At 44.6% G+C, this 66,004-nt stretch overlaps 4 protein-coding genes across 7 annotated transcripts in view; 1 reads left to right on the forward strand and 3 right to left on the reverse strand.

The window, feature by feature from the left end:
- LOC126544330 (S-adenosyl-L-methionine-dependent tRNA 4-demethylwyosine synthase TYW1-like) overlaps positions 1 to 2,331 on the reverse strand; it is a 25,681-nt gene extending 23,350 nt beyond the window's left edge. The window contains exons 1-3 of the mRNA XM_050191616.3: positions 2,144 to 2,331; positions 941 to 1,068; positions 756 to 842 (exon numbers count right to left, since the gene is read on the reverse strand). Of these exons, the coding sequence (XP_050047573.2) occupies positions 756 to 842; positions 941 to 1,068; positions 2,144 to 2,222 (294 nt within the window). The 5' untranslated portion in view covers positions 2,223 to 2,331. The remainder of the gene's footprint in view (positions 1 to 755; positions 843 to 940; positions 1,069 to 2,143) is intronic.
- A 537-nt stretch (positions 2,332 to 2,868) lies between these two features.
- On the reverse strand, positions 2,869 to 16,026 carry LOC126544440 (SREBP regulating gene protein). 2 transcript variants are annotated; one of them, XM_055061448.2, is made up of 5 exons: positions 15,837 to 16,026; positions 15,384 to 15,540; positions 14,495 to 14,646; positions 8,840 to 8,953; positions 2,869 to 6,188 (listed from the first exon to the last, which is right to left on the reverse strand). In XM_055061448.2, exons 1-5 carry the CDS (start codon positions 15,852 to 15,854, stop codon positions 6,081 to 6,083), a joined length of 549 nt encoding a protein of 182 aa, XP_054917423.1. In that variant the 5' UTR covers positions 15,855 to 16,026; the 3' UTR covers positions 2,869 to 6,080. The 2 variants fall into 2 exon arrangements, with proteins under 2 accessions (XP_054917423.1, XP_050047726.1); XM_050191769.3 differs by having other exon boundaries at positions 15,753 to 16,022.
- Positions 16,027 to 16,128: 102 nt separating this feature from the next.
- Positions 16,129 to 20,363, forward strand: rad50 (DNA repair protein rad50). Its single transcript, XM_050191594.3, has one exon. It carries the CDS (start codon positions 16,238 to 16,240, stop codon positions 20,153 to 20,155), a length of 3,918 nt encoding a protein of 1,305 aa, XP_050047551.1. The 5' UTR covers positions 16,129 to 16,237; the 3' UTR covers positions 20,156 to 20,363.
- A 7,878-nt stretch (positions 20,364 to 28,241) lies between these two features.
- On the reverse strand, positions 28,242 to 59,869 carry LOC126544322 (uncharacterized). Of its 3 annotated transcripts, none has more exons than XM_055061436.2 (13): positions 59,772 to 59,869; positions 56,533 to 56,608; positions 55,514 to 55,656; positions 54,581 to 54,735; positions 50,550 to 50,704; positions 48,223 to 48,333; positions 44,423 to 44,534; positions 42,305 to 42,483; positions 40,679 to 40,935; positions 36,569 to 36,679; positions 34,608 to 34,962; positions 29,274 to 29,367; positions 28,242 to 29,152 (listed from the first exon to the last, which is right to left on the reverse strand). In XM_055061436.2, exons 2-13 carry the CDS (start codon positions 56,552 to 56,554, stop codon positions 29,134 to 29,136), a joined length of 1,713 nt encoding a protein of 570 aa, XP_054917411.1. In that variant the 5' UTR covers positions 56,555 to 56,608; positions 59,772 to 59,869; the 3' UTR covers positions 28,242 to 29,133. The 3 variants fall into 3 exon arrangements, with proteins under 3 accessions (XP_054917411.1, XP_054917408.1, XP_050047564.2); XM_055061433.2 differs by having other exon boundaries at positions 59,674 to 59,869; XM_050191607.3 differs by having other exon boundaries at positions 59,662 to 59,869.
- Between the last annotated feature and the right edge of the window lie 6,135 nt (positions 59,870 to 66,004).

The raw sequence follows: 66,004 nt of genomic DNA on the forward strand, positions 1-66,004 counted from the left end.
CAACTAAAAAAGCAACGGCATTCGATACATAAACTGTAAAACTTTGGTTTAAAAGGGATGGCAAATGATTCTGGGCTCTTATTCACAAAAGTATTCTCATGCCAGAACAGTTTGCGAAAGCAGATGCGAGCCGGCTCTATCACGATGATGGACGTATCAGCGAAGGTGGCTGACCAATGGAAAACAGTGCTTACAAACAAAATGCATTGTCAAATAACGCAATTATTATGAACAATTACAATGAGAAGTGACTGCCAGCTTGCAAACACAGAAGCTTAGAACCACTAGTGAAGTGCTAAAGTCATAGAAAAAAATGCACAAACCAAACTGGTGCGTCTAGGTGAAGCTGCCATGTTAGCAAAGATGAAAAAAGTTTAATTAAAACTCAGCACAACTTTAAGAATTTCAGTTTTCATGCATAATGAAGGACAAACAGTTAAAAAAATAAAGAGCTAGGAGAGCAGGCAGTGGGATCATATACTCTCAGTAAATCACATTAGGGAATACTTTCACTTTCGCATGATTCGACATCTGGTGCAATGCCTCAGTAAAGTGACAGCCGTTATGCCTGCTGGCTTAGCCCATTAGCATCCACTGAAAGTGATACTCTTGAAAGTTATCAACCGAGAATATTGCTGCGGGCTTCCTACTTTCTCTGTCCCTATCTGGTGCACTGGTCACAGTTTACAATGCAAGCAACTAGGCGCAGCTTTTAACCACCATCAACTTGCAATAAGATACAGCGGACAACAAACCTTTGCATTTCCAGTTTGAGTACCGTACAGGACTTTCACCGACTTCCCATTACATTTCCTCTGCCTTTGTTTAAAAGGGTCCTGTGTCTGAAACACACAAGGTGTGAATCAACAATCAGCAATGCTTCCATGATAAGATGTCAAAGGTGGAAAGTTTAAAATTACAAGGGATATGCTAGAGTCACCTTTATTTTGGTAAGGTTGAGCTTTTCTCGAGCAACGACAAAGAATAGCACTGCTAAGACACCCCCACATAGCGTTGTGGTGTAGCTGCTGGGATACCAATCACTTGTTGATTTTTCATTGACACGTCCTGCAAGAAAAGCACCACTTAATTGTCAAGTATAACCGCACTGTCGCTTTTTGATTGCTTTAATGCAGAAACCAATTTTTTATAGTTCTCATCCTATCTCTCCTTTTTTATTTTGCACGAGTGTTACATAGTGCTCACATTGTCACTAAATTAGGTCACGAAAGCTGTGAGCCTTAGGTAGTAAAACAGAATTTACATTAAAAATATCCGCAGATTAATTGTGGCTGGAAGGCCAGGCCAGCAGCTCGTTGTCGTGTTTCGTTTCAAGACAGCGCACGTGACTTTATATTTTAACCCATACCGTCTTGCAAACAATTTAATGCGGGTGTCACACGGCGCATTTCAGATCGCGATCAAGCCCGATCCGGATCGAAATTCTCGGTCGCGATTGGTTCCTTCGCGCAAAGTGCGCGAGGGAGCCAATCGCGACCGAGAATTTCGATCCGGATCGGGCTTGATCGCGATCTGAAATGCGCCGTGTGACACCCGCATTAAATTGTTTGCAAGACGGTATGGGTTAAAATATAAAGTCACGTGCGCTGTCTGTCACACGGCGCATTTCAGATCGCGATCAAGCCCGATCCGGATCGAAATTCTCGGTCGCGATTGGTTCCTTCGCGCAAAGTGCGCGAGGGAGCCAATCGCAGTCGAGACTTTCGATCCGGATCGGGCATGATCGCGATCGAAAGTGGCCGTGCGACACCGGTATAACGCGCATATCGCGCTACGCTCAACTACACTGCAATTCAGCTTAATGTATTATGCCCTTCAAGCGTTAATGCAGACGTAGAAAACAGCAACTGCGATTTACAGTAATACAAAACAAATCACATCAATTATTACTATTGATTTTCTTTTTGTCATTTTGAAGGATGGCAAAGCGATTCTGTCGAAAACTGCTCGACAACACAACTGCATGATCGCGTCATGCAAACAAATTGTGACTGACACAGTTCCCAACAAATGTTTAGAAATGACGTTGCTTTTATGCGGACCAAATTGTATCTCGTGTGTCTTTCACGCGCGCTTCACCACAAGCAAAGAGCTGCTAGAAGCAACGGATACGCGTACTTGCCTTTCGCGTGCGCCGTGTGGAAAATCAGCAGCGCACAAATAAAAGATGTCACAGCGCACCGGGTAGTGCTTTTAATCATTACGGCAAATTGCCGTCTACTGACTTTAATTTTCGCAGTCCAGGCAGTGCGATACCGCCACAGGTGATGCGTGCACGCCAGCGACGTCGCATCACTGATAGCAATGTCGGTTCGAAAACTGCGCGCTCGGGAGGCGAATAGTTGACTCATCAAAACGTGCGGGACGAAGTAAATGGTTTATATACATATGAAACAGGCGGGGAACACCGTTATGAGCAGTTTTTTTTTTCTTCCACTATGATTTAACCTTTGCTTTCCAACTCCAATCAGCCATGTTGGCGCTCGAAAAGGAGCTACTTTCGGTTTCGGTATCTAGGTACCATATCACAGTCGTTGCGTTACAGCTGGCGGATGAACAGCTATAATAAACATCGGCGCGCCGTGAATGCAACCGTTAAATGTATGCAGCAGCCGAAACGCACCGCTGTGTAGCGCAATGAAGACAAAATTCCGCAGCTACTCTACAGAAAAAGATTACACTTCTCATACACCAATTCCAATACCACTCCCTGGGTGCATCTGCTTACTGAACGATACATACATATCTCCTTTATTTATGGTAGATGTATTTCACAGTGCTAAATTGGACCAAAGCTCCTTTCACTGTGAGCTCCTGCAATTGAATAAGCAAACACACACACAATCATGACAGTGTAAACATCTTTATTTTTTAAATTGATATTGAGACCCTTTCCCTCCAAAATACGAAGACAGGCCGCTATATACAGGCATAAAGGCAGCTGACTACAATATTCACAATACAAAACATACAAATCCCAACACAAAATGCCAGCAAATGTACACATTACAATTGTGTACAGGGCATTCAAGTCCACTTCTGCGAAGGTCATAGTTCATCAAGCAAATTCATCACTTACTTCCTTCAAAACGTTTTTACGAGAGCACCGGATACATGTAGGCACTAAATTTTATCAGAAATTTTGAAACTACAAAGAGGGTGGTGTGTGGCCTGCATAATAAACACCCGTCTGCTACACTCCATTTTACAAGAATCTAGCACTGGAGCATAAACTACACCAGACATGAGCCAAAAAACAAAAAGGGGTGTAAACGTGGGAAACCAAGCCTCCCTCCGGGTCAGAGCGTTGTCTGCCGAGTCTTTGGCACCAGGGCAGATAGTGTAGGTTCCACTCTAGTTCAAGATTACCATAAAAAGGAGAATGCATGGGCGGCATCCCGACAGAAGCTTGGAACATAAGTACATGACTATCATAGTAGGCTGTACAGGAGTTTACACAACATGAAATAAACATTATGTACACAAAATTCAACCAACATAGGCCAATGAAAGACCTACAAATTGTGCCAATTTAATGAATACTTCTATAACTGAAAAACAACAAAAGTGGCCTACCCTACAACGACAGAAAGCTGAGCTAGCTGGTAAGAATTCATTATGCAAAAAAGAGGTGAGGCGTACAGACAGGACACAAGAGTAGAGATGTGGACAACACGAACGTCGACTATCAACTGGGAACACTGAGGCGAAAAAAGAAAAGACAAAACTCATCTGCACAAGCTCAGGAATGCCACGTGTCAGTCGTGTACATGTGCCGGTCTACGTGAGAGATAACTGTTAAGGCACTTAATCTCTTCCTTATGTAAAGTAATCGAAGGCTGACTCACGCACGCACTTCCACCATTATAGATATGCCATGCCTCTACCATAAGATGCGTATCTTCATTCTTATGCCTGTGTACAGGCATAAGAATGAAGATATGCATCTTGTGATAGAGGCATGGCATATCTATAATGGTGGAAGTGCGTGCGTGAGTCAGCCTTCGATTACTTTACATAAGGAAGAGATTAAGTGCCTTAACAGTTATCTCTCACGTAGACCGGCACATGTACCCGACTGACACGTGGCATTCCTGAGCTTGCGCAGATGAGTTTTGTGTCTTCTTTATTTTTTCGCCTCAGTGCTCCCTTCAGATGATAGTCGGCGTTCGCGTTGTCCACTTCTCTACTCTTGTGTCCTGTCTGCATGCCTCACCTTTTTTTTGCATAATGGCCTACCCTTTAAAGAAGACAGTTCTTGAGTCACACAAAGCCCACAAGGAATTGCCATTATAGTACATAGAATTCACTGAAGACAAGCAGTGCACCCATTTTACAATTCAAGGCCTGACAGAATGTCTATTCTACAAAAGCAAGACAGAATGTGAAGCATGCGAGGCCCATATATGAAGCAAGCGTTGCCACACTGATGACTACTGGTGGCCACCTCCAACAAAGCATGAGCAAGGACACTTGTATCTAGAAGCTCTAATGCCATAACCTCTGCTTAACCTGTCCTGTGAATGAGTCCTAGTCATCAGTGTTCATTTCGATGATGTTCACAGCACACACATACTAAGGAATTAAGCAACATGCACACAGTGACAGTTACCAATTCGCCCAAATTTTAACACTACCATCACTGTATGTTGCGCCTGTACATTAGGCCATTAGGATCAGCATGTTGTGTGTTAAAATACATCTCTCATTTTACGGCCGACAAGCCCAGGCCTGTCAATCGAAATCTAGTTAAAATAATCCCTCAGCAGCTGACGATAATGAGCGTTCCATCAGTGCACGTGTATCCTGAAAAAAGCAAACTTCACCAATTTATTAAAAATTTGTCCTGGGGTCTGGCAATCAAACTAGGGCCAGTGAACTTACAGAGCTGCCACAATACCGTCTGAACAAACCAGAAGATTGGCCGATGGCAGTGAAAAGCCGAATTAATCACGTACTCACAGCCACTGCAGACCTGGAAAAATTAACCAAAAAATGCTGCGCAAATCTGAAATATGGAACAAGTTCAAAGCTAAGAAAAACTGCAATCTTTCCAATTGTAGCAGGTAATTCGTCCAACATGTGGACTTACACACTGCGTATTTGGATATTTAACATCTTTTTCTTTGCTGATCATGATAAGAGCCGTACATGACAAATGGCTAACAGAAGTTTTCGTTGCATTGTTAAGGATGAGAGGGCTTATGGAGTGAAACCTCAATGCTAAAACATGCTATTTGATGAGCCTTTAACCAATCAGTTTGTCTGCTGTATCACTGGCAAAGTGAACATTGGTAATGACGACTACAACATGTCCTCGTGTTGTTTTGCACAGTTCAATAACTTGGACAAGGGTCTCAGGTATGTGCCATCGGAGTAACAAGCAGCAACAAGGCCTCAACAACTGCTGCAAACACAGCCGACACAACTACAAACAACCACGTGGCCCTTTGAAAACTAGTGCGCTGTATTTGCCAAGGAGCCCCTTCTTTCATTACCAGTATGATTAAGAAATACTACTTCAAAATCAACACCTCAAAGTGCAGTTCTCATACCTTCCTTTAGGGGTGCACACAGAGTGGATCACACAAACTGCAAAGGCAACAGGCAACCGTTTTGGAACACACAGCTGAACTAACAAAACCAACCTTCCTATCGCAACAAGGGAAGGCTGAACTGAATGTGTGAAAAATGTACTGCAAGCCTTATGTTTCTCTAGTTTGCCAGGTCAAAGAACTGCGCTGTAAACAGCTACAACAAGCAAGTAATAATGGTAGTGAGGCCAAACCAGCTAGTGCACATAACTGCTAGTGCAACCTGTCCACTGCTGTTACACGTTGATTGCATCATCCCTTTCCAACACACCAGGCACACCAACCTTCCACACAAGCACCATGCCAAACTATCACTTGTGCTTCCCCATCAGGTTTGTCACATCAAGAATGCAATGAAGTCCAGCCAGTTGCTACAAGACCAGAAAATATATGCTTTGCTAGCAAGCTGCACAGACTGCCCGCAGTCAGGAATTGCAAGGCTGCAGAAAGTCACCAGCCAATCAGTCACTCCTTCATCAGCTGGCTTCGTGTCGCCACTTGCCGACCTGGTGGCTCGTCGGCGTAGCAATGCTTCGCCTTGGGATCACGATACGAGTTCTCATGATGAACACTCTGTCACAAAAGCATAGATATATATGTATGTCATAAGCAACATCACCACCAGCACAAGCTCAATTAGGTATACTGCAGAGGGCAACAGCATTGACATCTGCTTTTTTAGTAGTGTCCTGCACCAGAACATCCTACACAATGTGTGCCATAACAAATCTGACTCTCTGCTGTACCTACGTTTCATTTCCTTACTTTTTTTTTACAGGTGATGACTGGTTAGACTGTGCACCTCTTCAAAATGCGCTATTCATTAAGAACACCATATACCCTGTATCATCATAAAGTGGTAGAACAAAGATAGAAGCGAAAAATTATGCCACTGTTGTCTTACTGCATATACAGCACAGTATATTGACTAGGGCAATTTCAAATAGAATCAAGGTTGTGCTGGACTTCGATCGACACTACTGAAGCCGAGTGGGAGGCCACAGAAGCAACAGCATGCTTCAAACATAATGTTGCTTCAGTGGTTTTCCAATCACTTATCCACTTGAGCAATCAATTTCCAACCCCTCAACCAATCGCTCAATGGCAACACTCATCCAAGAACAATCTCTAGCTCATGACAATAAGTGCCAGCTCTCTTGTGCTATTTACATGGTACCAATAATGAGCTGTGTCCACACCAAGTTGTTCATCTGCTCTCCTGATTACACATGTCTTTCTATGCAATAACTTGAAATGTTAAAGGTCTGTTGCTGAGAAAACATGGCCGTTGCAGCACAGTAAGTGAGGCAAATTACTTTAGCCTATGTCAATGGCATGCATGTCTGCACTGACTTCTTATGCAGGTGCTACATCTGTTGATAAGCTCCATGTGGCCCAATGTATGCCACAGTCAACCTATTTCCATAACCATAACCAGCTTGAAAACGTTTAAAAACTTCATAACAACGTGGGGCTGCAGGCTACATGCGAACTTGAAAGCAAAATCTGCATATAAGTGTGTTCTGTGTTGATGTGAAGCAGCATGGCACTGCAACAGCTAATAGGTGAGGACTGAACAAAGCACCAGAAAATTGGTTCTCTGGCTTGACTGTATGCCAGCAATTGTGCAAAACAAAAGATATTTCACGCAGTGGTCAGCACAAGTTATGTATCCAGTTGTTATTCCTTCCTTCTTGAGGCTTGCAATTGGGGGTGCAGCTTATATATTGGGTGTTTCTTTACATACAGAATTCTTATTAATTGCCTTTGGTGGATAGCATAATACTCGTCATTGAGCTGAATTACTAAACGAGGCTGACATTACTTGCACAGAAATCTAAATGCATAATCAAATAATTAAAAAAATTACCAATTATCATTTTAAAAATTCACTACTTTAACACATATTGTACAATTTACTAATTATAGCCAGTGAGTACGCAAGGTGTACTCACTTGGAAAAAATTTTCAGGAAGACACCAGTTTTGAGATATGCATTCCCAAAGTTTGCAATGAAAACATGGACGTTCCAGTTACACTAATTTCATGCTTCAATGCAGAAAATAGTGGTTTGTTCCAAAAGTAAGTGAAACAACAGTTCCTGTTTACTGCAAGTTTCACAGCGCATATCGCAATACCCATGAGATCCTTAGAAAACGAGAAGAAAGGGGTTAACCGAGGGGCCCGATTTTTATTAGTCATATCACAACAAGCCAACAAACATTGACACCAAGGACAACATAGGGGAAATTACTTGTGCTTAATAAATGAAATAAAGAAACGATAAATTAATGGAAATGAAAGTGGATGAAAAAACAAGTCGCCGCAGGTGGGGGACGATCCCAGAGCCTTCGCATGTCGCGTGCGATGCTCTACCAATTGAGCTTGGGTATTTATGTGTCCTAGTAGAACACTGGGAGTGTTAGCCAGCGCCACCACGCACAGACCTTGGCGGAAGATGTAGAACATACTTTCTGCCACAGGCGTCATGAGAACGTGATCTTTTTTGGGTGAAGGCAACCGGTCAAAAAGAAAAAACAGTGCCGCGGTAGCTCAATTGCTAGAGCATCTCACATCGCACGCGAAATGCGAAGGTTGTGGGATCGTTCCCCACCTGCGGCAAGTTGTTTTTTCATCCACTTTTATTTCAATTAATTTATCTTTTATTTATTTCATTTATTAAGAACAAGTAATTTCCCATATGTTGTCCTTGGTGTCAGTGTTTGTTGGCTTCTTGTAATATGAGATCCTTAGAGTTAGTTCTACATGGACGTGCCTTGCAAGCTCACCGGCTGCAATTTGTAGATAGCAAAATGTGCTGTAAAGTACTTTAGCAAGAAGTTAATTAGTGAACTTAGGTTAATTTGCTGATCATGCATTCTGATTTCTAGTGTGAGTAGTGTACGCCGCTTCGAGTAATCTAGCTCAAGGACTAAAATTACGCTGTCTGCCACAGGTGATCATAAAAAATTCTGTACAGTAAAACGCACACACACACATGCACACACACACTTGTACCAAGGGCATAAGTTCTATCATCTCTAACATACAGTAATTAATTAAAGATAGTTCTTTCATTACACATACATGCATGTAAAAATAAAGGAGAAGGGTATGCCAATTGTCACCAATGTCACGGAAAGTATTTAAGATGAAATGAACAGGTAGGGCTTTAAACTGTCCACAGCAGCTCAACGCACAGAAAAAGGGAGAGCCATACGTACATCGGATGACGTCCTGCACTTTGTGAGGCAAAGCTCAAAATGGTCGGTGATGGATGCCACCAACATTTTGAATGTGTCCGATGCCTTCCCTAGGATCTTCTGCAGTATTGTGATCTGCATGCGATTGAAAAATTAAGCATTCAACCAACAACAACTTTGAGCCAAGAATAAAGAGAGAGAGAGACAAAGAGAAAAGGAACCAGCATAACAACATGAAGTAGGGCAACAGACGCTATACATGCACTGTCAAACAACAAATGACATAATTTCTATGGGCTACTTTCCAGCACACAGAGAGGGAAAAAAAATTGTGGGAAAACTGCCAGAATTATTTACTATTTCATTTAATTACCATCTGGGCCCTGAGTCATTATGGCTAGACAGAGGCAAAGCATGAATGCCAGGCAAGATACTGGCAATGGAATTGTGCTTCAGAGTGAAAAGTCGCAGGGCTGAATCCTGGACGTGGCCGGCCACATTCCAACGGGAGTGGAATAAGACAATGCCCTGCACACTTACACTACACAACCCCATGAAAATTAATTTAGAGCCCTCCACTATATCATCCCTCATACACTCAAGTGTGCAGCAGACAATCGTAGCTCAAGCATGAAAAATTATGGCACGCAGTGCACTGGAGGGCTCTGAAATATTTCAGACTAGAGTCGGCTGCTTACGACGCACAAGAAATGCGGCTGTCAAGGCCAGAGATTGGAACTAACCAGAAATCTTAATTGTGGGGTTCCAGTGTGAGCACACTGGAACTGCATAGGGGGGCTACGAGGAACGCCGTAGTTGAGGGCTTCAGACTGACGTTGGCCACACAACTTGAACACGGAATGTGCGGTTCGAGAAATAACTTTGAATCACGTTGAGCAAGTTGCTTTGGATGTCCATTCCAACCAGATTTGTCTCGATGCAGACAAGGTGATCTGTTGTGGATCTACCTTCCCTGAAAATGCACTGTAAGGGATCTGGTGTTTTGTTACTTGCAAGAAAATGGATCAGGCGTTGGTTAGTCATTTTCTCAAAGAGTTTGCATAGGCACCTTGTTAGGGCTATAGGCCTAGTAACTGCTGGCCGAAGCCGGGTCCTTGTTCTCCTTGAGAATTGGAATTATTGCATCTTTCCAGGCAGCCGGGATGTACCCACCACAGTATATGGAGTTAAAAAGTGACAGAGGTGTTTTGTGGGTTTCAGGGTGCAAATGTTTGATCCTGTCGTAAGCTATTCTATCCCTTCCTGGCACTGACTTATTACAACTCAGTGAGGCCTGAAACTACACTGTGGTAAATGGAAGGTTGTAATATTCATTCCTTGTTATTTTCCAATCCAGGGGCAATCGCTCTGCTTGTCGCTAGTACCATAGAAATGTATCTGTGTAATTGGCCGAACTCGAAATGTACTCGAAGTGGACACCTAGAAAATCAGCCTTGTCTTCTAGAGTGTTTCCCTGTGTGTTTACTAATGGTAGAGGATGGGTGTGCTCAGTTCCATGCTTTCCTTTCGTTTGTGTAAGTTTATGCCCGATATGTGTTTTTGCCAGCCTTCCCTTTTGGCACGGTAGCGCGTTCTTCTATCCTCACTCTTCGTCTTAACGTTTACAAGATTCTCTTTGGTGGGAAAGTCACAAAGGTGGCCCCAAGCCTTATTTCGCTTTCTTTGTGTTTCCATGAAGTCATCATTACACAAGGGAGCACGTCGTCTGGAATGCACATGGATGCTATAGTCACAATAAATGCTGTGAAATGTGCCACTGCGTCGTCAATGTTAAGTGTATGGATGTCATCGCATGTTAGGTGGGTGAGCTCTCTGTATTGCTTCCAGTCGGCAGAGTCAATTTTCCACTGGGGAACATGGGGAGAGTTTTCATGACTTTTTGTTAATGTTAAAACAATCGGGAAGTTGTCACTCCCGTAAGGGTTTTGATGGCGTTCCCCTCCAGATATGGCATGAGTGTACTTGATGTGATGCTTCAATCTATAGATGAGTATGTTTTGTGTGCCACACTGTAGAATGCAGGCTCTTTTTTATTTAGCAAGCACACATCTGTAGAGAAAAGAAAGTTTTCAATTAAGTGCCCTCTTGCATCACAAGAGTCACCTCACAGGTTGCTATGGGCATTTAGGTCTCCAACAATGATATATGGTTGAAGAATTTCAGCGATAAAGCTTAGAAACTCTTATCTGGAATGTTGATTATTCAGAGGGATGTATAGGGAACATATAGTGACCAACTTCTGAAAGAGCACCACTCAGACTGCCTCAAGAAGAGTTCAAAGAAGTAACTGTTGACAAGCAACACCTTTGTACACTGACTGCAACACCGCCCAACGAGGCGAGTACGCCATTGCGACCTTTTCGGAAAATGCCATACTGCCTGAGGAAGTTACTTTGGGTTGGTTTTAGGTGTGTCTCCTGAACACATAGCACCTTTCGATTGTATTTCTGTAGGAGTTTCTTAATGTCATCGAGGTTGTGGATGGGACGTCTTACGTTCCAGTGTAATGCTTGTGTATCCATAGTGTTGGCATTTTTATGCTGTGAGTCAAAGACGACTCATGTTGGCTTACAGAGCCTTTCCAAGCCCTGTAATCCGAATTTCGCCTTTCTTGGAGCAGTCGCGAGAATCGCGCTGCTACCGATGCACTGGATGGCTTGGGGTTGTGTCCGTCAACTCCTGGGAGCTGCTGGACTTCCGCTCATTCGAGTGGGGTGTTTTTGGAGAAGGCCTAGCCTCATTTGCCAAGGGGGCTGGTAACACGGCCACACACTGTGTAGCCCGAGCTGATGCAGGAAGTTTGATGCAGCGTTGTGCCCTTACGTGCCGCATCAGCATACCTTTTGGTATAAAGGAATGAAATCCCTTTTCGTGCTTCCTAAAACGAGGCGTTCTCTTTTACCTCGAGTATAAGGACATCTTTCTCTTTTTTTTCATGTGGAGCAGAAATGAGAGTAGGCTGCATGTCCATCATCATAGTTCGGACAGTGGAGCATGGTACTACAGTTGTTAGAGTTGCGTCCGTACTCACTGCATTTTGCACAGGTCAGTCGGCCTCGGCAGCTTTGTGAGCCATGGTCGAATGTCTGATACACTGAAACATCTACGTGGGTTCAGGATGTAAGCTCAGATCCGTGTCTTTGTGTAGCCTGTTTTGAGGAAATCTGGCAGTGTACTCGATGCAAAGGTTAAAATGAGGTGTTTGTTAGGAATTTCTTTGCTCTCACGTTTGATCTTTATTCTTTGAACTTGGATCAACATTCTGGTTCTTTTATCCCTCGAGAAGCTCTTCTTCAGTCAAATTTAGGAGATCATCATCTGATACGACTTCACGGACTGTATTCATGGAGCTGTATGGAGTCACCGTGATTGGGACATCACCAAATGTCATAAGGCTCGACAGTTTTCCATGTTGCTGGATGTCGTGGACCTCAAGTAGCAGGTTGCCACTCACCATCTTAGTAACTTTGTATGCAGGTCCTATTTTATCAATAACGCATTTCGCAACAATGAAATGAGATAGTGTTCTCACGATTTTTTTCAGCATTAGGACAGTGCATGACCTGAAAGCGAGGGAAGGTTTCTTTCTGCTGGACAAAAAATCTCCAGGTTTCATTGGTGCGTCCTCTTTTAGAAAGAGGGCAATCAGGAAGTGGGGGGAAAGATGTTTTAGCCATAAAAATTAATTTGATTTTGGCAGCTATGCCAGCCACCCACCACCGAGCCCAACAAGTGGACGATGCGAGACCCGAAGGAAATGCAGATGTCAGCTGTACATAGCTATTTTAACCTAATGTATATGCTCAAGTCTGGCTATATTATACACAGTTAACCCTTGCCGCCTGGAAAATCGGATATAGAAGACAGGAAAGATGGAAAAGGTTGAGGAAGGGGATAGGAAAAGGCGCCTGCCAATTTCCTCGGGGTGGGTAAGTCCAGAGGTGCCGTCTCAGTGAAGCAGAGGCCAAAGAGATGTGTTGCCTCTGCCTTATAGGTCCAAGCATCCGTCTTTGGCTCAACCCCCAGGATCCCCTTTTCCCAGGACACGGCTATGCCACACATGGCTACACGCGGGAGGGTCCAACTCCCACATGCTCGGGTCTGTGGTGCCACAACACATCAAGCGCCTGCTAACGCACATGCCCATGCGGGATTAGAAGGGTCAAAGGAAAGCGGAAGACAACTACTAAGTCAAGCTAAACACATGGATCATTTCATAATATGTCTAATGTGTTACATTTGGAGAATAGAACAGAGCTTTTCATAATTAAGAGAATGACAAATATGGAAGAGGACTGGCACTACCACTGCGCAACTATGGAATCAGCTCCTCCTGTGACATCTTACAATGCCCTATTTGTAATTGATATGAACAAAGCAAATCAAAGCATATTAAGGAATTTAACAGGGTGCTTATGACATTGGAGCTTTCAAATTTCCTGATTCTTCCAGGTTTTCCCTGACCATCTTTATGAAAATTCCCCAACAGTTTGACACTGAAGGTTCAGGCACAAGTAGTAGTGATTTATAGCTTGGCAAGTTACTATGCCAGCCTATAATTTCCAAGAAAGAACTGCCAGTAAGTTGCAAATAAGGTGGGATATGCACTCTTAGTTTTCTCTTCATCACCTGTAAAATGTTTAATGATACTCAAGCTACACGGCCAGGCTCACGTTTACAGAACTAGCAAAAATACACCATTATTTGCAGGTTGTGCAGGTTCATTTGAAAACCTTGCTTCCTTTTGGCATACCACTAGCTCACCATAGCCACTGTAGGTACCAATTTTCCCGTTTTAAAGCAGCCATAGTGAAAATTCAGTTTTTCCCACAAATTTTCCAGAACTGTCAAAATTTGCTGAAAATGCCAGGTTTTTCCTAATGGTAGACACCCTGTTTTACCATCCTAAAGCAATACACCGACTACTACAGACATGAAAATAGGCTCTGGATACATGTCAACAACTCGGGGTTCTTCAACTTGCACCTAAATTTAAAAAAAAAAAGCATTTTTGCATTCTGCCCCTACTGAAATGCAGCCATGAAACAATCTCGCGATGTGTCATTAAAGCTGAGCACCGACTGAAACCAAGAAAATAATTGTAGTGCACTTGAACATTTGAATGCAGCATGGCCAATATCTCATTTTTCTAAAGAAGGACTCTGTTAGCGCTATTTGCAAGTGTGTGGCACCCTCTCTGTATGGTCTTCTGAATCACGGAAGGCAATAGCGGCTGGCACTGTGTGACTTGCAAGATTACTGGAACAGTGCAGGGAATCTGCCCCACGCAAAGAGATGTGCTGCCATGAACACCTGGGGGAGTACTGCTGATTGGATGCAGCTGTACGAGCGAGAAGGAGATGAGCAGCTCCAGCCAATCAGCAGTGGCTGAAATCGACAGTCCACTAGGTGGACTGCTGCAGAATACCTCCTCTGCTTTCTCTGTTGCTAAGCCATCTCTTAACACCGAAATGCTTAGAAATTATAGGACTGCACTCCATTATATTGGCTATACTTAATATTTTCCTTCAGTGTATCTATAACAAAACTTGAGAGAGACAAGTGACAATCATGACAGAACGGGTACTTGAGGCGTTATCATAAAGAGGTGAATGAGAGCATCACGCACGAACAGCAAACAACGGTTGTTGGCACCTTTTGTGGATGCATGCAGCAAGAGATGCAGTACTCGTAGATGCTGCAGCAACCATTGGATTGGCACGTATCGCAGCAGTAACGTCGTGTGCTGGCAGCTTCAGCAATGCAACAGCCATTTGATGCAACCTCTGACCTTTGGCAGACGTAACCTATAATGTCAACACCATTTTTTTAAAAACAGTTAATTTTTGGCTAAATGCTGTGTAAGGTAGGCCTGTGGCAGACAGGCTCTGCACATTTGTTTTTTTTTTCTTTAGGTTAAATACCGCATCCAAAATGACCATTTTACAAAAGGCATGCACTAAAATGTGTACAAAGTAAGAGTGCTGAAAAAATAAGTCAGCTCAACCTGAATTCCAGCATGCTTGAGGCACAAGAAACTCTTTATTGAAACTTTTTTACTTGTTAAGCTGAATTTCTCTTGTAGCAAATGTGAATGTTGCACCAAGCGAATCACGAGCACAGCGCATTTACGTTCAAGTTGCTACGGGCAATCACAAACACGGCATCCGCCTCGCGTCGCATTGTAAATCAATTAACGCCTAGAACACCTCCTTGCCGCACAAGTGACTCGCTCCGCCACCGTGTAAGCAGATTTTGTGTTGTGCTTCTTGACTTTCGGAGAACATTAGTAATGCGATGTGCAACTGACGATAACCATGCACGCCAGCATGCGCTAGAACGCACGACGCAGATTCAAATACAAGCTGCTTGTTTACATTAGTCAATTGTCGTTAGGAATCGCTCTTCAGCAGTGAAGGCGTCCATTGCCGCTTGATAAACAGTTGATTCGTGAGACCATTACGGAAAACTTGGCAAGAATTAAGCTTTCGCTCTCCAAAAGCACCGTCCCCAAATCGGATCGTGACCGACGAGCTCCACTTACCTCGGTCATCTGCTACGAGGACTTTTCCTTGTACCGAATTTCTGCAAGTAACGGGGGCACTCGAGTTGCTCTTTTCTTTATCAAGATGCCATTTGAAGGAGCTCGGTGGCAGAGAAATCTTTCCAAGTGTTTCGTTCGTTTCGACACCAACCGAGTCCTGAAACCAAACACGAGGAAATAAGTCGCACTGGCGTAGGCCTCACAACTGTCTCATACGATCCCTGTGTAAACAAACCGGCAGATATACGTTACGCGCATACACGCTGCCGGTAAAGCTTTTTTCAAAGTTTTCTCCGAGTCAGACGAGTAGCAAGGCGCGTTGTTATGCCAGCGGCCGTGAACACGAGAAGGTAGCAGACCGTGACCCACCTCGGTTAAGAGCGACGATAAGCAATACAGAAGCGACACACAGAAGATGACAGCAAGCACAATCCTCTTCTTCAAGAACCTTACAATGACTTTGGTCACCATTTACGCCTTCGGTGACGTTGGCCACACCATAATTTTTAACGCAGCTGTTCGCTGCCCGCAACGGCCTCTCATCGCTATCAGACGGGTAGCGTCCCCATAGATGCGACCGTACGCCTCAACGGCCCTCCGCTGCCTTCGCGTTTAGAAACAGATGGCTGGAGATGGCTTTCGTCTATCTTCAACCTGGCTCAAATGTGACGAGTAGCCACCCTCGTGGCCACTCGTGGCTCGACGGCTCGACTAGCTATAGCCAGGAGCGTGTCGCAGCAAGTCGGGTACAAGCAGGCGCTGCGGGCGTTTCTCCTTGCGCGGGAACGTGCGCCGGTTCTCGCCTGCTAGGCGGCGCTTAGTTTTGTTTTTACGAAGTTGACTACTGCCTCGAAATGTCGATGCTTGAAAAGCTACAGATTCAAGGCATCAGGAGCTTCGGTCCGCAAGAAGCTGACAGACAAGTTATGACGTTTTTTTCCCCGCTAACGCTGATTTTGGGTAGCAATGGCACGGGCAAAACGACCATCATTGAGTGTCTGCGCAACGCGACCACGGGGGACCTGCCGCCGGGTCAAGGAAAAGTGTTCATCCACGACCCCAAGCTCAACCGTGAGACGGAAGTGAACGCACAGATTAAACTAAAGTTTATTGACGTCACGGGCTGCGCCAACGTGTTGACGCGAAGTTTCCTTTTGCGTCAAAACAAGACGAATACTGCGTTCAAGACCGTCGACACTGCTCTTGTGCAGTACGCCAAAGACGGCACAAGAACCACTGCCACGCCGAGGTGCTTTGACGTCGGTGCCACTGTAATCGAACTGTTGGGTGTCCCGCGTGCCATATTGGAGAACGTCATCTTCTGTCACCAGACGGATTCCAACTGGCCGCTCTCGGAAGGACTGGCGCTTAAGACCAAGTTTGACAACATATTCGCGGCCACCCAGTACATAAAGGCCCTGGAGCAAATCCGCAAGCAGAAAATTGAGTACACAAACGGTATGAAGATGATGAAGGAAACCATCAAGTATCTGCGAGCGAACAAGGAAAAGGCCGACGAATACGAGGAAGAGGTCACCAAGTGCGAGCAGCGCCTTGAAGACTGTGCCAGCACGATACGCGATATTCAGGAGAGCCTGGAACCGCTGAGCGCTGCTTGGAAGGCACTTGAAGACAAGCTGGACAAAGAACGAAGCCTTCAACAAAAGCTCTCCGCTGAAAAGGAGCAGCTTCAGTACACAGAAAATGAGATAAAGCGCATCACGGTAAACTTGAAAGACGTTTTCACTGGTTCCGAAGAGCAGTTGAAGCAGGAGATTGAAAACTTTGAAGTACAGATGCTGGAGGACAAAGCATCTCTCGAGAAGGAAAAGACTGCCCTGCAAGAGGCGTCTTCACTAATGAGTAAGAATAGTGATGAACACAAAAAACTGCTGCCCATATTGGGTCATCTGCAGAGCGAACAACAAGCTGTGCAGGAGACATCGCAGAAAGTAGAAGCAAAGTTGGAGCGATTGAACAAGAGCCAGTGTCTAAATGTTGACGTCATGTCGAGTGACTCTCTCAAGGACAAAGTTGTGGCTGTCCTGGCTGGACTTGACAGGAAAAAGAAAGAAGCCCAAAGACGCTTTGAGGACTCGAAGCAGGAAAGGGAGGAACAGGAAAAGGCCCTGCAGGGAACTATAGATTCTGTGCGAGAGCAGAAGTCAAAGTGTGAGCAGAAGTTGGAATCTGCACGAAAGAGCATTGATGAGAACAGTAAAGAGATTATGAGGATTCGTAAGGAACTCCTTGATGCCAAGACCTACAGCTCAAAGGTAAGAGAACTCAACAGTGAGATCGAGAGGTTCAGACAGGAGATCAGGGCTCTTGAAGGGGAGGACACACGGGAAGGTCTTAGGGAGAAGATTGACAGCAGCCAAGTGTTAAAAGATGAAATTGCAGTAAAGCTGGACAAACTGAATGCAGACCTCCTGAATGCCCAACGTTTCAGTAAAGAACAAGCAGAGCTCGAGAGGATCAGACAAGACATTGAAGAGAAGTCTGCTGACCTTAAATCACTTATGACAGAGAACGAGACAAAGTTTGTAGAGCTTCTTGGCAGCATGCCCACATCAGACTATGGAAAATGTGTGAGAGAAAAGACTGCCCAAGTTGAAAGCGATGTCAGCTGCCTCCGGAGTACAGTAAGCAAGCTTCATGCTAAACAGAGCTCTTTGGAAGCACAGCTTAAGATGCTGGCTGAGGACTTGAGAAACAAAGAAGGCGAGCTTGAAAAAAGCCGGAAAAAGATTGTTGCGGTTTGTGGTTCCGAAAACTTGGATGAAAGTATCAGCGACCTGAGTCAGTTCATTGAAAGGGCTCGTGAAGAGACTGGGTCATTGAGTGGTAGCCTTGCCATGTACACGAGATATGTTAGGTCTCTGAAGGCAAAACCATGCTGCCCTCTTTGCAAACGAGATATTGATGACAGAGGATTGGCTGCGAAGCTTGTTGCTGATTTGGAGAGGAGCATCAACACGATCCCCCTCGATGCAAAAAAAAAATCTGACGAGATCTCTGAGAAGGAAAACCTCTTCAATGCTATGCAACGGCTGAAAGGTGACGAAACAAAGATGGCACAGTTGAGGACTTATGAAATTCCGAAGCTGAAGCAGAAGATTGAGAAACTGAAAGCAGAGCGTGCATCCCTAGATGCTCAGCTAGGCAAGGAGGAAGAGATTCTGGATAGTCGCCAGTTTGACTTGGCTCTGGCCAATTCCATGGCAAGTGAAGCCGAGCGCATTGATCGCCTGGAACTTGACATAGACTCGCTCCGACGCAGCCTGGCATCCAAGTCGCCCAGAGTGCAACAGCTGGGCTCCATGAAGTCCACAGAAAGCATTCTCTCTGAAATACAGGACCTCACAAACCAAGCCAAGGCATGGGATAAGAACCTGCATGCCTGCCGTTCCAAGCTGGAGCAGTTCCACAACCTGGACATGTCTCTCAAGGATGCTCAGAGTGCAAAGTTGAGATTTGAGTCAAAGATGAAGGAGGAGTCGATTTTGCATGAACAAAAGACTAAACTGGAGTCGGAAAGTGTGACACTGAAGAGTTCTTTGGAAGAACTCAGAAGAGAGCTGCAAGAGCACCAACGCCGACTGGACAGGGCACAAACGGTCAAAAGCAGCGCAGTAGGTGAGACGGAGAACCTGCTGGACAGACTGCGGTCAGAGGTCAGCCAGCGTGCACTAGAAATGGAGGACCTTCGGAAGCACTTCGACAAGATCCAAGAGTACAGTGCCAGCGGAAACCCCCAGAGGCTGCTAGATGTGAGGAAGAAGCTTGAGGCACTGAAGGAATTTGGCCAGAAACTAGAAACTGAGAAGGAAGAAAAGGCTGCTCTCGTGAGACGCCTAGAGCAAGGTCTGTCACGCCAGGAACTGAGAGAGCGCGAGCTCAATGACAATTTGCATCTGAAGGAGCTCCAGAAGAGGAAGCTGCAGCATGTAGACAAGATGGCAGAAATCAGGGATGACATGAGGCGCTCCGGGTTGGGCAACGTTGATGCCGAGAAGCACAAAATTGCAGAAAAGATTGAGAAGCTCAAGAGGGACAAGAGAGCAGCTGAGATACGAGAAGGCGAGCTCAGAGTGAAGATTGATGCTGCTAAGAAGGAGCTCAGCGGTCATTTCAAGGATGCTGGAAAAAAGTACACGAAAGCCTTGACAGAGATGCACGTAAAAGAGTTCATCAGCAAGGACCTTGACATGTACTATCGAGCTGTCAACTATGCAGTGCTGAAGTACCATGAGCAGAAGATGAAGGACATCAACCGAGTCATCAAGGAGCTCTGGCAGGACACCTACTGTGGCGAAGACATTGACTACATACAGATCAGGACCGACACCGACGAAAAGGGCCTCGAGTCATCTCGCCGTGCCTACAACTACCGAGTGGTCATGGTGAAGGGAAAGGTGGAACAGGACATGCGTGGTCGCTGTAGCGCAGGGCAGAAGGTGCTCGCGTCACTAATAATTCGACTCGCACTTGCCGAGAACTTCTGCCATAACTGCGGCATACTCGCTTTGGACGAACCTACCACAAACCTGGACCGAAGTAACATCCATGGCCTCGCATTGTCACTGGGAAAGATTGTGCAGGCACGTATGAGCCAACGAAACTTCCAGATGATTGTCATTACCCACGATGAAGAGTTCATGCGGCTTTTGAGTGAGCGCAATGGTTACGCCGAGTACTTTTACAAGGTTGAGAAGTCTGAAGATGGCTGCTCACGCCTGCATAAGTGCCGACTCAGTACCATCATGTAGCCTTCGGATTTGAAAAATCCTGCAAGTAGTTGTGTTCCACGAGACTTTTACAAAAATGAGTGACCACATGTACACATGTAGGGATGTGAACGTGTTCAAAGGAGCAGCAAGGCTGTTTGTTATGACTGTTGTTATGAAAGGATTCATGTTTAGTTTGTAAATTAAATTGTATGCTGTGCCTTAGCCATTAAACATTACATGTACTTCAGGTTTTGGAAATGTTTGAGTGAATTTAAGGGCTACGAAACGAGTCCACATTGCTAAGAAACAAATGGATGTTGTGAAGACTGCTTCATGGTTTTAAAATATCTTAAGCTTGGTATAATATATCTTTAGAGCTTCTTTCCGGTTTATATAATGAGCACAGATTTTCAGATTAGTTTACTAATATTGCACTAATACAATTGCACGATGGGTACATCATGGGCCCCCGCCTTCTTTATTTATATATATATATATATATATATATATATATATATAATGTATTTCTCATGTTTTGCAGAGTGGCACAATTCCACTGATGGTCTCACACGTGAGGTGTTGCGTTTGTCTTGTTCTGCGCAGCGGTCGATTTTGCGCGCTCTGCACGAAAACACCCGATTAGCTGTATAAGTCAGTGCCACAAGCACTGAGGCAGCTGCGAGAGGATGAACGAAGAGCATGATGGCGGTGCTGAAACGCGGTAGAGAATGACATAATTTCGTTTGCAGCATGTGTGGCTGCATGACATGGGAACAAATAGAAGAAACGGAAGTACATCTCTCGCTGCGGTATGAAGCATAACAAAAAGGAAGGCATTCAGTTGGTATGTTTTATTACTTCTTTGAAAATTAATTGGTCTATTGAAGCAACACATTAAACAAATAACTGATGTTGCCTTGACTAATCCTCGAAGTCGCTATGAGCGACTTTACAGCACTGCCATGTATGTAGGTGCACTCGCGCAATGTACGTTGACTGTCTGGCTGGAAGCGCAGTGCCCGCGAGGAGAAGGGCAAATGGCGTTTGGTTTGAAATTTAAGCTCTTTCCGCGGCGTGTAGACATGTAAAAAATTTGGGTGCAAGCTTAAGCTTCGCCTTTAATAGTGGAATGCGATAGCATTCAAAGATCCCAGACTGCTTCTCACACTTCTCGGCAACTGCAGCTTATGAATGTTCCCTGGCAAAGGGTGGCGGCGAATGCTATGCGTGAAGGCCAGCTTTCTGGTAGAAGCGTGGCCTCTTGTGTGGGCTGCGATGCGGTGGACGTGAGCGTTATCTGGAGGCGTTGCAAGGAAACGGGTGCGCCTCTTTCTGGCCTTTGAGATTTGTGCACGTAAATCTCGGAGGCCTTGGCCGCTTTATGAATTTTAGAAATGCTGGAAAATGGGTGTGTTTGAGCTTCCGCACAGCAGAATTACGTTTTCTCGAATATTCAAATTACACTCTGACGCTATCATGTCTGTAGGTTGTGCTCAAGTTGTACTTTACGACTTTCCCAACATTTGTTACTTCTAGAAATTCAATTAGTAACTTCTTTGTGATACATAGAGGGCCTGCATTGTTTGGTATCCATGGTTCGGAATGACTTTTTGCAGAAACGACGGTCGACAGTGGACGCTGAATTTTCTGTGACACGAGGCCCTTAGCACTATCATGTTAATACTTGGCACACACGATTGTTAGCATGCGTTGTATTCACTGCGCTTGTCAGCTCAAGATGGCCAGACCTGGTGAGGGGCCCTTTACCACGTTGTGCATTGCTGGCAGAGAAATGTGGCGCATGGACCATGCAGTGGCAGTCGTGTCTTGAATGTATGTGGCTGAACGGTGTGAAAACAGCTGAAATTTTACACAGGTCTGCACGCTCTTCTCGAGCGAGTCCTGCTTCCGGCCTGCGTCAAGGTCACGCACACAAATGTAAGACGCATTTATGTAAGACGCATTGCCTGCAATGTCACCAATAGCAATACTGCCACTGAAATAAAGTTCTTCTAATGCAGTCTAACCAGGAGTGCGTTGTGCAGCGAAATGAAGAGAGAGAGAAAAAAAATACACCGACGATTATAATACTCCCTAATGCGAAATTTAAGCGCAGTTCAGACGCTTTCACACGTTTTCATTTTGCGTGTAAATATTTTGCATTGCAATTATATATAGGTGCATGGTTTATATTGGAGAGAGAACGCTGTGAGTAGCGTAGTTGGCACGTACAATCTGTCTTGTGTGGCACATAACAAACGGAGCGAAGTGTGGCACGACTCTCGCTGATTGGGAGATTGCAAGAGGCAGTGCGTGGGCGATGCGTGAGCGCGATTTACAGCAGCCGCTGCAGACAGACCTCTGCTCATGCAGCGCTTTGTTTTCACACAGACTACGCACGTTGCTCTGGCACTATATCATAGCCATTGTCGTTGCACAGCCCATCTTGTGCGGCGCTACACTTTTCTTCTCGCGCTTTAGTTTTACCGTTGATGAAAGCAGCCCTTTGTTGTGGGGAAATCATGCCACCAGTGTAGCCGATCGCCATTGCCCCTTGCAGGAGCAGCGATCACAGTCACACTCGCTGGAACTGCGGACTGACGGCAGCTGGCAGTGCAGACGAGCATAGCCCTCCCCACCTCACGCCACCCTGGCCCCCCTCGGAAGTGCAGATGAGATCGCCCATGCGGCTGCAGATGCCATGGCTGCTGGCAACTCGGCGCATGCACAGGCCATTTCCCCTCCGCTACTCCACTTTCTGCCTCATGCTTTCAGTGTAGCCTCCTCCTCCACTTTCCTCCTCATGCTCTCTTCTTTCATCTCCCACTGCGCTCAGCGTTCGCTTTCACCTTTTGCTGTGCTCATTCGTTCGGTTGCGCAGCACATCGCCGCTCAAGGCAGGAACGGGCACCTCAGAGCTGCACTCTAAGAAAAACAGAAGGTAAAAATATGGGACAAGACAGGGAAAAAATATCGCTTGCAGAGGCTGGTCAAGGCAGGAGAGAGTGTCTACATTGGCAGTGTAGTTTATATGCAGGCAGCATGGCTACACAATATTTCAGTTTCTCCTATCTCCGTTAACAATAAACCCATTTAAAGAATTCTTGCGGTAAGGCACTTCCTAGATTGCATCCCACAACTTCCAGTACATAACCAAAATATGCAATAGGGGCTGGTGAGAGGCCATTTAAGAGACCGTTGCTTGGCCTTGGTGTTTCTTGACGAGATCTATGGGGACCGAACAAGGTGTCAAATTAATATTGAAAGAATGAGAAGGCTTCAGCAGTTCCTCCATTTCTGAGCAAGTTTACTGTGATAGCAGTGGGCTCTCGCAGCGGAGACCACCATCTTCTTGAGGACACAGTAGTGAACGAAAGGATATACTTCGCATTTATGTTTCTGTGAGCTAACTGCTTAAAATGTTGCAGCTGCATTATGCCAGAGCGCTAGCCTAAGGCAACAGTCTCCTGAAGACACACTGCCATAGTATGCTATTCACATCGCATAGCCTACCCATCGTGCACACAAATTGCTTATTCCAAGAATGTATTGCAAGGAAATCGTATATGTCAACCAGTATATCAAAACACCTGCACACTGGTGAGAAATTTTAATGATAGATGGAGAGGTTAGCCGAGCGAGAGGCTTGACATGCTATTAGATGTTTATTACATAAGTGAGCGAAGGAAAAAAAGAATGCGCGTCCATCCACTCGCACACAAGCTCCAAAAGGAAGCAGCAGTGAGCACTATGAAATAAAGTAGTAAATGAACTTCCTGGCACTGTAGATAAACAATGGTACAAAGATGGTACCTTAATATTGTCACTGCAACAAGTGTATGCCTTCAAGTGCACAATTCCCTTATGAACGCAAAGCTTTCCATGTTTTCTTCCTGAAGATGCGGCGCATCTTGGTTGCTGCCTCACCAAGTACAATGGGCTGATGCTGTAGATAGTGCAGCAGCAAAGTAGGTCGATCCTGGAGGCTGTAATCCACATTCGTGCGGTGGGAGTCTCTGTGTCTTGCCATCTTGCCGGGCAGGCACGTAATTATTGTGCTGCAATATGTGGTGCAGAAATATGAACGGTCGTATAGCATTTAACTAACAGCTTCACAAAATCTTCGCTTCCCGTGGGTTTCAATGTGTGCACTCAAATCTCCATAACTTTTTCTTCCTTTGCCTCATGGCAAACCTGAAGGAAACACCTGATAGTGATGCAGTACCGATATCACCATAATGTGAAAAATGGACGGAGACAGCAAATGCAGCTTCAAGATTTTAACTGCTGTCACAGTTAAATTTGATTGACTTGCTATCCAGGACTGGGATAACGAGACACTTATGTTTAATTTAATAAATTTTTTCGCATTGCATCGGTGGTCCATCGGAGTGGCGCTGCGCCTAGTTATCATAATCAGCCAGACGATCATGGTCATAATGTAGCAAATGATACATTATACTAGCTCAGCTCTCAATGCAGCTAGGCTCTCAGCTGTACCAGACTTTATGGAACAGTATTTTGTGTCCACATGACCTCGGCATCCAGGCGTGGGCAGTCCAGCAAGCCCGCGAGGTGGCGTTGAGGCAGGGCCTCGACGTTCCCCTGTGGAAAACCTAAGCCCGGGTCGTGTTAAACCTTGCAGCGCATTCAATAAAGTTTTATCCATTCATCCATTTTAAGAATGTACAGCACAGTGAAATACGGGGCAACTACTCCGTAACAGTGGCCTAATCCTGCAAAATCCCACTTGTTACTTCTATAGAAAAGCAGACTAGGGTGGTGCAGACTTTTTCTGTCTGCGTTTTATACAGGATACTCGGCATGCTGTCACAACTACTTGCTGCTTGCGTAGAAATAAGTATACCACACTTATATCTTAACTTGGCATTGTATGACATGGTAATCTTGCAGTCAGCAGATGAACAAGGTGCACTTATGTTCAGTGCACTCAACCTCAGAGACATCTATGCCAAAAAGATTGCCGTTTGAATTCCTGCAAAAATATCTAAGGTAGTATTGTCATTGCGAGCTTTCGTATTTCAGATCCCTGCTTAGAAATGCTACCTGGGAGAACGGCAAATTTCAATTGTTTATATTGTCCAATTGGTCGCTTTCGAGTCCCCTTGTGGAGGTGTTTACATCCGGTTGGTTGAAATTGAGCGCTCAAAACACATTCGGCTGCTTCCTTCCGAGCACTGCGCTCCACCTCAGTCCGTGCAGACGTGCTCTCGCCTTCAAGCTGGAAGCATGATGAATCTGACAGAATCACAATCACGTGGCTACTCAGGTTGCTCTGGGAGCACCTGGCATGCTTGGCTGGGGCAGGCTTTCTCTGGCACCGATTACGAGAGGGCCACGCATCACTTCAAACCGAGTTGGAGTGCAGTAGGAACAGCTCGAATGATGCAAGTGAAAGCGGCTTCGAGCCCACATTGTGGACTCCAACTTCAGGCGTTACAATTGCAACATGGATAAAAGCAATCTTTTGTATTCATGGAACCTTATTTTAGTAACTAAATGTGAACATTTTGTTCCGCATTTATTATAAGAGACACTTTCAAAAAGCATAGAAAGGCAGAGCATTGAAAGCTACAGCAAGCTTTAGCATTACGCTCAAGGCCTCTCGGAACACTGGCGTGATGAGGAGCACTCCAGTGGCTTTGTAGGGTACATTTGTCTAGGTCAATTATACACAGGGGTCCCTGATCACTAGGACACTTACAGAATAAACATGGGTCGAAGTGCATATGGCAGGCATTACCAAGTCGCGACTGGCAGCTTGCTGCTATTCTCAAAAAGTACGCAACCTTTGCATTCTATCAGTGCTAACACCTGGGGCAGAAACTTGGGAGGCCAGCAAAGAAGCTCGACAAAAAATTAAGGGCTTCGTGACGAGCGATGGAAGAAACAACAAATGTTAGGCGTAAAGTTGGGAGACGGGAAGACAGCAATGTGAATTGAAGCACAAAAGCAGGTAGCCGATATTCTAGTAAACATTAAGTGGTAGACATGGAGCTGGGACGACCGTGTAATGCGTGGGGCAGATAACCGGTGGACCATTAGAGTTACAGAATGGGTGCCAAGGGAAGTGCAGTCAAGGACGGCAGAAAATTTTGTAGGGCGATGAAATTGGGAAATTTGCAGGCATAACTTGTGTTCACTTAGCACAAGGATGAGATAAGTGGAGGTCGCTGGGAGAGGCCTTCGTCACGCAGTGTACTTATGAATAGGCTAATTATCAAGAACACAGCTGAACAGTAGCAACGTTAATGTGTGGGTGCACAATGCTCTTGCCAGCAGTGGAAGCCAGAATGCTGCCCTGGCTCTAGCAGACCCAAGACGTTCACTTGGCTTAGTCACTTTTGGAGCCAAACGCACAGCATGTCTCCAGAGGCCTAATCTGCCATGTGCAGGCTGCGCATGCGTTTTTTGATAGGATAGCACAACTCAACTGGAAACAGTACATACGCACCTCGAGCACCTGTGTAATAGCTATTGCAATGAAAAGAAGAGGTACTTACTGCTCACTCCCGTAGAATGCCGCTATGTCAAATTTCCAGTGCTTTTAATGTGTTTGCATTAGGAGTGTCAAAGTGGAAAAAAGGTATGCAAGAATCATTCTTTCGAATCGAAAGCTTCCTACCATATTTGTAAAATGCCTTGCCTATGTGAATCCCTTTCTCACCAACAGTCAGCATATAACTTCATGCTCTGCCACGAGTTGCTTAAGTATGTGTAAGCATTGTGCCACTTACCTCCACGCATATGACGCGACATGTTTATCCCGATTGATGAAGCACTGGACGGTTCATGAAATATGTGCTTTATTTGCTTTGTAATCTGTTTCCGCTCTTGATCTGACCAGTATAAACCACTGTCAACCTAATCGGACTCGATCCAACCCTTGTGTATTTATCAACCTTATCGGACATGATCCAACCCTTATCACTCTTTAGCACCTTATCCATCTGTGTGGAACCATTACCAACTGCAATCAGACCCATAAAACCCATCACTCCTTGTCAACTGGCTGACTATCTGTCTGTTGTGCTACAACAGACAGTGTGGTACAACACATATGGTGCTGATATAGTCGCCTTCAGTAAGCGTTGGTGTTTAGCCCAGTGGATAAGACTAGACTTCTCAGCATGGGGATGTACGTTCGAAACTAGCCCCTGCCCATGTTTTCTTCTAATTTCTTGTGAACCTCGTCGGGTTTAGTGACTGGGTGCTGCGTCCTGGCTGTTCTAAAATAGAATAGGCCAACCAATCACAGTGGAGCATGCGCATCGTGCACGCCACTGGGTTCCTTCCGCCACCACTAGATGGCGCATGCATCCGCAGTGGGGAAAAGAATAGGAACCAGAAAGGTCACCTTCTCGCATCAGCGGCATTGCATTAGCCTCTCTACAATGCCCAAATAAATCCTCCCGTGTCACTTTGTGTGGACATTCAGTGAACACAAACTTGTTTCAACTCTTTATGCACTCGCAAAGCTTTGCTGTATATAGATTCCACCACACACATACACATACATATCCAGGCTCTCAAAGAGGTGCAACGTAATGCTAATGCTTTTCTCTCGTATCTAACACTAGATTGCCATTGATATTGCAAAGCATTTCTCTCAGTGTCATGAAGATGCTACTACTTTCCTACTTGACAAACCCATGGGGTGTTCCTCAGCACCTCCCAAGCCTTTTTTTTTTTTCCTTCAAGGTGCAGCTTTTATATTGGCAGTGCTTGAAGTGTGTCCACAAGTTTGAACGCAGCATTTCAGTATTGTACCACTAGCATATATGCTACTACTAGCAATGAAGTGTTAACTCTTTAAACTTTTTGGCGGGAATCCTTGCCTTTGTTAATCACTAAGTGCCCCAACCGGACGATTTCCTTGCTTTCATTAAACCATATTTAATGCTACAAAAGACCTTGCACGGCAGTGAAATGTTCAGAATTAAAAAAAAAAGAAAGAAAGAGAGAGATGGCATTCATTAACTATAGCAGAGTCGTACAAGAAAAGGCCATTTTAGTCTTCAAAAAGCAAATTTAGTAGATTGTGGAAAGGATCATCCTGGACAGGAGGCAAGGACTGCAAAATGAAGTGAAAAGTTGGGCCAAATTTTATAATCTATAAAAAGCTTTATTTTCTTAGCACATCGCAAGAATGGTGCAAAAAAATTTCGCATAATGCGCCAGACAGTGGTTCTGTGCTAGAACAGTAGCACGAGTGCATTGTTTCTTTGTCTCACAATGAAACATTGCGTCACACAAGAACTTTGTCACAAGCTAGCTGGTCTGCAAGTTTTAACTGTGATGCAAACACAATGAGCGCAACAAGCTAAGAAATGCAGTAGAAGCCAGAACTGTCCAATGCACTAGCCATGTTCTAGGTAGTAGAAAACACATTTAGCTGTGTCAGGAGTTAATATGGCTTTGCGATCGACTTGTAGACATACCTGTCAAGGCCCAAAGCATGTTTCAGTTTCCACACCCTGTATTGTTAAACAGGTCCACCTTTGCCTCTCGCTGAATGAATCAGACAATTTATATGTTTCAGTACTTGCTAGGCCCTGTACAAGTTTGAGTTCAATAGTAGCACCTGCATTAAGATATATAGCCAGTCCAAGTGGAAGCAGACTTTCCTTAAAGTCTCAGACTCGACCAACATACAAACACTCGGCATGACTACAATAGTGTTTTAAGTTGAACTCCAGTCTGAACCCTAGAGATTCTGACAGTTCTGCTCCAGGACATGGCCATCTCAGAGCGTACACTTTGTCTGTATTTTGTCTGCATCTTGTCTGGCCCATCACACATGTGCCTCTGGTCTTGTGTCTTTAGATGGCAGTTTATTCGTCAAATGAATTACGCACTGCTAAAATCGCACAGCTAAAAAGTATAAAAATGACAGTGGTCTTTGTCAAAGGTAAAAGTACAAGAGCTCATAACATTGTAAAACACATGGCGGCATAATTTAAAACTATATACAATACAGGTGGCCATTTTCCATGTTATGGTCGTCGAAGTTTTCTGAAAAGGAGACAAAAAAGAAAAGGAAACAAAAATTACTATCGTTAGTTTGCTCAAAATAAATTTGTGCAATTTTTTGTTTACTGCAATTAGGACAACTTTATCTCTCGTTCCCACTTACGTCGTAATGCTTGGCTCTTTGTAGCTTTTGGGCTGCAACTTCCTCCTGGATGTTCGACCCATCGAAGAGCGCAGGGCCCCGTCTTCGTCTGTTGCTGAAATGAAAAACAGCGCCGTTTTCAAATGAATTGTTCCGAGTTGCTGGTGCAGGAATCCAGCTTACAGCCCATGTACCACACTACCCACTGTGGTGTCTCGGTTGCTATGGCGCCGCGCAGCTGAGCCCGAGGTCGCGAGTTCATTTCTAAGGCATGGTGGCAACACTCTGATGGAGGTGGAATGCAAAAATGCTTGTGTACTGCGCTTTAGTTACACGTTAAAGAATTCAAAGTGGACATACAGTAAAATCCTGTTAATTCAAAAGCAGAGTTTCGAGATAAGTAGATAAGTGAAATCGTGAAAACAGAAGCATGCTGGCCACACACAGACCATATGGAATCTTTACAAAATGCATGCAGTAGTAATACAGTAAAACCTTGTTAAACCATACCTGCTTAAACAGTAGTTTTGTTTTAAAGGCAGTAAAGTCAAATCCCCGACTCGGCGGTCATTGAACATAATGTGTTTTGTATCCACATAAACCGTACCAGCTTATTGCGTATGTACCGGTTAACATGTGTTTCCAATTTTTCTCGCGCAAACACGGCGATGTGTCGTCTCCATCGGGCAGCCCAGCAGAACAACAAGCCTCCGAGATCAGAACAATGCCCTCCAAGTGCCCTGTGCGTTTGCGCATGAAGCCACATCAACATCAACATCATTTCGGCGCCGTGCCAGAGAGCATTGTGGCATTGCGCAAGTGAAGACTCGAATCATGCCGAAGCTCGGATAAAAAAGATGCCAGGTGCTCAGCATAGAAGAAAAATTAGACATTGTTCGTGCTATCGAACATTACACGAAGTCAGCGCTTACATGCTACATGGGTCTACTGTTGACTATGGTGTGTGGCATTTGGAATACGAAGCAGTTGCTCGGCAGCGCTGCTGCGACTGCGAAGAGATGTTGGCAACGAGGTTAGACTTTTCGCCATCGTTGCCTCTGTTGTTGCCGAAGTGTCGAATAGCGACAGTGATAAGGATTACATGGAAAGCAACAGCACGGGCGATTCAGGCCCGACAGTGGCAGAAGCTGCGTGTTACGTCAGCCTCATGAATGCAATCGTTGCGACGAGAACAGCACCTTGCAATGAAAAGCTGCCCTGCGACTTCTGCAATGGTGCACGGAGAATATGCAACACCAAGGAATCTGCCATTTGAGTGTTTGCCGAGAAGAGGAAGCTGGCTGAAAAGCTGGCTCGCAGCTCCAGTAAGTTTGAGGCCGCTGTCGTCGCTGCTAGGCTGCCGCGGCATCAAACGAAAATAACACTTTTGTCGTGTGAAGTAAATAAATACTCCATGTTTTTTCCCCTTCATCGCGCTCTCTTCGAGTTCTGTTTTTTACAGGTAAGTGGGCGATCTCATGCTTTTTAGGGTTAACGAATACTACCGTTTAGTGCGTACTTTTTCCGAGCTCCGGCCAACCACTGTTTAACGAGGTTTCAATGTATTCTCAGTCACTTTTGCATGTGTTGGCAGCAGACACTTTGGCGTCTGTGGGCAACGGCATTGCTGGCACTGCGCACGAGGCCGGAGATGTGACAAAGGAGTACAATGGGAGAATCGGTACAAAGGCGGGATGTGGCAAAGTGGAACATTGCCTTTTCCCCACCCTAGGCAATGCGATGAAGGCATACCAGGTGAGTGAAGGTGTGCGTGGTGAAGCAGCTAGCGTTTTATTCCCCGGAGATCTCCCATTTCCCCCTTTTGGCACTGACATCCAGTATCTGGATTTAATTGTTATAATGCGGCATGGAAGCACTGCAAGCATTGGCATAACCAGAGGGCCGGGGAGAGGGGGGGGGGGGCATCGCCCCTTCCCTCTGTTATTTTCTGATGAAACTCCCCTTTTCCCACGGAACAGCAAGTTCAGGAGGTGGGCTCCAAAAGAGCAATATGGGTGAAAGGGAAAGCTTGAATATGAAAGCAAGGCGACGGCTAGTGGCAGTCCGAATGGGGAGTGGGGGTTGTCATGTCACCGTACCTTGAGCTTAAGTTTATCCCACTTCCCTGCAACTGCTGCCGTGTCTATAGACTTTTGTTCGTGCGATAAGAGCAGCGAGAGTGCAGCCTCAAGAAACTTCCGGTCATGTGCCTCATCAGTCTACTGTGCCGGAACACAGTGTTATTAAGTTGTTTCACTGTGTGGAAAAGTCTGTTTTTAGGTGTTGAGATAAAAGACGTGTGCATTGCATATCAAGACTAATACATAAAATTTTTCGTATAACCTACGGCAAGCTTGACTTGTAAAATTGTTATGTACAGAGGAAAGGGGTTGAAAATCTCCGGACTTATATTTTAATGCACTCCTGCTACTCAGTATGGCCACCAATGCCTTTCTTGCTCGCTACATTTAGCGGTCTATGTCAGCAAGCAAAACCGGAAGCCGTCCAGGGCCTATGTTTGTAAACAGTTAAAGGGTCCTACAGTAGTAGCGTTTCCTCGCCTTCTCATATCGGCTTCCACCCACCCCTCCCACGTTGTATGGGAACTGCGAGTGAAGAGTGACAAGGCTGTTCTATTCACTCGTTTCGCGACTGCGTCAGTTCTACCCATTCTCTGCCTCATTTCTACCATTCTATCTAGCTTCCCTCTGGACTTGGATAAGTAGAAAGGCAAGCACTGCAATTTCTGCAGTGCTTCTACAGGGGGGCGGGGTTCATGGATAATTACAGCTGTCAAGAGGCTAATGAGGCAATCGATGCCCAGGGAGCTCCAGAGGGCATTATCCACATTCGATGAAGGGCAAAGCACCAAATGAGTTTCTTGAATCTTCTTTCCTCTTTGCCATGCTCCTTCCACTTACATAGATGCTCTGAACCACCCCTGACGCAGCGTACAAGACAGATACAGCAGCAGCAGCAGCAGTGGGAAAGTTGAAGGAAGAGGCAAAGAAATCTGTTTTAAGAAGCTTCAATTTAAAACAGGTTGAGAAAGAAAGACCTACAGAATGCTGATTTGCGCACAGCAAAATATATCCAGGATTGGGGTGCTGGGCCAGGGAAGCTAAGAAATCGCCACAACAAAGAGGTATAAGGGCAAGTAGGTGAATGGCCTCGAAGTCCACACGGAAACAGAAATACAGGAATGTTAGAGGCTGCCGGGCAGTTAAAAAAAAAATGGTGAATGTTGAAGAGTGTGACAGTGACTACCAGAAAAGAAATGTTAAGAAGGAGAGTGGAGTGATGGGTACAAAGAGGGGGGATGTGCATAAAAGGCGTCAAGAATGAAGTTGGAGTATAATTATGGATATAGAGAGAGCGTCTCATCAAAATTTTGTATAAAATTGTATTTCTCTGGTTCTTTCAAAATAAAAATACAAAAGCACAGAATTTATGCAAGACAGAAAAGTTTATTATTCCTCGCGTGTGCATTCATTACGGAAAGAAAACCCATAACTTTTATGCACCTTCAACCTTTAACAAACTTCAAATCAATATCTCTCACCTCTATTCGACAAGTTAAGCAATTCATACGGTCATTTGCACAGTCAATTGAATGGATCCGCATGGCCTCCTATACTGTTTAGTCTATAAAAAGTTATACGTGTGTAAAAAGTATATTCTACTGTTTTTATGTATAATGTGAAAAAAGATAATCTCATATTCAGGCGCTGTGTAAGACAGTCAAACATTGATATATCGAACACGGATATATCGAATTATTGCATAAATCGAACACTTTCTATATTACCTGGAAAATCGCACGCATTTTTAATTTCGAACGGGGGACATAAAATGGGTATATCGAACTCCGCCACTCCAGACTACGTGCGCTCTGCTGACAGGCGGTGAGCTTTCCCGCAACACCCTCGAGATGGCAGTGGCATGATGGGCATTCCCCATTGCTGCGCACTACAGCTGCACACACCAATCGCGCAGAGCGCGCCATGTGAACATAGTGGCGTACACACGAGGCAGCTTGGCTAGTTCGACAATGTCAACGACACATTGCATTTGCTGCACTGACTTCTTCGGTGCCGCCCTGTGCGCCTCGCGAGAACTGGGGGTTGCATCGCTCACTGGGCTCACTCAAAGACGCCTTAGCAGATGCCACTTAATACTTTGTTATTGACAGTGTTTCAAAACGCTTCGATAGACGGACATGGAGATCGCAGCAGAAGCAGCGGCCAAACGAAGACGCTGCCAAGGTTGATCTCGCAGGCACTGATGTTGCCCTACTCCCTACTTCAACTGAAGCTGTAGCTGCTTTGGCCCTTCTAGGCTGCTACTGCGGCGCAATAGAGGGCACCGGCCTACCGCTTGTGGATCGTTTAGACTATGTTGAAGACTCCGTGTTTAGGCACACGGCTGGCAGGCTACGCTGCTGCAGTACTTTCAGCCAAATAAATACTTTGTGTGAAGCTTCAAGTGAGTATTTACTGTGTCATGATTCAGGTGGGACCGGGGATCGTTGTTCAGAGCGCGCGTATGGTTGGGCCACGCGTGATTCCCCTAAACTGTGCCGACTTCGCACGGCTGACTAAGCTGAATCGAGCGCGTGCTCCCGGCTGACGACGCCAGTGCGGCCTAGGCAAAAACGAACACGCGCTCCGAACAACGATTCCCAATTGCACCCTTGGTTCATTGATTGATTTGCAGAAGTCTCTTACGCGTTTCTTACATGATTTTATATATCGAATTCTGGCTATATCGAACTATTTTGCAATCACCACGCTGTTCAATATATCAAGGATCAGCTGTACCTTGTTTCTTGCATCGCTGCTTTGCGACATGCAACAGTGAAATCTCGATAAATGGAAAATGCTTAAACAGAACACCACCCTCATGGTTGGTTGGTTTTGTATTCATGCAATCATATTCAGCTTTGTCTCATAGTAAATAGAACTCCTGATAAACGGAACCACTTTCCCTGGAACCCTTGAGGTTCCGTGAGAATCCACTATACTTCACAACCCGAGTTTCCTTGTGATGTGAACGATATGTGCATCTAATATGTATACTAATTTGTGCATGCCTCTGCACTGATGCAATATTGTACTGTCCAGCCACACACACAAGCATTAATGCTTAAGCGGGCTGGCTATTACAATGTATGTTTACTTGGCTATCAAATTATTATTATTATTACTATTATTGTGATTAATTATAAGTGGTCTAAGCTGTATTGTTTTTTTTTTCCCGTCTTCTCTGTCACTTGTTCTTGGTGTATAGGGAAATGATTCCTCTGTATGGCTTCACTGTGGTGCAGTTGCCAACAACTGAAAAGAGCCCACTCACAGGAACTGGCCCCCATGTCCATCAGCTCTGGCCTGGGCAGGTTGCCACTGCGCTGAGGAGGTTCCGTTTCCGTGGGGCTGGCGTCGCGAAGTATGTCACGCGATTTCTTGCCGGTGCGACGGGCCTGCTTGGAGAGCCGGGCTACTTTTTGCGAAGCTTCCTTTCCTGCTGCGGTGCCAATGTTCTCGCTGTCGCTCTTCTGTTTTTGCGGCACGTCGCCACTGCCTTCAGCATTGTGCACCTCGGAGTTTGCAGCACAAGGTGGCGCGTCACCCAGGCCTTCGAGTCTTGCATCAATCGTTTCTTCTTTTTTGCGAACGAAAATCGTCGCGCTGCAAGGTTCTTTCGGAGGCTCCTGCGGAGGAAAGGATTTTCAGAGAATTCAGCCTCAGTCAGGGAACGCATTTTTCTAGATGAACATTTACCTCCTTTTTTTTCAGTGGATAATTTTTCCCGCCAATCTTACAGGTTGCTTCTATTTTTTATGTGAATATCTGTTCGATTTTTAGCTCGAACAAATACTTAACTTTTATTAAGCACAGTATCGCTCGAAGGGTGAAGCAACGACAGCGATGGCAAGCACGCGAAGCTTATAGTGCTGCCCAGTGTAAACATCACCCTAGAGGCTGACAGGCGTCATTCAATGCAATGGTCAGTTCATATGTGGTGAGTGTGCACCACCGAGCGATGACAGTTGTCGCTTACTGGGAACTGGGTTGTGACCACCGAGTGACAGCATGACACTTTGAAGCACTGCCATCTTTACTACCCTTCTAGGTGTCTATGGTGCTAGGCATAATGTCCAAGAAATTACTCCATGATAAAATAAATTATAGCTAAATATCCTCAATACAACAAATACAAGTCTTGCAGACCCACAATTTTTTTAATGAAAGAAGCCTGTTTAAAATTTCTATGCCTATTATCCTAGCCATTAGGTAGGCACAGTATCGCCACCTTGCAGATTGACACGGCAACGATTGCATGAGATTTTTAGTGGCACCCGCCATAAAAAAAACTCTTGTTTATGTTACTAAAGAGAAGAAGACTAAGTAGACATGCTTCCACATTACTACCAGTGAACTTGTGAGCTTGTTCATACGCTGCAATTGCCACAGAATGAAGAGAGCAACGACAAGCCAGGGCTCCCACAACCTCACCGCAAATCCTCACACCCCACATGAACTTCCTGCTTCTCTTTTTCGTTGTAGTGGCATATTTTGTTTGAAAATAATAAAATGAAGGTTATCTTATTAAAAAAAATTATTGTTTTGACAACAGGCTGACACATGATGTTGGCCCCGCTAGGCTCCTCGCATAGTAGCGCATGTACATAGGCTCGTAGCGGCGCAATGACCACCATCTCAGCTCTACGGCAAATTTGCTTTCATTGACCTTGTTCTGTTACAACCAAATTATGCATAAAAAAGATGTTGGCATACATTTTTCGGTTTAAACTGACAATGCTGAATCTTACATACCTTAATTACAATCAACGAGGTTTTGGACACGTGTGCACAAATCTAAGCACTGAAAACAGGCCATGTCATCAGCAGCGTTTGCTTGCATATTGAGAGCTGCTGGCATGAGCCGGAAATACTGCTTTGCGCAGCTGATCTTGCCATGTAATTTAGCGTGGTGAAAAGGCACAGGTGGGCCTCACTTCAAGTATGCCTATGACCTTAAAAAATTAACTTACATATAGTACGCGCTCGTAGCTAGACCCCACCGTGGGAAATTTTAAACATTTAGATATGTATAGCCACTAGGGGGGGCAAACACAGCAGTCAGGTTATTTAGGAATGTTGGTGCCCAGAAAGCAAGAGCTTTTTGTTTCACTGTTTGAACGAATCTGATCAAATGATTGTTTATGCTTCGCAGCTGGATCCATGGCTGGAACATGGCGAAATTAACAGGCTTTTATATCGTGAGAGGGCCAAAGACGAGACTGAACCACACACCTCGGAGTCTGCAGTGATGGGCATAGAGTGCTGTGGGCCTTCTTGTCGAGCAGCCATACTTTCTTTCACCTTGTTGACAACAAAAGTCACACGAGATGGCTTCTTGGTATCCTGCGCAACAAGATGTGCACATTTTAAGGTTGTGCCTGTGGAAAGTTACAAGCATACGGTGCTAAAGAAGAACAGAAAATTCATCGACATGTTCTCAACGAAGCATAGTCTTGTACTACATGAACTAGTAGAGGGAGCTTTGGCACTAGTGTTTATTAGAACTGCAAGCCTAGCAATTCAACCAGCATGGAAATGATGATTACTACAGTGTTTTGTTCAAACTTCGTTCTTTCTGGCTGCAAATGGCTTGGCGACTTTGCAATGTGACCATTTCCAGCAAAATATGGCGTTCATAAATGCAACAATTCGCAGGGATTATGCATGTGGAGAAAGTCTTGCTGTCTTCCATGTTTAGAAATACAGGATTGCTTTGAAACTTAGGACGATAAAAGCAGGTAAAGCAAAGTAAACAAAGCCACAAGAACACCTGAAACCGCAAAAACCAAGATCAGACAAATCCATGTATGATATCTGTCATTCCCATGGGAGCTGTATCGTGAGAAGCCAACAAACACTGACCCCAAGGACAACATAGGGGAAATTACTTCTGCTTAATAAATGAAATAAAGAAACGATAAATATATGGAAATGAAAGTGGATGAACAAACAACTTGCCGCAGGTGGGGAACGATCCCACTACTTTTGCATTTTGCATGCGATGCTCTACCAAATGAGCTACCGCGGCGCTGTTTCCCGGTCCACTTTCTTGGGTACATGTATTTATGTTTCCTTGTAGAACCCTGAAAGTGTTAGCCAGCGCCACCAATCGCAGATCTTGGCGGCGTCCGCCAAGGTGTGAGAGTCGCTTCTTCACGTAGGTATCCGGACTATGTGGCACACATGTCACATCCCTTGACCTGTGGCACAGTACGCTGCTGTTGATGGTGATAATGATGGCATCCCCTCCGAAACAGGATTATGACAAATAATCACCTAGCCTGCTACATGCAACTGCTACATGTTGGGACTAGCTCGTGGAATATAACGGAACTGCAATGCAAAGTTTGTACGTATTGATGCTAGCAGTGCACATGGTAAATGGCACAATACGATGGTAGCGATGATGATGCATTCACATTCCCTTGATACGAGTCGCAATCTTAAAATAGGTGTAGCGAGTGTTTGCAACGGCACACCCCGCCACACCATGTCATACTGTGCACTGGTCCATATGGACGCCCAACCAATTTTTTGTCACAGACAGAACTTCACTGCAAGTATCGTCTCGGTCAAACAACCATTTGTGGTGCGCGCGGGACGCTACTGGCTAGGACGCTACCGGCGCACCAGACGTGTTGCGAGCCTCACGGGCAGCTGGCGTTGGAAAGAGCACAGGCAGCTGTCTCGTTGCAACTAGCGCTGAAAAGAGCACAGGCAACTCTGTCTCTGCGCCAAAAGATGACAATCAAGTGTATAGTGCACTGCGTCTGCCTTTTGAATGTCGCTATTGGAAACGACAAATAAAAATTCAGCGTACTAGAAGTTGCAGCTTGACTGATATTGTGAACGAACATTTGGAAGAACTCGGAAGCAATATTTTTTGGGACTTGTTTGGAAAGTAACTAGCGTATGTAATGCAGTCTTGTCTAGTTGCCTGGATCATCTCGTTTTGTTCTCGCAACTTGCCTGGATGTTCTCATTTGAGTGCCCGCATAACGGCTCTGGCTTTTGGCTCAAGGTCACTTGAATGTTGCCAACGGGAGCTAAAAGCCTTTCATGCTTAAAAAAAAAGTGCACTCTCACTGTCCACAAACCCGTGCCCCTTGCTACTGAGAAGCTGGCTTAACTGCAAAATTTAGGGTTTAGTGGCTAAGTGTGCTTTACAAGCAAAATTTCATCAGCAGCACGAAAAATTTGGAGGACGCTTAAGCTTTGCCTTTAAGAGTGGAACGCGATAGCATTCAAAGATCCCTGACTGTTTCTCATGTCTTCCGGCAACTGCAGCTTATGTAACCGTAATGTTTACAGAGAGACACTGGCGGTGAATGCTATGCACGAAGGCGAGCTTTCTGGTAGAAATGCAGCCTCTAGCGTAGGCTGCGATGCGGCGGAGGCAAGCGCCATCTGGAGGGCTGCAAGCAACCGGGTGTGCCTCTCCGTGGCCTCCGAGATTTGTACGCACAAATCTCGGAGGCCGTGGCCAGTTTATGAAAGGTAGAAATGCTGGAAAAGCAGCGTGTTTGAATTTCCACAGAACAGAATTATTTTTTCTCGTATATTCAAGTTACAGACCAATGCTATCATATCTGTAGGCTGTGTGTAAGTCGTACTTTACGATTTTTCTGATATATTTTACTTTGAGAAATTCAATTGGTTCAGTAACTTCTTTGCGCTAGACTGAGGGTCTGCGTGGTTGGGTAGGCGTGGTTAGGTCTGCACAGCTCAGTATTAATTTTTTTTGACGAAATGATGGTCGACGTCGGAAGCAGGATTTTCTGTGACGTGGGGCCCTTAATGCTATCACAATAAAATCACCCAATTCAGCACAAGATCACTGCAATATTCTTAGATTAAATTGAAACAAATGCTAAGAACTGTGTTTGCTCCCGCACAGCCAGCAATATATTTGACTTGAAATATTCGCTTGCATACAAATATTCGAATAAACATTTTTGAGTATCTATTTTTCGAATCGAATACGCATATTAAAAATATAATATTCAAACTTTTCAAATATTCATGCATTGCTACTTTACTGCATACAAACCAATACTAAGTGAAAAAGAATGCAATAAGAAACCCGAAAACCTTGAGATGGTGCTTGTTTGACACTGTTTTCACAACTTTGTTGTGGTGTCACATTAAGTTTCAGATGAGCCTTGTAGCCTATGCAACTTGCCTCATACCATTTTATAGAGAAAATAAGTGAATTTCACAAAACAAGGTTTTAGCAGGCTGTGCTCCTTAAAAAATACACGATATCCTCAGATACACAGTGGAAGTTATTTGAGCCTATATATGTCTAAACGAAGGGCAAAACTGGTTATGGGGGGCTTCAGATTAATTTTGACTAGCTCGGTGGCATTTTTTAATGGGACATTAAAGAGACATAATAATGTGATCTGAATAAGTAAATTACCCTCATACAGTTTCAAAAAATCCACTCTTACCATGACAACGTCTGCAAGGAAAAAAAAAGAAAGAATGAAAGAAGGCAGAAACGAATGACGAGGGACCACACCACCTTAAGTTAATATTGTATTAGTAAAGATGGACTACATTGTACTATAAAAAAGTACAGTACAGCATAAAGTAACTCAGCAAGTCCAGGAGAACTTTTGCTGAACCTCAACAACAAAAGAACTTTCAAGTCTGTGAAAGTCGCCAATGTACCAGCACTCAGGTTTCAGCGGAATGTTTATGAAACTTTTACTTTCATTTCTCCTCTAATAATCAACACATCATTGCGAGGTTAATGAAACTGTAGTTTCGGAAATATTTTAGACTAAACTGATTAGCGTTTCCTTTTAGCGTCTTTCTAAAGTGCTACCAAGTACACAAGCATTTTTGCATTTCGCTTCCATTGGAATACTGCGGCAGCATCTGAAAACAGACTAAACAAACCTGAATATTCAAAATATGGCTTGTGCAATTTGTCCTGCAAGTTCTTGCATTGATAAAGCATACCTCACACCACTGTTTCAAAAGTAATGGGAGTGATACCAAAACAAACAGTTTTGCAATCTTTCTCGCAGCTTCATACACGTGTATGTGACTTCAGCAGAAGTTGTATAAGCAAGCATGAAAAATGTTTTGAGCGTCTTTGCTTGCACCCAAAAAATTCTGGTAAGGAGTGTTTATCAGGCATGTTAGCAGGTTTACCAAATGTGCCAGATGAGAAAAATGTGACACTGGTTTTGGGTCTTTAGAACTCTGATTATGCTGGCATTGTTATTTCTTTTTTTGATCATGCTAGGTGCAATGTTCTGGCTCAGATTGTGTAAATAGTATGGCAAATTCCTGTTTAAGCTTTGCTGGTGCAAATTCATGGCTACTCACACTGGGTCGCGAGATGCAAGACTTTCTTGCTGTGTTTTTCCGTGGTGCCTCTTCTCCGACAGCCGTGTCCTTATCAATGGGCACGGTCTCTTCGGGAGCAGCTGCGTGACTGCCTCGAGGCGGTGGAGTAGAGGTGGGTGACTCGACGAAGGCGCACTCCAACAGGGACTCTGATGACAATGGCGAGGAACTGTTTGAGACGATGTGCTCTGCGAGCCCACTTCGCCTGGTACTGCGCGAACCCCTACGCAGAGGTTCTGGAAACGAGGAAAGACGGAGCCGAGGGCAGCAGATATTAGAATATTGGGATTTTACATATCAAAACCGCAATCAGATTATGAGGCAGTAGCGAGGGCCTCCGGATTAATTTTCACCACCTAAAGTTCTTTAGATTGCATGTAAATCTAAGTGCACAAGCATTTTTGTGTTTTGCCTCCGTCGAAATGCAGCCGCCATGGCAGAGATGAAACATGCGACCTTGAGCTAAGCAGCACGCTCTCACAGCCACTAAGCTAGCATGGTGGGTGGACAGAAAATATTGTGGTGTTGTGCCACTGTTACATCTGCAGCTGGAACAAGAAGAAAAGTTCCCTGACTGTAAAGCTAGCATGTGCATTGCACATTTTCCCCAACCAATGGCAGCACTGGCCATCGCAGAGACAAAAACAATGTGTAGATTTTGCTGGCTGGCTCTCCACAGTTGCCCATAATTTAGACTGTCTCCGGATCCACACTGCCCTCTTTCACCTCATAAGGAACAGCAACTCTGCATCTAATATTCATTCAGCGTGATGCAAACAATATTTCACGGAAATTGAGATAGCGAGTCTGCAGGAAGTCTAAAGGGGAAAAAAGAAAACGTCCTCATCTAGATTGCCAGATATTGTGAAAAATACGCCACTAATTCCCACGTTGGCAGCTTGCTGTCAGCACAGGCGAGCGCATATGTGGCCCATGCTTTAAATATATTGCAGGTAATCTGCAGCGGGTGCAAAGGTTTGGCAAGCAGAGATGGCCAGTGGCTTCATGTGCGCCGTCTTACTACCCGTTTAGAGCTGGACATCACATAATCTCAAGCGTTGGGGATACAGTGATGCGAGTGGCAGACAAAGTGTTCGCTCCTCTTTGCCTGCGCTCTTCATCATGCCATCATGCCAGTGAGTGTTCACAGTCATTGAGTGAGATCTTTTGGCATTTGCCTGTGTATATGTGCCACCAGAGTTATTAGCAAGTGAACATTCAGTGCTATTTATATGGCCAATAAGACTACGAACCTTCATATAGTTGATAACACCTTATTATTGCTACCAGTGCCTTGCCTTTCGGGTGAACACTTTACTCTTAGAACCAATACTAAAAACAGTGCATAATGGCTACCAAGATTACTGACGTGTGTGTGTGACGTGAATGTGTGCCTCTGTTCTAAACAGTCATTTAGTTGCAGAGCACAGCCGCCAATCATTAACAAGCCAGCAAGGTGGTGATGATGCTAGGCAGCAGAAGCTTGGCGACAGCCCATGTACGAAAAAAAGATAATCAGAGCTATTACATTAATGAAAATTGACACAGCCAAAATTTCAAGAAAGCTACAACTGAGAAAGAAAGAAAGCATGGTGTACTACTGACCAGACTTTCTAGGCCATGGCTGCAGAGGAATTTCAGACAGTCTCTGCCTCTGACGTGTTTCCACGGGGCTGCTGAAGCTGTCTTCGTTGCAGCAATAGAAGCTGCCGTCTTTGTTGATGGTGTCGGGAGTGCGCGGGATCTTTGGCCTATAGCTGAAGGCTGCACTGTACTCGTTCACGCTGAGCAGGAAATGAGAAGGCATTCCCACCGTGACACAAGTTTCCAAAAGAGACACGACAGTCACAAGAGCCCTTCTGAATTCATGTTTGATGACACCCGAGGTGAGCCACACACATCTGCCAACACTTACGATTTTATAGTAAGATGTCTGAATTTTCAGAACTTGTTTTACGATTGTCATATAGATGCTAAAAGTTGATTTCAATAGAATGTGTACAGTATTCAGAATACAAATACATCATGACAAATATTCGGAGCCTAATTTCTGGGCTCTCGATTATTCAAGTCTATCCACAGCACCATTTCTTTGTACTCCCCAGATCACTGTATAACGGTAACTAAGTTAGGCCGACGTTATTCATACATAAATTTTTCCACTTGTCTGGGCCACACATCCTTCCCGCTGCTACTACAAAAGCAGAGTCTGTTCACAGTGCCCCTACAGAATTGCTTTAATAAATCTAAAGTAACGAAACAATTTTTAGTATATTTTTGACTTTGACAGGAGAATTTTCCAAGTTTTGAAGTTGGCAGGTATGACATTTCTTGCCTTCCGCACTGTCGTCCACTGAGCCACAAATGAAACTACCGATTTCACTATAGCATAGGATATGCACTCCTTCATCAACCAAGTTTGCCACCTGTCTAGGTTTCGAATGACATAGTCTGCTTCTTGCTGTTAGTATCAGTGGCTGACTCGATCACCTGAGAAGCATATTTAGCGCCAGCGAACAAGGACAGAAGGGAGACAACACCACAATGCGCTAACTTCAAAACACTTTATTTCCAGGAAACAACCACCTATTTAACCCATGCACAGTGGCGCCACCTCATCGAAATTTTAACCATCCAAAAATGCCATCTCCTTATCTAACAATCAAAGGGCACCTGTGCATGAGTCCTGCGGGGTTCTTGGAAAGTACAAAGATAAAGATGCGCCAGAGATTATTGAGGCTAAGGCTATATGTCGGAATAGTGACACGTGTGTTAGTACCCCTTCAGTTGACTTGTTAGATAAGGAGACGGACTTTTTGGATGGTTAAAATTTCGATAAGGTGGCGCCAATGTGCACGGGCTAAATAGGTAGTTGTTTTCTGCAAATAAAGTTATTTGAAGTTAGCATATTGTGGTGTTGTAACCTTCCTGTTTTTGTTCGCTGGCGCTAAATATGCTTTCCAAGCCAGCTTACCAATGTGCCCAACAAGTGGCGATGCTGAAATTAATTTCAATCACCTGACCGGCACATGTTTGCCCATTTCCCAGTGGCAGCAAAATTATGTTTAAATACAGTATGCCTAAGCCCAAGCACATGCCTTCAATATCCATGTTGTCATGGCAAACTGCTGCCTTCAAGAAACTGTTTTGTTCATGCATCGTTTCTGGCACATCAAGCCTCCTCCCACGGTAAGAGCACTTTTTATTTTGTATTCCAGAAGTGTAATTTACCAATATAACTCAACTCGCCATATTTATTCTATTATAAGGCGAGGGTGCCAGTTCAGAGACCCAACGAAAAAAAAAACTTAAGTAGCCGAAAGATTATTCAGACTTGGCGGGGCATACCTTAAATATTGGATTACTAACACAGCCAGAACTCAACACGGCCACCATCAGATAGTGGGGAAGGGAGCTTCAAGCTTCAAATCGCGAAGTTGACCAATGCAAATTTTCCCTTTAGGTGTGGCTTCACGACACTATGGCACACTCTGCCGTAAAGCTACAATTTAAGGTGAAATTCGCAATGCCGTGAGGCCACACCTAAAGGCGAAATTCACTTATAAGGCGGGGGGTGACTGAGGCTAAGGATTCTTGGAAAAAAGCCTCAGCTTATATTAGAATAAATGCAGTAGTCTTTAGTGTCCCCTTAAAGATTTGCAACTAACTAGTCCAGACCCTTTGTGCTTCAGATGTCCATGCAAAGCACAAGGCACGACATACCTGGGCCCTTTCACCTTGTCTGGAGGTGGCATAACTACAGACTCGGCACAGACGACAGTTTTCTCTTGTCCTGTGACCTCCTTCAAGAGAATTGAGGCTTCCTCATCGACCACTGGTTAATGAGAAATCGGGAGGAGAGAGAGAAAGAAAAAAAGCAAGTTGCATAGTGAACAACAACCCAAAAGGAAACATTCGTAGCTGACAGCGAAGAGCAGCTGCAATTTAGTACTGCGACTTTTTGGTTGAAACGCTAGAGCCAAGACAGACCACAGTGCTCACTGTCTGAAAAAACAACAACAGAATTGCGGGTTCTAATGTGCCGAAACTGAACAGCGGGCTGCAAGGAACACAGTAGAGGAGGGCTCTGAATTTAGACCATCCATTATTTTTCTTCCGTTTCTTAAGTGCACATAAATATTTGATGAGCATGCTTGCATTTCAAACGCATCAAAATACAACTGCCACTGCCGGGAATGGAACCTGTGACCTCCTGCCCAGCAGCAGGATGGCTTAGCCACGGAGCCACCATGATGTATGCTACCACCTTGCAGTGCCTTCGAAGAACCACAGAAATATACAGCTAGCAGACAGCTTTGGTCCCTCGGTATGTGCCCATCTAGTGCTTCATCAATCGTGATAAACAACATACGTCGCGTCGTATGCGTGGAGGTGAGCAAGTGGCAGAATGCTTACACACACTTAAGAGCGAGGTCACGGGTTCAATTCTCAGTCGCCGTGGTTTCAGTGAGAACGAAATGCAAAACGCTCGTGCACTGCACATCAGAGAACCCCAGGTGGTTGAAATTAACTTGTACCACGAATTCGTGCAGCAAGTGAGGGAGCAATTCTAAGTATTTACACGCACCTTGAAGGCTACGCATAGACTTTGCAATGGTGCCACTGGATGGCGCAGTGTCCAGAGTGAGGTGCAAAAGGGGCCCGGCCACTCACTGAACTTAGTCAAGCTCTTTAATAAACACCTTACATTTGTACATATAAGAATTTTGTCTTCTTACTTCCATCACAATATCATAAATTCCATAACTACAACAACAAATTTATTACTAAGCACAATATCATTGCTAATCATCTCCAAAGGATTGATGCACTGCCAAGTTTCTTTCTGGAAGCGCAATGCTAAACTCCCCGACGCTGGCAGACCCGTCGTGGTTGCGTAGTGGCTATGGGATTACACTGCCGAGCTCTAGGGTTTGATCCTGGCCATGGCAGCTGCATTTTGACGAGGGTGAAATGTGAAAATGCTTGTGTACTTGCATTTAGGTGCACGTTAGCCCCAGATGGCCAAGATTAATCCAAAGTCCCCCACAAGGAGTGTCTCAATCAGATTTTGGTTTTCATATGTAAAACCCCAGAATTTATTTACAGCTCGGACCATTTATAACGTAACCACTTATAGTGCAAGAGCGGATACAATGCGGTATTTTCCGACTCCTGTTTATCCTCCCACAGAACTCATGTATATGCACACTGCTTACAGTACAGCCATGCGAGACGAAATGCCAGTTTTAATGCGGTTGGCCGAAAATCTCGCAGAGAAGCGAGGCAACAAAGAGCGTCGGACAAGGGCAGTGCAGAAGAGAAGATGTGGAATGAGCGGACAAATGGAAAAAGAGGGGAAAAGAAAATTCCATGGCAGCCTGCTGGCTGCCCAGTGTGTGCCCGGTGGAATGCCTAGGTGACGGAGAAGCTTTTTGCTGTGGGCACTTGTCAGCTGCGTGCGGTCTGCATTGAACATGTGCGAGTCTTTGTGGCTATAGTCTCTGTGCGAAAAGTAAATGCAGTCGCCGAATGATATTTTCAGACATGGACAAGGTCACAAAATAATGTCCAAATTATTGGGCAGGTTGGAAAAACAAATTTTGACATCGCAATTAACTTGTTTTTTTTTTTTTTACAACTTTAGCACTACGGAATAAAATCAGTGCCCGCGAATGTGTTCTGTGCTCACCTGTCACGACGTGTTGTTACCAAGTCCAAATGCAGAGCGTGTGACATTTACTCGCAATGCTGTCAGTTCCAACCGTGTTCCGCAAATCCGTTGTTTCGGAATGTCCATGCGAAAGCTTTCGCTGCTCCAACCGCACCCATACAAAATCTTGCTACATGTGTTCACGGTAGTTGCTGGCTAATTGCCCGTGAACCCCACTTCATGCGCGCTGCCATCAGTTCAGCTGGTGCGCGTGATCTCGGGCCAGATCTCCACATATTCATATAGTACAGGTACGGACATATATCAAAGGCAAGCTTCCAGAGATGGTATGTCATCCGACAACCTCGGTGGCTAGGCCTAATTAGTGTTGTCTTGTCGAGAGTCGGTCGCCAAAGTTACGGTTTGGCGCAGAGTCAACGAAATGCTTTGCAGTGGTTGTGTGGCACTTGTAACATGAAGGAACCACCTCCCCAATGAAAATCGTCCGGATCGTATGCTTCGATTCCCGGACACACGCGGCTGCTTGGTGTGCATGTTTTGCACATACATGCTTTTTAAAAATGTTTTGCTTACGGTGCGCAGCGTACTGTAACCGCCAACAGGGCAGAAATTCACAACTGCAGCGACTTACGCTATAAGCTGACTACGCTGTAATTAATAATTAAAAAAAAAAATATGCTGGCACTGCATAACACCACAGACATTCTGCCCAGCTGCTGCGGCAAACACGCAACTATGCTTCCTTTGGCAGCAGATTTGCAACGAAAAATAGAAAACATGCAATTTAGCTTCCAAAAGGAGCAGAGTTGCGTGCGTTTTTTGTTCACTGATGATGGCTGTGTTTGCCAAGTGCATTCTCGTGATTTTGGAATACTAATGTAATGCATACGAAGCGAGGGCAATAAAAGGCACATAAACACACAGCCATGGCACTTCACGTGCCTTCTACTGTTGTTGTCCGGTATGTACTACACTAGTATTCCAAGATGGTATACACTAGAACCTTCTTATAATGAAGTTGAAGGGGGAGCCAAAATTACTTTGTTATGTCTGTTACGTCGTTATATTCATTATTCCCATATACTGCCACGTATGCCGAATGGTGTGCACTATTGTAAACGTGGCAATAAGAAGACTGCATCGTGGCCCGTGGAACAGCCACAGAGCTACGCATTTGAATTAAAAAAAAAAAAAATCTTGGGCGTGTGCAACGCAGAACTATTTCGTCATTCCCTTAGATGGCTACTATTGGTTGATAGCAGACAAGCTGCGGTCGGCTACGCAGCGTAGATACTGCGGCTGCCACAGGGTGCCACCACGAGTCCACTGGCTAAGCGTGCTGCGGCTCGCCGGAGACAACCAAGTTTGGCTTATGTTTAGTGCGTTGTAGGCACTAAAGGCGGAAGTCGTGTCTACGTTAACATCCAAAATGAAATTTGAACTGCGGGGCCACCGTGACATTTATAAGGCAGAGCTTCATGGGCACGCACCACTGCATCTTAGCCTTCACAGTGCAAGGCATTGAAAAAGGAACGGGAGCAGAGTGGAGGCCAAGTGCGATTGCCAATAACTCTGCTTCTGCTGAAAGCAATCGAGTACTTTTTGCGGCAAACTATTTTTGAAATAACATATTTTCATTTCAAATACCTTCCTCTACTTCAATAAAAAGTGGCTCGGGGCCCCTTTTTAAATGACGTGGGCTTCGTTGATTACACAGCAAACGAAAAATTTAGCCCTGAACGGTAGGACGAAACATTGCAAAGTCTGAGTCAAGTCTGCAAGAACAGCACCGGCTGTGTGAATACAACCTGAAGAAAAGGCAGCAACAGAGAACGGATGCGAAGCTCACCTTTAAACGTTGGCACCGCAGGTTCGAAAGCAGAGTCAACAGGCTCATCGGAGAGGCTGGCACGCATGCCAGCTGATGATCTTGTTTTGCGGCTCCTCCTGCGCACAGTGACTGCACGAAGCCGCCAGTGTTAAAAATTAGCTGGGCCAGAACGCTCGGAGCATATGAATACTAATACTGCTTGTTAATTAACTGCACGATTAAGAGGATACTTTAGCCCATGGCCAACTAGGATTTCCTTATTCAAATACATGTACAATGCAGGAATGGTTTTATGAGGCAACCGCATGACCAGTATAAATTGTGTGATTTGAGAGAAAAAGTTAAATTTTAGCGACTCTAGGAAGCAGATGTTTGGTTTACGACTATCTTTTTCTTTTTTTTTACAAACGTACGGCAAAATATCAGTAAAGATAAGCAAAAAATTTACACTCCAACTCCGCACTAAAACATATTGCAGTTTTGTAAATTGCATCTGTTAGGGCATCTAAAGCGAACAAATTTGGTACATATGAATTTACAGCGCACGTGACACTAACATTACGACGACTTTGTAGAAGTCTTACTCACAAATTAGTGATATATTTCAGAGCAATGCATTATACATCAATTGTACATTAAGAAGAGATCCTGCATCTAAGAACCATATTTTTTTTTAAATTTCAGAGTAGATTTTGATGAATGCACTTCTATGTGCTAATTTAAGGTATACATTATTTTCTTGCATAGTAAATATCTTTCTAGAAATTAAACGATGCAACCTGCTTGGACGTGGGCCATTTACTAAGCTATATAATACATATATCAACATATAAAAATGATCTTGAGTAATCTGAGTATGCAGAGGTACAAGATGAATGCACTAGATTGAACTAAAGTTACAGCATGTCAAGCTTTTTAAAGTTTGAACCCATAGTAACACCCAGGACAAATGATTACTTTTTGAACATTTCTGTTATACTATTTCTATTATATGCCCACTGCAATCTATTTGTCTACCTTTCTGACAAAAAAGAATAAATAAAAATAACTGTCATAAGATAAGTAGAACCAGACATATCATCACTCCAAAATGGTGACACTGCCAGAAATGCTGTTTTGAGAAAGCGAGGAAAAACATTTCACATTTTTATGATGATTATGGCAAAGGCTAAACGATCAAGCATGACAGAGGGATCGAATTGAGCAAGTATTAATGCTATACACCAATCTGGAGCAATGGGATGCCAATTTTCGGCTCCAAGGAGCAGGGTCTCCCCTCAAGATAGTCTTAGTAGGTGCAGTGTACAGAATTGCGATTTTGTACACTGCACTTCTGATATTTTGTTGCCAAGTTTTAGAGTACTTGACAAGGAGTACTTTACAAAATATTGCAATTTTCAACAAATAACATATATGCTTCCTACAGTCACTGGATTTTAAGTTTCTTTGAAATGCAGAAAACTTCATTAAGTTTATCCCCTACCAAATATTTTCTCCAATACCCCGTATTTAGATAGGAACTCCCAAGTTAAAGCTTCCTCTTAATTGAAAAGGCTTGCGCTTGCTGTATGGGTAACAAAAGTAGGCACGCGGTAGTGCGATGGCAAAAGTGTAGAACACGGTCTACCAGCAATCAACATACTTAGTTCACCGAACAAATAATACACAGGGCGTTTTAGCAAAGACTTTAGAGGGACACTAAAGAGAAAAATGTTTTGAGCTGTATTAATAAATTGCCCTTCTATAATACTAAGAATGCTGCTCTTGCTGAGAGAAAATATGTGGTAATCAATGAAAAAAAAAAAAAAAAAAAAAAGAAAGGACTCAAGAATAAAAGATGTGTGGCGACGCTGCCCTGCCATTCCACACCAGCTCGTTGTGATGCTATGGATTTTAGTGTCTGCTGGAGCCTCGTTCATTTTTTTTATTGGTAAATATGAACTACACTGTGTCCTAATAGAGGTAGACTGAACTTTGCAAATGTCAAAAATTTTACTCAGCACGACAATGAACCACACACACACACACATTATATATATATGAAAGAACTTTTGAAATCTGACATCGTACTGATATACTGGCGCTGGGGTTTTGGTGTGAAATTTAAACAAAAATGAAGCTTTAACTTTTATTTCCTTTCAATAATTAACCCAAACCATGAAATTGATGACAATAGTTTTCAAAGAATAAGTTATCAGCTTAAACTGATAGTGCAGTTCTTTGGTGTCCTTTGAGCAATTCGCTAAACAAGGGCACTGCTGCTACTGCCGGCAGAACGAAATGTTAACAGCGACAAACACGAGTATGCCAAGTCGCAAGAAAAGTGCTCTCAAACGGTACACCACCTTTGGAGCACAAGTCGGGCTCAAGCTCTGTTCCATTCGTGCCGGAGTCTTGTGGTTGTTCCGACCTGGAAATCATGGCCTCGTCTTCCTCGAGAATCACCGTGATGTTCCCAAATTCGTCGTACTGCCTGCCTGGTGGATGCAGAGAGTGCCTCCTGAACAAAAATATATTAGTACCAAATTATAATCAATGATATGCTTTGCATGTCTGGGCCCATGTACAATAAGAATTCGCAGATGCACTCGAAGGGCAAAGCACTGACACTGGCATAGCAATGTCTAGCAGTGCACCCGAGCTTGTCGCTTGTTGGCCAGTGTTTTAGTGACAGTGACATGTCAGCGTGACGCAGCTCTTGAGATAACTGCTACTATCCGGTGTCTTAACACTGAAGTGATGAAGAGCCCCACCAGAGGCGCTGGAGGCAATGGTACACACGATACACTTGATCGAAACCATCACCATTCATAGCTTAACATTTACTCTCCGCTGAACCAGTGAATGGCAGAACGCTGCTCTAATTTTTAAAGTGAAATGCGCTGTACATCTCTCGCATTTCAGGAGACCTATCTATCCAAGCGCAGGCCATGCGTGCACCATCGATAATGAAAGTGCAACAGTGGCCCCGAGAACAGTGGGAACTTGCTTCGAGTATCTTTATAAATTGCTACCGCAATAACCTGCAAGGTTGTATGGCAATGGTAGGGGGTAGATGCACAGATGTGCAAAAATTACACGTATTGCAACACAATCGCTGGCAAAAACAAATTAAAATGCCAGGAAAACTATTACAAGGGCGACAGAGCAGGGGAATGACAATGTTCTGGCAGAACTCATCTACGGTACGAGAGAATGCACACTGCAGACTTTATTCAATCCCCATTACCTCACTGTTCACTTCCACTGTTGCGCACAAGACAAGTTTAATTTCCAAATGTCTACAGAGCCATCTTCCTTGTCACCCAATTCTGTCATAGTTCTGTGGATTCTAGTTCTTTTCGCCATTTTAAGCAGCCACTTGCGACTGACGTCGCAGCAGAGAGAACTACTGACAGATCTGGCCGAGTGTTGTGCTAAGTGATGTGAATGACAACGCTACGCGGGTGCCCTACTGCCACACATAGTTTACGGCCCTAGCCAACTGCTAGCGTGGCGCCGAGGATAGTTACCGTATTTATAAAAATATAGGTTGCTCTTTTTTTTTCGAGAATGTTACGTAATCAGAGCTAGCGACCTGTATTTGTGACCAAAACTAGTAAAAGCACCCAGCTAATGGAGCCCCTTCATCGTGCTCGCCATAAGGACAGTCTGGATTATCCAGGCTGGCTTATAAGAAATGCTGCTGCATGTCCAATGCACTCGACGACACCGAGGACGATGTTTGGGGTGCCAAGGATGCTGGCGATGCATCTGATGAGGATGACATCTCTGGCAGTTCCAATGAGGACGCAGCTCGTGGCATCAACTAACGAGATTTAGTAGCTGAGCTTATGGTAAATGAAGGTCTATCATGTTCAAAGACTTCCGTTTTTCTAGAAAGATGTGGGTCAATTTATGTTTGAACTATATAATTTTCTTTACTTCTCGGTGAGTTGATTATATAGGGGCTGACCTATATTTGTGTTCAACACATTCTTGAGTAAATAAGGTACTCGCTTACCATGCTGCTAGGCCCTGGTTCAATTCCTTGCAGGGAACTAAATTACCCTTTATTTTTACACTACCATTGTTTTCAGGCCACACAGAGACACAGTCAGGCAGGCCAAAGTGGGTGGGAGTAGGCAAAGAATGGTCTCGCATTAAATATGTAGAACTGCGCCAGAGAACCGGACATGACATGTAGGGATTCGAAATTAATGCTGCAGCCAAGCACAATTCGCCCAGCAGTAGATTGATCTTGCAACGACGTTCACTACCTTGCTGCTGCTGCAAAAAATAATGGCAGTAGTGGTAGTCCTTATTAGCAGAGTGAATGGCACTTATGGTTGGAGCCATACCTGCTAACTTGAAAACTCAATGAAGGTCCCACAGACACGACATGGGGGAGGGTAAAAAAGCTTTTTAAAATCGATTATGTCCTAAGGTCGACACAAATGAATGATTTAGATCTACAAGACTATCAAAAACTATATAAAATCAGGCATTTTATGATAAAATCGTAAAGTTGGCAGCTATGAACAGAGATCCTGTAGTGCGCATGATGCATACAACATGGAAGGTGCTCACTGAAAAAGTCGTTACAACTTTCGAATTATGCTCAGCATATTAGTACGAAGGACAGCTATGATTGCATTTTTACTCTCTTGCATGCAATACGTATAACAAAGCCGATTATAATATATTATAGGATATATGCTTACAACAGATACTATAATGAAGGTATTTCTCAGTTGGACGTGACTTTGTAATGAGGTTTGACTGTACTACAAAAGTATAGATCGAACTACGAGATTCTTATTAGAGAGCTTTAGGAGCAGTGGACCCAAAGTTGGCAGTTGCTTGCCATCAGTCATGTGCATAAAAGAATCCAATCAGAGTTTTGGGTTGCACGCTTGTGCAGTGCCTATGATGCCGATTTCTTAAGTGTGCTAAGGTGTTTTCATTCGCTACTTGTAAAGCTATTATGCACAAACGCTTGAACTTAAGTATACATATATACTAATGTATTGCTTTCCTATAAAAAGAGCCAGATGACTGATGATCGTGTATGGTCATATGGGTGTATATGGAAACCTTGGTTCTCATATAGGATGATCCCATACGATTGTACAGGACTATGAATACAGGTCACGTGTGTCCTTTCAACAGGGTTGGTCTATATTAATTCACTTCTTTCATCCTTTCACTGTCTGTATTTCACTGTGCTGCAATCACAGAATGGTCTGCTTGGCCCTTTCAAGCTGCTGGGGCTTTATCCCTGTTGACCAAAATGTTTAACTAGCAGCCATGTGGCTGCTTAAGGGCTTGCTAGCAGTGTAATTTATTCTAGTAGTAATTCTTAGCATGCACCAAGAAGCCCACACAGGGTTATGTTTCAAAAAGAAGCACGAGTTACGAGTCTTCTACAAAATTTACGAAAACGAAGAAACCTGAAGCAGTGGACATTCAGCGCCCTCACAAACATGGATGGAAGTACCGTAACAACCATTCTGTGTGCAATACTCAACAGAGTTTAAAAAAAAAAAAAAACAATTATGGGGTTTTACGTGCCAAAACCACTTTCTGATTATGAGGCGCGCAGTAGTGGAGGACTCGGGAAATTTCGACCACCTGGGGTACTTTAATGTGCACCTAAATCTAAGTACACGGGTGCTTTTGCATTTCGTTCCTATTGAAATGCAGCCGCCGTGGGCGGGATTCAAACCCGCGACCTCGTGCTCAGCAGCCCAACACCCTAGCCACTGAGCAACCACGGCGGGTTACTCAACAGAGTGAAAAAAGTATGTAAGCCAGGGGCAAGTACACGACGCAGTGCCTCTATTCCTCGTCTGCATCCCTTCTCGCACTGTCGTCATGAATTGTTGCAGTAGGAACAGTCACCAACAGGGTGAAATGCCCGTTTTGCTGTCTGCAGGATTGCAAAGCCTTTTTTTTATTGCAATATTCCCCACACCTGCCCTCTTGATGTGTTATATAGGAATAGTGCGCGACTAATTGAATGTCTTTTTCACACGAACTCTACCTAGAGAAACAAACCCAACACAAAAATAGAGTGTCCCTTAGTAATGTGTGACCGTTACATATTTGTCAACAGAACATTCACCATTTGGCATGCATGTAAGACACACGTGAGCATACCTGAAAACCAGTGAACATTAAAATTCTTGAAGATTCCCTCTGCACTCTTCTGTCGCACCATCTTTTAAAGCATTTTTTTTGCAAGCAGAATTTGCTCTTAAGAAAGTTTGATGCAATGTTGATGAAATCATGGAATGAGCCCAAAATCATATGCAAGTAATTTTGGGCGAGTCAGCAGGCATGCATATGAACACCAAGTGCCTGAATGGTCCAGCCCACAGAGCAAAATGCATACCGTTCCTGAGCAGACGACAGGTCCAGGTCAGAGATGCCTGCGAGAGAGATGTCCACTCCGGGTGTCATTATGTCCTGCAACATCTTGATGGCTCGCGAGTGGTTGGTCACCATGGTGTGCATGTGTTGCAAGTTCGTCTCAAGCCACAACTTGACCTGCATTTCAGGAAGGACATCTTAGCACCTCGCACCACATGGACATCGCACAGGTTACTATAAACGACCATAGTGACTTAAACAATACATTTTTTACAGTTAACATCAAAATATGGCCTCTGTCTAACTGGTCATTGGCAAGTGATCTGGCAACCCGGAAAACTGACACAAATTCATTGTGGCCACTAGCAGACAGTTTGATGATAGAGTTGTTGCAGCCTGGCGACTGTGCTGGACAAGAGCAGTGTCATTCCAGTGTACTTGACTGCATTTAAGGAGCACAATCTTACCGGCTGAAGCAGTGAAAGTGGACTGTCACAAAATATTGATGCGTGGGCCATCGACAGCAGTCCTTCAAGATTGGGCAAACAACAGATTACTATATGTCTGCGTAAATGTTGTGCAACTTAACACAGGACTATAAGGTAGGTGAACTGCAGCAGTACAAAAACTACGACTCTGAAATAAAAAAAACAATACAGAAATCCTAGAAATGTTTTGTTTGATGGCACTCGCAAAAGATGTCTGTAAAACACCTTCCAATAAACGCTTAGTCTGACTTCATACTGCCACTTGCACAACATCCTGCAAATGAAAAATCGCAAGGCCAGAAAATGTCTAAAGTGCTGTCCTTGTCCTTTTTGTGCTAAGTGAATCAGCTTTATTTGTGCTGCTTTAGCAGCCGATCGAGGCACATAGCTGGAAGACTGTCCAAGGGATTTGAATCAGGTAACAGCAAGATTTTCAGCCTCTGATGCAAAACAACACTACACCTCACCTGAGGCAACACAAGGTTGTCAATCTTTTGCTGTCGGCTGCTGGCATCCTCCAACTCGCTAATTTTCACTTTGGCATCCCCGAGTGCTTTTGCAAGGAGCCTATTCTTCTGGAGTATGGCCCGTACTTTCTTCTTGTACTTTGCTGCATGTAGAATAGCAAATTGGCAACCACTGTAGATTCCTATGCAGGTTGCAAGGTCTACAAAGACTGCATGAGGCAAAGTTTGATGACCACTATAAATATTCTAACATCTACTGCTTTCCTCTAAATTGTCTAACTTTATTTCCCTGCTAGATACAGAGGGTTTATGTTCACTATCCATTTTTTTGGATCACAGCGTGGCGACTGAGTGGCTATGGCATTCTACCGCCGAGCATGAAGCTGTGCGCTTGATTCTCAGCTGCAATGGTTGCATTTCAATCGGGGCGAAATTCAAAAGTCCACATGCACTTCAATGAATTGCATGTTAAAGAATACCAGCCGGTCAAGACCAATACGGGACCCGCCGCTATGGTGTCTCATAGGCATGGCGTTGCTTTGGGAACTACGGATCATTCATTTTCTCAGGTCTCAATGAAAGTTAGCATTTCGAAAACTACGTGTACAATAGTAAGGTTGCTTCAGGCCTGAAGAAATATACAGGGGCACCACTTCCATGAACACTGTGCTTCTACAAGGCATCTGTCAGATTTATTTTGAATTTTGTTTGTGCAGGTCCATATTGACTTGGGAACTTGCAAACCAACACAAGCTTCCAGATGTACACGCATTTCAATACCTTGTATAGCACTAGTTGACAACAGCTGTTGCAGCAACTAAGAAGTTTTACCTTGCGCTAACTGTTACACGAGCTGAGAAGCGTGGCAGTGAAACCGGGGGCATGAATGTTACATTAAATTAAAATTAGGCAGAAATGGACTAGCTGCTTAGGATAGCCTAGGAAGAATATTTCAGTTATCATTTTGTGGAATACGCAAAGACCGACATACTGGAAACGATGGCTGAGAGAGTACTCACCAAACATGTCCGACTGGTTCATCAAAGAACTGTGGTTGCTCTTGTTAGAGTGTCCCCACCTGACGTTATACTTGATCTGGAAAGTAACCGTAGAAAGGTGCAGGCTCTACTGTGGCATAAGATATGGTGCAGAACGAAAGAAAATGTGTAGTGCTGTCCACTCTAACACAACATGAACGTATGACCAACTTCATAAAGGAAAACGACACATTATATTGACCTACATGAAAAAGAATTATTGGGGAGGCCTTTACGTAGAACTTGGCTGCAACCAAGCGCCAATACTAATTTGGCGCTTGATTAAACTGAACCATACAGTGAACCATACCGCATGTGCAAACATTGTAAATGAGCGACGAATAATACAGGTGTTACAAGGGCACTCAATTGCGATTCTAGACCACGATTGACTCCCTTTTGCAGCTTGCACAGCGAAGCTAATCACAATCGAGAAATTAAATCTGGGTCAGGCTCGATTGTGATCAATGCATATCTTATGACACCTATGTAAGAGTAGCAACACTGTATGGTCTTACAGATTTAGGGTCCACCATATTCAGGCTTGTTGTTGTAGCCTGTGACACGTGTGGCTCCTACACACCATGGGGGATTGGCCAAGAAATGGGTGGATTATTATAAATTAATATGGAGCATAAATTTCCTAATATCTATGGGAATAGCATTGAATAGTGTAGAATTACCTGTTAAAATAGAATCAGGAAGGTCATATTGGATGAGTAATAATTACTTTAAAAGTAAAAAAAAAAAAGAATTTAGCAGGGCATTCGTTTAGATTTTGTAAGGAATGTTTGGACAGTGAAGCATGCATCCTTGTGGCTGAATCCCCAAGTGGATGCCCCGAACGAAAGAATTGCAGGTTCTGTCAAGTCCAGGCCAATTCTTCGAAAAGGTATTTCCAGCAATCTTTTTCTTGCCGCAGTAAAGCGGCGACACGATAGAAGAAGGTGCAGTATCGTCTCCTCCTCATCACAAAAAGAACAGAGGGGGGAGATAACCAAACCCGATCTGCGTAAATAGAAATTTAGGGAGGGAATGCGGCAGCGTAATTTGGCGAGGCAGACCTCAAGCATCTTTGCGTAACAGGATTCACTATGCCAGGGAAATGCCAGGTGCTTATACTCTAGAGAAGAAGTCAAATGTGGGTTGGATAAGGCTGATCTAATTGATCGCATCCGAAATCTTGCCGCCGTGATCTGTGCTATCACTGGTAGAACAAGAAGAACAGGGCCGGATAGTGATGCATTTGCCAGGCTTGCTCACACCAGAAGGCAACCATAGTGCTTGATGATGATGATAACGATGAACCTCTGTCATGGCTCATGTCCACTAAGGGGGACAGGCCAAAAATCGGGTGCCAGGATGATGATGATGATGATGAAGCCTCAGGTAATGGCACAAACCCACTGAGGGGGATAGGCCACGAATCGGGTGGTAATATGACTCAATACATAAAATAAAATAAATTGGTTAATAAATAAATAACTCGAAAAAAGAAAGGAAAACAAATAATCCAAGATATGAAATGAACTACGAATACATGAGATGAAGTATTGATCAATACTATGGTAAGCCTTGCGTTGATAGGAATGTTGCTTCTGTGTTAAAAAAAAAAAAACAGTATATACTTAAACTTGAGTAAGTTAAATTATGAATAGTAATAGTAAGATTTGAACTGTGAATTTGTGCTTTTACTTTTTGAATTTTCTAAACTGCAGTAGAAATAAATCAATTCTTCAAACTAAAAACTATTAACAAGGCATTCTTTTTGTGCCACATAGGAAATTATAAATGGCTAGGCAAACGTTCCTGTGGCTATATCCCAAAACTGTTGCTCCAAGGGAGAGTATAACAGTGCTGCTTAAAGGTAATCCTAAATTTTGAAGTGGAATTTCTGCCAGGAGGCAGTGCTTCAGCTTACACTGGCTTTCTTCTTCCTCGGCCTTACTCCCGCTTGGTTGCGGGGTTGACTCTTCTGTATATCCGTTTCGATTTTTTCGAGTTGACAGTGCTTTGTAAGAAATCATGCTCAAACACGACATGAAGTCCTAAATGGATTTGACGGGATGCCTATAATATTGTGTCGGGAAGAATGGGGACAGAAATAGTGCTAACTTTATCAGAACACTGGACAGTCTGGGAATTCATAGGAGATGCAAATAAACCACCATAGAAAAAAAAGAAAAAAAAAAAGAAGAGGAAGGCTTTTTCGCCTTCAGCACTTGTTTCTGCATATTTTACTGCAATTTGGACGTTTCGTTTTCTAATGGAACGGCAATGTCGGAGCTTCGTAAGAAAAACAGACTCAATATCAACGCCACAACCATCCAGTGTGGCCAATCCCCCTCGTGGGTACGAGCCATGTTTTGAGGCTAGAACAACAACATTATTCAGGTCAACAAGAGAAACGGTTGCTTCAAAACAACAATGCAATGCTTGTCCGTTTCTCTTAACCACCCAGTTTTCCAAGGTAAGTATGCGCCATAGACACACAGAGCGACAACTTTGCAACGTAACGTTTGCACGCCAGCCTTTATGTAACATTAGCAACTGCACGGTTCTACATCTACAAAAGGTGACTGGAACCGATGCATGACCTTGTCCGGGTATCACATTTAAATCTGACGGAGACACTCCATTTTGCCGCACTTGTCAGAGCATGGGACCGTCACTTTTGCTACAACTTCCAAAATTAACGCATAACTAGCTCCGGCTACCACCTTTTTACTTGTGGGAGCTGCCACACATCTTTCTAGGCTCAACGGTGCATGGTTTCCAGTAACGTGCGTTCGACAAGTTGGTAGAAGCATACGTTAGGCAAAGCGACATTAGGTCCTAACTCGAGTTGTTCAAAAAGAGGGCGGGGCGCAGTACTGCACCCAACAGCCTACAAGTCCCTTTCCAAGTTGGCCGGTCAGAAAAACTAGTGAAAAGGACGCACGCACAAAAGATAGGACACGAAGACAATGCAAGCATTCGCACTCCATCTTTCTACATGCTCCACAACGACTCTTTTCGCTGGTCTTTTGATTCGGCAATAATGTACTAACTGTTCCAATAGCGTTCGAGAATCAGCGAAACGAAAAGTAAGAGCAAAGAGAATGCACTAACGGCTTATCGTACCGGCAGCATGGTTGACGGCATTTGCAGGCCTCGGGGAAGTTAGACCTCAGTTAAACTGGGTCGGATGCTTTGCCAAACGGTGCACTTGGTATTCTTACCAGACTAGTCGACTGCGAATGCGACCAGCATGTGCAGAAACAATTTAACAAGTGGGTTGACAACGCGAACCATTACCGGGCCTATTTAAACTGTGAACGTCAACAGGACGTAAACGCACGATGACGATGGGGACGACTTTCCTGCCGATCATTTCCGGCGCCTAAAGAAGAAGGTGTTCAAAGCACGACGTCGAAGAAGTATTTATGGCTCTCAAAATTGCTTTCAGCACATTAAACTAGCAAAAAAATAGCCTTTAAAGTCCGTATTTTAAGTACACAGGGCACCACTCAAGGAGCATATATATGAGCGGAAGTAGCTCTCCAAAAGTGAAGCTGGCAGGCGCCATCTTGCTAGAGGCAGAAAGTCAGAGCCGACATAATCGCTGCGTAGCACTAGAACCCCTCCATCCACGTTTTCGCCGAAAGCGGCAGCGGCGCGTGGATTGAGGGGCTTTACGTAGCACAGCGTAGAGGGCGTTCGTCGTGCTTATGAAACTCGCATTGGGCGTTCACGGGAAGACTACAAACGAAGCTCTACCGGGTGACATGGGCAGGGCAAGTTTTGAAGTGAGGGAAGCTCACAGGGGTAAAATTGATTGTGAAGAGCGACTGAGGGAATGTGGAAGAAAGTAAATTGGCTGGGAGAGTTTTCAGGTATTTGTACACGAAAACATTGATTCACAGTGGAGTAAAGTAACTAGTAAGTTTACCTGTAAGTATGCGAGCTGTACGGCTGACATAATATCATGGATGACGGCAATGGAAAAGAAACCTGCTATGCGTAACTACTCAAGAGGAAAAAAACGAAATCAGGAAAGAAACAATTTATGATAACTCAAAGGGAAGCTGATTACTTTTCGAAGGGAGATCAGGACGCCTTAGAACACGCACTTATAAAGCGAGATATAAGAAGGAAGAAGAAGCATATGCTTGCTGCGGTAAAGCTAGGGAAAGTATGGAGCATGTTTTATTAGAATGTGAAGACATCTGCCCAGCGGTCGATTTAAACAGCACTGGCCTCCTTGAAGCCTTTGGGTCAGCGAGAGCAGGGGGAAAGTAAACATGTACGCAGTAGAGATTAGTAAGCGGCGGATGATTAGTGGAAGTAGGGAAACTACAAACAACGGAGGCGTGCAAAAAATAACGTTCACAATACGGGTTCAGAAAGTCTGGTTATGGGAATTGATCGTGGGTTGTTTTTTCACTTTCTTTTTTTTGTTTTTAACATAGGTAGGACATTACGCAATATAATAAAAGGGCTTGGTGGGGCTACCCACCACCCCGTTCCAAAGGGGACGCTCATAGCATCCATCCATCCAATTGCAGCGTAAACATTTCTATGTCGACTCACTGAGGAAAACCGTCGCTGACGTGTGATGCTAAGAAGCCAAGTGTCCCCCACAGGGCTAAACACCTGCACTTGCAGGTGTTATACACTTGCAGACGGCGAACATATCTGAGCTAAATGAATTTGTTCTACGGCGTTGTCTGTGTTGTCGCGCAGCACAGACTGATAAGCAGCCAATGAGTTGATAAGGAGTAATGAGGGGTCCTGCAGTGGACATAATAGGTTGGTGATGATGATGATGAATAAATGGTTATATGGGACTGATCGCAGTTGATAAGGGTTCGACACGGATGTACAAGGCGTTAAATAGCGATAGGGTCCATAATGGTCGGAGCAATTCTTATAAGGACCGATAATGATCGGAGCATTTCTGATATGGTCGATAAGGATTGATAAGGGTCGGATCATGTCTGATAAGGCCACGGATAAGGCTGATAAGGACAGATAAGTGTTGACAAGGGTCGGAAGTATCGTGGATGTAACGTGTTAAGTAGTAGATGTATCGTGGAACCACGTGAGAGCTGAACGTGATCACGGTCATCTTGGTCTTTCCCAGCATATGCCGGCTTGCGCGATTTCCATGCCTTGGGTTCTCACACTTAGGTGGGTCATAAGCTCCTCGGGCGGGGTTTCCGGGTCGATTCCGTGAATTACGGTCCGGGCAACTCCATCCGGTGCCGCAACGTAACAGTTGATTTCGCAAAGGTTTCCGCCCAACACAATCCGCGTGATCTTGTGCGCAACGTCTTCGACCTCCTGATATGGGGTACGAACAATGATTATGTTAGAACCGGGTCTCAAGCGCACGAGGAAACGTGAATCTTCGACTTTCCCTCTGCAGGCGGCCGAGACGGCTTTGGAGATGTGGTGGTTGGTGAAACTCTTCACCTGCAGGCCTTTCTTGGGTCGGATGATGATTCTGAAGTCCCTAGGTGGCAGGGGGTGGGGGAGGGGGAGTCGTCGCCTCCTCTTGAAAGAAGACTTCTTTGATGCCCCGGCGCTTGCAGTTGATGATGATAACGCGGTGGCGGAGGAGGGTGGTAGTAGGGAGATTGTCCTGCCTGCCACGAGTACTTGCTCGCCTTTGGCGAGCTTCTGCTTGGTTCTTCGCTTGAGGTGTAAAGACCAATTAGAATAAGGACATTCCGATGAGGTCCCTTGCGAAAGGTCCTTGCGAAAGCTTGCGAATGGCAGAGTCGACATGGCTATCTTCCTAGATGTGTTGGAAGTCCGTGGCTGGGGTTTCTTGGGACGAAAGTCCGGCGGCAGCTTGAATAATAGCAACAGGGGCGGGTGGGGATGTAGTAACAGCTCCACATCCACCTTCTCCGGTATACTATAGAAGCGGCCGGCTGGGATCCAGCGATGTGCGTCATAGCGAGCGTAGAGAAATCGTAGCAAGCGAGCGAGCGGCGGCAAAGGCGGCGGAACGCCTTGTCTACCTCGGCGCTGCCATCCACGGCTGTGTTAGGCTTAACACGGACGCACCGCTGTGGAGAACTTCAAGTACCAACAGCACAAAATAATAGGCACTCACGGTCTTTAAAATTCTCAGGGGGTTCCGGATGACTTCCCGAAGGTCTTCCGACAAAGATTTCGGTCCTCTGATGTGGATTTCTTACGAGAATAGGAAAATTCGACGGAGCCCATGCATGGGACGCACGTCTGCTCCACTCGGCTCTTTTTCTTCCACCATCGCGTTGTGAAGATTTGTGAAAGTAACATAAGCGTTGCAATGGCCAAGTTGGAAGTGTGCAGACAACACAAACATATCGGTCACCAATGCTTACAAAAACGTAGGAACAGCTGAAAACACATTTCAGGGACTTGAACTTTTTAAAATGTACATTGGTTCCCTATAGACCTCAGACACTGCCCAGGCGGCGCTGCGGAAAAACCCGTCACCAGCGCCCCCATCGCAGCCTTGGCGCTAACCAAGCGCTAACTTAGTAGTGCAAGGAGAGCTGTCCGCAAGCGAAGGTGCGTATAGGCCACAATAGACCCTTCTCTTTCGTTTGTATTGAGGCACGGTTTCCTAAAAATCAAGGACCTGGAAAGCTTCTTCCGCCCATCCACGCTTCGGAAAGGAAGCTCAGCAGGACGAAGTACGTGTACAATATAAAATAAAGTCTAAAGTGTTATTTCGGCGTGCTGTAACTCGCAAGTACAGAGAGCATCAGGTTTGTCTATAGGCATATCAGCATAAAAATCGAAGCATTTCAAATTGGTTCATATTGAGTATGTCCTGAACACAAGACTTAAGTATCTCCTATATTTTTATATATGTTATCGTAATGTTTTGTCTCGCAATTATTTACAGAGAGTAAATCCTTTCATAGCCTTTTCCAGGGCAGCGAACAGAAAACGTTTTCCAAGGCAGCAAACAGCGTGCGATCATAACGAAAGTAAGCTTCCTACAGTGCCTAAGCGCTGCATCTTTCTTTCTTGCAGGAGCTACAGCATCGCTCAGTACCTTAATTTGAACTTTTCGCAGACGCTTCGAGTAACAAGCGCGCACAAATAAATGTAAATAAACGCGACATTTTTTTTCTTTCCACACGTGCGTTACTTCGCAATTACTCATCCAGTGCTCCTACAGCAACTTTATTGCTCACATTTGAAAAACGCATTCGAGCAGGCTCAGCACATCGCGAAGCGTGCTTGTTGTATCGGCGCAGGACATACAATATACCGAAAAATAGAAATGAGCTCGCGATACAACGATGCTCTAGAACAGGATGTTGAATTCATAAACGAACCAAAATGTTTGGTTAAGCTGACCTGCCAAATCTCTCCGTTCCACTTGTTGAGTCAAGCGGAGGCGGACGTCTGTTAAAAGGTGGAGATATCGATGGGACATAAGCAGGATGGTTCGCAACCTTGTTTTTTCTGTTACCAACGAATTGGCGGCTGTAGATTCTTGAGTTTTCGCTTGGTTCACGTTCCTCCGTCAGGGCTACGCAACACTATTACAGAAGAACAAAATTGTCGCACTTTCTCATGCGAGCCACTGTGTTGTGGGGAATGCAAGTAATCCGATTACCCAACAGGTTGAACAGCCCGTATCCAGCGCTCTCTCCTTTCCCCTTCATACGATCGCGATGGAAATCGGTAAAACTGAACGTTGTTGTTCCGTCCTTCCCGTTCATGGCAATTTACAACATAACAGTAGCGTCGATTGCGGCGTTTCTTCGTAGCGCGACGAGCTATCGCGGTTGCCGTCGTTTCCGCCATCAGTCTGAAGAGTGAGCCAGCATGCGCTTTATGGCAGTTCAGCGGCGCGTCCGACTAGCGTAGAAATTCATAGCTCTCTGTCTGGGTGTTAAATTCGCAAAACACTCGCCATATGGACCAAAATCTAGTTAAATCGTTGTTTCGCAGTCGCTAGCTGCATAGGCAACTTAGCAAGGGAGTCGGGCTTCGCACTACTCAATTACTGCGTCTTCGCAACGGCAGGTGGCGCTACGCGTCTTGCAAAACTCCAGAGTCTGACGTCCATACAAGCTCCGTTTAGAAATTAAGTTCTATTAAGTCAATCGATATTTAAATAATAAAAGTCCTGAAAGCAGTGTTGCTACTCTTCACAATGCGCTTGATTGTATTTCTGAGTGATATGGCATATGCAAACCATAATGCAGAACTCTGAAACCTTGTAACTGGAGTTGAGCACTACCACTCTTGTGTTCATGTCATAATACAACCTAATGCTTTGCTGGGCGAGTTGGTACGTACTTGTGCACAAACAAGAAGCATTTGAGACATGCAGACGCATGCACAATAAAATAACTGGACTGCATTTCAATTCCAAATCACGTTATTTACCAGGTAGTTCTGGCTGGATCAAAACTGCACTTGCAACACTTCCTTTATTATTTTTTTTCGTAAATCATGCACTGGTCTTGTGCATGCGCCTCAGCCGTATCCCTAATACAAGCACAGGCATTGCACGGTACGTGTAAACCAAATAGAGAAGGTCGTGTAAAGTGAGCACCAGACGTCACAGCCCGAACCAGCTGGGCTACATAATACTGCAGGCAGTGACGTGCCAGTGACTGCTTCATGCGTAAATTTCATACGTGTACGTATGAGTACCTTCCTAACTGTTCCCAACTGAAGCAATCGTACGCGCAATATCCGGTCATGAGCAAACGAGACGTTATGCTACAGCCGGAATGCTATCCAGGGACGCCTACTTCGCATGATTGGTGCAGCCATGACATACTAAGATGGTGTAATACCCTCGGAGAGCATGTCGAAATCAGTTATAAACACTGTTCCGATAGCGTACAAATCAATAAGCAGGACGAACGCCCACCACGCTGTGGTACGGCGATTACGTCGGCTCGGGATTTTTGCCTCTAGTAAGATGACGGCGACCGGCTTCACTTTTGGAGAGCCGCCTCCACTCCAGAAGTTTAATTATAGTGCTATTTTTTTAAACCTGCACTGCCTACACGTGTGTAACTAGTGAAGGAAGTCGCCATTTCGTTTACTTGGCGCAGAAAATATAGCTGCGCCCACCTACACGAAGACATATTTTTATAGGCGTAGTGCAGCATGACAATTAACTACACTTTCTACACTGGTTTCTGCTTATGCGTGTTTCTGGAAAACGGCGCTGTAATTACGAATAGCCATAAAGTGGTCGTGCTCGACACTTTAATACAATTAAGGCTACATACTCTTCTTTGTCTTGTGTCACCTTGGCACATTCATTGTGAGGGATAGGCCAAGGATGGGCACGTACCAATACCACGCAGTGGCGAATTTATCTCTTCGAGAAATACCCAGTGGCCTAAGTTGTCTACTAGGACGGACTAGGTCATCTAGCAGCGAGTTGCCTATTCGGGCACATACCCACTGTCTCACAGCGTCTGCTCTGCAA

This window comes from Dermacentor andersoni, chromosome 3 (genome assembly GCF_023375885.2).
Source record: "Dermacentor andersoni chromosome 3, qqDerAnde1_hic_scaffold, whole genome shotgun sequence".
NCBI lineage: Eukaryota > Metazoa > Arthropoda > Arachnida > Ixodida > Ixodidae > Dermacentor > Dermacentor andersoni.

Bases quoted from the DNA above. Each gene is read 5' to 3' on its own strand.
- LOC126544440 (XM_050191769.3), bottom strand. From the start codon at position 15,854: ATGGTGACCAAAGTCATTGTAAGGTTCTTGAAGAAGAGGATTGTGCTT. The intron at 14,647-15,383 runs GTAAGTGGAGCT...TTGACATTATAG, and splicing joins CCTCGTAGCAGATGACCGAG to GTTACGTCTGCCAAAGGTCA. The intron at 8,954-14,494 runs GTGCCAACAACC...AATCGCATGCAG, and splicing joins GCTGCATGCATCCACAAAAG to ATCACAATACTGCAGAAGAT.
- rad50 (XM_050191594.3), top strand. From the start codon at position 16,238: ATGTCGATGCTTGAAAAGCTACAGATTCAAGGCATCAGGAGCTTCGGT.
- LOC126544322 (XM_055061433.2), bottom strand. From the start codon at position 59,694: ATGCCGTCAACCATGCTGCCG. The intron at 56,609-59,673 runs GTACGATAAGCC...GTTACTTTCCAG, and splicing joins TGCCGTCAACCATGCTGCCG to ATCAAGTATAACGTCAGGTG. The intron at 55,657-56,532 runs GTGAGTACTCTC...TTCTACATGCAG, and splicing joins GAACCAGTCGGACATGTTTG to CAAAGTACAAGAAGAAAGTA.